Genomic DNA, 72,089 nt, shown 5'->3' on the forward strand with positions numbered 1-72,089 from the left:
TTCAATAATTTATTTTTATTAGATGCTGATTTTATAATTTATTAAACTCAGACATTTTAATAAAATTAATTTACAGTTCAAAATAATTTTGCATATTTCAGATCTCAAAAACGATGTCAATGCAAAGCTTGAGAGTGGGTGGACTCCGTTATTACATGCATGTTTTCACGGACAGGAAGAAATTGTTCAGTTCCTACTGGATAAGGGAGCGGATCCTAATGTGCACGCTGGTTTGTTCCTTAATTTATGTTTATATTTTACTGTTACTAGCTTAATATTTTGTATTTAGTGTATTATACTTCAATTTAATTGAAGGTAGTCTTTTGTACCATGAAATTGCTGGAGGTGCTTGAAATGATGTATGCAAATGTTTTTTTAAAGTTATGTCTATATGTTATTTTAACAGTTTCCTTAGTTTCTAAAATATATAAAAATACAAAGCTTAGGATGTGCACTAAAGAACTTAGGTTTGTTTCTTATAGCTACTGAATACAACCTTGTATAAAAACATTTCAGCCAATAAGTTATGTTTTGTTATCAATAGATTCTCTAATGCCTGTGACTATGGCTTGTGCAAATATATCTGCAAATGAGACGACAATATTCAATATAGTGTCAAATTTGATTAAACATGAGTCCTTATTGAATATTGGAGACAAATATGGGGTCACACCTCTCATGAAAGCAACCATCAGTGGTCGTCCATCTGTCGTTAAACTTATAATTGATAATAAAGTTAATATTGAGATGAGGGATTCTCAAGGCTGGACAGTAAGTTGTTATTTACTATTTAATTCAACGAATTTATTTGCTTTTGTTATAAATAAAACATTTGTAAACATTTACTGGTGGTAGAGCTTTGTGCAAGCTTGTCTGGGTAGGTACCACCCACTTATCAGATATTCTACCGCAAAACAGCAGTACTTAGTATTGTTGTGTTCCATTCTGAAGGGTGAGCGAGCCAGTGTCATTACAGGCACAAGGGACAAAACATCTCAGTTCCCAAGGTTGGTGGTGCATTGGCGATGTAAGCGATAGTTAACATTTCTTAAAATGCCAATGTCTATGGACGTTGATGACCACTTGCCATCAGGTGGCCCATATCCTCGTCCGCTTACCTATACTATATAACAAAAAAAAAATTGTTTCTACAGATACAATTTTTTTTTCTTACATTTTGTGTATCTTATCGATAATTTGGATCAAAACTTTTATGTAATTTTTAATGAATGTTTTGATAGCTAGGCAGCATCACAATCTAAATTTTAGTACAAATACTGTTAAAAATATTAGGCAATTTAATAAACTGAGGGCATATATATATATATATATATAAACATATAATAAATTTAATGATGATAGTTTAAATATTTGTCAAATTGGTCATATATATAAAATATAAAGGCAAATATTTTAATTTATTCTATCTATTATAGGGATAAGAAGAACTTACATCGCATGTTATACTTTCTTGTTGATGAGAATATAATTACGTATGTTTCAGGCAGTCTTCTGGGCTATTCACCACAATCAACCGGAATGTCTAGAAATACTCTTAAGTACAGGAGCAAGATTGAAAATATTTGATTTGTCAAATCGTACACCGGAAACAATTGCTTTTACACATGACTATGATGAAGTTCAAGAAGTAATATCAAAGTACACAAAGAAGTCAAATGAAAAAAATGATGATATTGTTAAAAATGAATTAAATAAACAAACTAGTGATAGTTTGAACAGATGGCAAGATTATTATCCTGGATTAAGAGATGAAAATAGGTAAAGATACTGTTAAGGTATAACATTAATTAAAAAAGTAACAATCAGTTCCGGAAATGCATAACAGTTAACGTTTTGTGCCAAGGGTAGCTGTCAAGCATTTTTGTATATAATTTGCTTATGTTTCATATCAATAATGGTTAGAGTAAGATCAATACGAATTAGTTTAGTCCAGTTAATTCAACGTCGCTGCGTTTATGAGTTATGGCACTTCAAATTCGTAAAAATAAAAATGGTTCTAAATTATTTACTTATGCCATGAAAACCATTGTCATCCATGTTTCTATAAATATATATAGAATTATTAATTATTATTCTATTATATGTACGTATAGATCTAAAATATAGAGGATAAAGCTCAAAATGTTGGCCAATGCAGTAGTTGGATTTGTTCTTAATGCACCTTCCAATATCATCATCATACAAGGCTTCCCATTTTCTATATATATATATATATTTATATTACTTTAAATTTTTGTTCACAATAGAAAAAAACAGTGGATAATTGTTGTTAAATTAAATTATTAGATTATCTTTAATCATTTCAGGCCTAAATATTCAAATGAAATATTTAATCTATTGTATGGCATGAATTGCGATCGTTTAAATAGAATATTTGAAGAGAAACCAATGGATTTGCGAAGCTTCCTACTTCTCGAAGATGAGGATCTGTTAAAACTTGGCGTTGACATGCCATTCGAAAGGCAACGGCTGAAACATGGATTGCGGGAATTTCATAAGCGAGGCTGGAAAGTTTGCTCTGTTGCTGGTTTGCAAACAAGAAAAGATAATGCATACAGGTAACCAAATTTGATTGTTTGAAAATTAATCAATAAATGTATTTCAAATCATTAGATAAATTATTGAGTCATACATATGTATATACATTATAGAAAGGAAATTGTATAATGTCCTCATCTCGTTCATTCAATTTAGCAACGGATACGAGCTAAAATAAATATTAATAAAAATAAGTAATTTATTTATTTATTTAAACAAAACAAGTAACAAACTTGTAATCAACATCGTTACAAAAATGGTTGTACAGTTATTAATCATATTGAAGTAAGGCCACATAGGATTACAATTTTATAATACGAAGATACGGAAACAAAGATCGCTGTGGTCGAAATCGACTACGAAAATTATAATTATTTATATCAATTTATATCATCAGTGATGGTAAGTGGTTGTACCTTCGCCTGGTACTTTCGCACGCCTGGTACGCGGTCTTTTCAGCTTTTGGACTGTCATATTCTGCCCCGCTTAATATGCCACAATTAATATTTCTGAATTATTGTATAATATTAGAATACCTGTCAACCATGCAACATCTTGCATCAAGTTTGACGTTTATTAAAAATTTAAAAAATATAAGAAAATAGGTGAACTAATTGTTCAAATTACTTCCCGAATTTTTATAATATAGATATAATCATTAACTTGAGCTCTTTAGCGTAATATAAGTTTAAGCTTTTAAATGTTCTACAATATATATTTCAATAAGTTTTATTAGTTTTATTTTGTTAACAGTATTCTCAATTGTGTAAATGTATTGGGTAATCATTTACAACAGCTGTACATTTTGGAAACGACACTCGCGTACATTCTACGCGGTTATAGCCGAATTCAGGATCAAATTAAATTCGAACCTCCCGACTCTCCAACCATACAGAAACTACAAAGCGCAGCGAAGAAAATGACTGTTAACATTAACAACATCAGGCGTGAAATTAATAGTATGAGAAAAATTCATGCAAAGGTAAGTCTTGACATCCATAGTTGAAACTTATTAAATAATAAGTTAGCCGGGATGAAGTTGGATCGCTAAAACGTTTGAGCAAATATGTATATGTATGTCGCGTGGAGTGGCCGAAACGGACATTGAGCATTACGCGGCAGTCAGACAAATTAAAAAATAAAAATATAATTGCATTGTAGACTCGTATCGGTACGTTTCAATAGAGATTTGCGACGATATTTGCTTTCAAGATTGGTTAGAGAAAGAATTTGCTACTATCGCAAGTCGGAAACTAAATTAAAAAGATCTCTAACTCATTTTAGGTATTCGCACGAGCGTACTCGTATTTCTAGCCTACGTACTGGCAGCACCCACTCACTTTTGATCCGAAAAACTGTTTATGTGGGTACACAAACTTCGGACCGAAAAGTTCACTAAGTGTACAATTGTTTCAAGGCAAACTCCTACTCATAACTGCTTTGGAACAATTTGTATTATTATAATAAATATTTAAAAAAAAACTGCAATTTTTAAACAAGAAATAGTAAATTATATAATAAATATCAAACAAATAATAAATTCTTAATAAATTTTAGTATATTCAGTTCATGCATTAATTAGCTAAACCTTTATTCTCATTATTTTATCAACACTGTATATTGATGTATTTGTATGTACTTGTGATTCCAATAAATGAATGAAGTATGACTTTGAATAGAACGTACCTAAGGTAGATACGTAGCCATTAATCAAAATAATAATAAAAAGCATAGCATTTTTTAAAAGTTATTTAACTATTTATAAGGTATTCAAACATAAATGATGAATTAGTATATTAAGGTACTGTCTAATCTCTAATGCAATATTTTTTTGTTATTGGAAAAATTATTATTATATTTGTACTTTGGGACTTTATTTATTTGCTTTATCTAATATTTCTTTATAAGAAAAACATCATTAATTTGATACTTATTTGTTTAATGTTTATCTATCATCTAGTTTTTCATTCATTTCAGTTAAGCAAAGATAGTTTGAAGCCAGTCGACCTCATTACAGAAAAAACCACCACTGAAGCAGCGCTAGAATTATTCACAGAACTAGTCGTTATTAGCACTATAGGTTTCCTTTTGTATCAAGCCAAAAATGTTGTGACAAATATCTTACATAAATAAATTTTCATATATGTTAAATATGTTTTTTTTTTTATTTTTACCCTTTCTACGTCATCTGTGACGCATCAATATTCTAAAGATAAGTTTAAAAAAAATTATATATATAAGAAAATTATGTAAGTTAATTAACTATATTAATATATATTTTCTGTAACACTGCCTACAATATTATTGTAAATTGTAAATATTGTTAATTACAAATAACCTTATATACTAAATATTATATTATATATGATACCTGCCAGTGTCTTATATCAATATTTTTGATATATCAGGGACCTAAATATTGTTTTTTTTTAAGGTAGTCGCATGCATGCCCGTTATGCGTCCTAAAATAGGATGTTACTTTACTAGATGTTTGTGAAAAATAATTATAATAAAATAAGTATTATAATTATTTTTAAAAAAAATACGCCATCTATTGTACGTCAACGGTACTACGTCAGAAAACTTTACCCACTCATATGTCAACGAAAACTATAAAGTTTTAAATACAATCGGAATTCGTATAAACTACTGTTGTACTGTTTGAACTACTACTACTACTACTACTACTAACAATTGCAAGCATAAATTGTTATATTGTTAAAGTATATATCGTAATGTTTAAGTAGGTACTTATATTTATAAATTTATGCATTGTTTCCAAAAAGTTTTGTTTGTGAAAGTAGTTGTATATGAAAATTATTATAAGTATAGAATGCTGTTTTAAAAGTAATCAGTGCAACAATAGGCACTGACAATTTAATCGCTGTAAAGCTTCAATTTGAAGGATGTTAGAAATTAGTAAATCACTTATACAGCGCTTGGTTGGCACAGATAATTTACAATAACCTTAAGGTTATTGCGAAAGCATTTTTTATCGTATAATTTGTTGTAATCAAATAATATTTACTTTGTGCCAGACATCTCGATTTTAAGAAACAAAATATGTCGAAATTTCAACGTCTGGCACAAAACAAACTTCTGTATTCATGATCGCATGTAATACAAACAGCGTAGGCAATGGACATTAATTTCTATTCTAGTCTGCGACTCATAAATTGAATTTTATTTGGGGCATACCGACGGGATGCATCACGATGATGTAAGCGAATCCAACCTACATTGCAACATTGAAAATTACGGCCGGCTTTTACCAACGAATTTAAGCTTCGACCTTGTTATATATTTGCCGAGTTGAAATCCATTTGGCAACTGAACTAATGCACTCACAAGTAATTATTAATTGCGAGTCGTTGCGTGACATATTATTTACAATCAGCTGTATTTGGCGATTTGCATAATTATGTATCTAATTTCATACCTACTAAAAATATAACTCTCATAAAAATAAAATCATTTTAATCATGACAATCAATTAATTTTAACATCCAAATGTTTGAATCCCTTTTTAGTTTTCAATCCGAAGTGATAATGCGAAGAACATTTATCTTCAAATCTGAAAGATAATAAAACTAAGTACGAAGGAGCGGTAGTTCAAAAGATAACATTTTCAACATATCCTTGTAATAAATATGATAATGTGACCTTTATTTCAAATGACCGGAGCTTTACAGTTGTAAATAAAATACAATTATAAATTAATATATATTTTTTTAATTTAAATAAAAATATCATATAAGGTAGGTCTGTAATTATATATATAGTCTAAATGTTTTTTCCATAAAAAGCAAAGAATGGTTACGGTAACCTAATCTATATATATACAAATAATACATTAACTGTACATATTTATTTATTGGCAATTTCAATATCAGGCCATGTGTTACCAACACCGACACGAAGATTTAACGTGTTTTTCAAAGTACAAATTCCTATAAAATCAAATATTTCCTGTTTACTAAGTTAATATCATGTAATAGGATGAGAAAATAAAATAAAATCGGATACAATCTATGAAGGTACATTGTACCCGAGACTTTATAGCGAGTTTTATTACTTATAAACCATAAAAACTTTACGCGTAGCAAATGCAATCTTCCTACAAAATAATACGTAGCTGTTTTATTTCTTTTATTTAATAGAGCATCTTATGTTATGCCAGCGTATTGCACTATTTTGATTAACGTTGCGTCGATTAAAACATTTTATAAATTAGTAATCCAGAGATTTACACACATGATTTCTCAAGAAGCATTTTTGTTAAGTTAGAAAAAATAGTACTAGGTACGCTATGTACTTTCGGGGTACTGGATTGTAAATTGCAATTGCATGGTAAAAAACTGCATCTAGGCCATTCTCTGTTAATTTTGAAAAGATTAGCCAAAATTAACAGGTATAATAATAGATTGTCAATAATTACGATAGTATACACTAATAATAGTCTAACTAGAAATAATGTCATCTAGACCGATTTCGGCCACGGCGGCCAATCTCAAGAGAGATTACCCAACTGCGCAGGACATATGCAGCAAATTTGCCGCCCCGTAAATTTTGCCGACGTAGACCCTTTTACCCGGGGAAAATCGCTTTTTGATAGATGACGTGAATCTTTACCGGTGTTTGTGAGTTCAAACACAATCACAATTGAGTTTTAATATGCCTAATTTTTGTTTGTATTCCTCGTGATCAATGGTGAAGGAAATCTTTGCTAGAAAATGTACATGCTGGCGGTGGAAAGTGGCGGAGAGGCTTTGTGGAAGTAGCTCCAAACCTTTAAAAAAAAAGAAGCCGTTGCTTTATAATAGATGTACATAAAATTGCTAAAAATGTAAAATATGAACAACTCCTAACCATAGATAATGACTAACCAAAAAAAATATATGTCTTATATTCATTTTCAGCAAACCAGACCGATGAAAAGGGGAAAGATAGGACTAAAAAGTACGAGGAACAGAGTTGACGTTTACTATTTCAGTTGATTATCATGATCATCATAAAGAAACAAGTAGTTACTAAAAAGAAAATAAATAAGCAGAATTAATAGTATAGTATAATCTAAAGCTTTACAGTCTAATAAGTAGCTTTATAAGATTAGAGCGGAAGGAGAAAACATAATTGTATTTACAGAGGTCGAAGATGAAACGGATTAAGTTATTAAAATAACTATCTATATGTAATATCAGACACATTCACTTTGAAGAATGTTCTATGCCCTGCTTCGTTGGTGTAATGGCTACACGTAAGGCCGCAGACCCGGAGGTCCTGGGTTCAAATCGCAAGTCGGGCCAATAAAAAGTTATTGTATTTTTCTGTCGAAAATTCTCAGTAGCAACACGGAGTCTGAAAGTTTGAAGAGTGTACAACGATAACTCGTTCAATACAATTCGGGAATAGTATGCCCTGTGCTGTTGGCGAATCTTTCTTAAGGTTGGCCGCAGTTGGCCGAAATTGGTTTGGAGGACATTTATTATGCCGAATGCTAATATCCAACATTGTTGAATTGGTTCACTAATGAATACATTTGTCACTTTTGTTTCTTTTTTTTCGTTTAAATGTGTTATTTTAAGTAAGAGAACAACATGAAAGCTCAGAGTGGCGATAGTGGAAGATATTATTTTTAGGTTAAGGTTATTGACACTTGCACTATAATATGTCCTACGCTCATCTCCTCTCTCTCTCTCTCTGATAATGGCTGCCGTTGCCAGAATCGGTCAGGAACACATCATCATTGGTTGAATTGAAAGTACTTTTTATTATTAGAATCCATGGTTATGTCAGTCAATTACAAAAAACTATGTTATTTATAACTAGTTTATGCCCGTGATTTCACCCACGTGCGAGTGCACAAGGTTTAGGTACCGTATGACCTTTTCTGTAGCCCTGTAATGTATACAATGTGTATGTAAAATTTCATGATGATCGGTTGAGTAGTTCAGACGTGAAAGATTAACAAGTCACTTTTATATTTATAATATTAGTTAGGGTGCCCTCAAGTAGCCTACTCTCTTCAAAGTATGAGAGTACCAATACGTATTGCAAGTCTCAGGTTTTGTTAGGTATTTACGCCTTATACTTTTTGAACGGAACGGAACGGCCCCATCCAACATATATTTGATACCGCGAATCATAATAAATTACGACGATTATGTTTTCCTTTGATGTGGGATAAGAGTCCATTAAGGTTATCTCTCAATACGATAGTGACAGGTAATTTCATTTACCAATAAACTCACAAATTTAAAGATATATCTTAAATAAAAAAATCTAATAAATGTTGATAAAGACTCATAATTATAATTCGGTTATCCAGATAGTCGCCCCGAACGACATTCTTATCTAAACTTATCGATTTCTTATTTATCTTTACTTGGCCTAGTGGTAAGAACGCGTGAATCTTAACCGATGATCGTGGGTTCAAACCCGGGCAAGCACCACTGAATTTTCATGTGCTTAATTTGTGTTTATAATTCATCTCGTGCTTAACGGTGAAGGAAAACATCGTGAGGAAACCTGCATGTGTCTAATTTTATCCTCAAAAGGGAGAGGAGGCCTTAGCCCAGCAGTGGGACATTAACAGGCTGTTACTGTACTGTACTGTCCCTTCTTCTTCCTTTAAGCGCATCTTACTTATTGACCTTTCGCGGCGTGACCTTGTTGTTCTTTTCTAAATTACTCATTCATCGTAAATTATTCAGGCGAACCTCCTAACCACAGCAATCCGCCCCTTTGCTCGAGCCAGCCAAGGTCAGAGGGGTCGACTGCGTCACCGTTTTAAAAAATAATAATTTACCGCATTACCGATATATTATCTAGACGTCGAATTCTTATAAAATTAATAAAGAACAACAAAATTTCTGAACGCAATCTACAACAAAAACAATATAGTTCTTCCACTAAACGATGTGTAACTTCACCAATGGAGTATAAAATTGTGTAATAGCCTTAGTTTTATTTGAGTTCATTGTATAACAATACAATGAACAATAAACATTTCGCTAAACACTCTTACATCACAGTACTCGGAAACTACGTGGGGATTTGATATTATACGAAATTCTTGAAATGCTTTAGAAATAAATACATATGTTATAAAGGGCATGTTTATTTTTTTCAATAGGATATTATTATGTGTAAACTATTCCTTTCGTCAACAAGGTATTCAAGGAGATATATAGATACTTTGTGCTTGTAATTATATAACGTTTTACTCAACCTTTAAACCGAAACACATAAATCCATTTGATGTTTAGCGGTAGAATAACTAATGTGTAGATGGTATCTTTACAGACGAGCTTGCACAAAGACCTACCATATTTTATTAAAATTAGAATAAAACTTATTTAATGTATGTCATAAAAAAAACAAACTAAAATAGTTTTTGCATTTTATTGACATCTACAACTTTCGTAACAACTGTTTGTACTAAAATATAAATGTTTATCAGTTAAAAGCTGTTAACATGTGTGCTGAATATAATGCTATTATTATTGCCTATAAATTTATGTTAGGATGAATGGACTTTTCATCAATAGATGTTAAACATTAAAATGTCGTAGACTTTGTCTAAATATTTGAATATCTTCGAAAGTTCAGAAGGTACTAATTGCACTATTATCACTGAACACGTTTATAAGCTCCATTCCAAGCAGTCGTAGGCCGTTGAATTATCAGAAATTCAGATATATTACGTGTATAATCATTAAAAACAGTGCGATCTATCAGCATGCCGCTTGATTAAAAAAGTGCCTTCACAAATTCATGATTATATTCACAAATTTCTAACGATCACAGTGAAAGCATTGTCTCTAAGCAAACATTTGACGCGTACAGTGCGACTCGAGATTGTTTCCCGCATTGACCAGCGGAATAAAAATTGGAATAATTTTAAATAATTCAAACCGATAACAACATACGTGTTAATAAACGCTGAGATTCATTATAATTAGATTCAAAATAAATATCTGAATATCTCCAATATTCCTTAATAGTAAATTTGTAAATTATAATAAATTATTATTAACAGTAGTATGGAATAGCTGCTGTCGAAGACCGCTACGTTTGCCTCAGTGCTTCTGAATGGGGATGTTCCTGTCGGTGATAGCGAGCTGTGGCAATGGTGCCTCCACAGTCAGAACTCCATCCCGGGACAACGACGACTTAATTGCCTCCGGGTTTGTGCCCTTAGGCAGAAGGAATTCTCTGTTATATTCTCTATACACGGACTTTGTCTCAGATTTCTCCTCGTGTTTGGCGTGAACCTGGAAAAACACAAAATCGAAATTAGTACCTACGAACATCACCGAAATTATAATTTTTTTGTAAATCTTGAATATCGTTGCATTGATAAGTTATATACATTTTGTCCCTAATATTTCTTAGATCAAAAGTATTATATCCTTAATAAAAATATCGAATTCCATGTTCTCTGACTTGTTTACGATCTTTTGGTATAAAGTTTGAAATCACTCACCAATAATTTGTTATCAACTGTCTTCACGACGATCTCTTCAGGGGTGTACTGACTCACATCAAATCTGAGCTTGAGTGATTTGCCATCGCCTTCGTCCTGAATAAGGGGAGAGTTAAGACTGTCCCAATGACTAGGCTCAGCCAGCTGTCGGCTGTCACTGTGCTGTGATGATGTGGTAGTACTGTGAAGAGATATACAGCAGTTAATACTCGTCCGTTTATTTTATTTATTTTTTTATACCTATTTAATAATAAGACGTCTTTTGTTCGTAGAATTTCAAACAAAATGTTATATAGTTTTATGTATTCTAGTTCTGTGACAGAATTCAATGGAATTTAAAGAAATATAATAATATGAATTATGAGTTGTAGTAAATTCATAACTTTATTGTAGTTTCCGAACTTTTTAACAAATTCCATATTTTTATTTATGTTTCAAACAATTACTTTTAATTAATTAGGTAGAAATAGCAGAAAAATATAAAATAATAATAAGGTTCTACGAATTTTGATAATATTCATTTTCCTTAATTTAATGGTATTTTAGTTTATAGCGTGATAATTTTATTAATAAACTAAATAAGTGCGTTAATAAAATTTTCTCGGTATTAGTTACATGTATTTTGTGATAAAAGAAATACAGGCCGTTGACCGTTAGACATGTTATTTACAGGATATTTGCCTTCGGCCGCTCGAAATCGTGACAGAATTTGCATAAAATATTTGCAGCTTAGTATAACCATTTCGAATCATTATTCTATAACCACATTTACGAATAATAATTGTATAGTGTTGCGGCTATAACGATTCTTATACGTATCGTTATTAACTTTCATGGGGAATGGCAGCGATAGCGTTCACGATTAACGAGAAACAAAAAACACGCTGTAAATGTTTTGCCGACATGAAAATTGCTTGCAAACAATCACGATTTAAGAGAACTCGTAACATGTATATGTTTCAAAGAACTTAAGGTTTTTTAAATTAGCTATCACTAGTATAGAAAGAGTCGGAATTTTTCATAACAAAATAATAATAATAAAATGTCGCTGGCGTACTTTTGTCGCTTCCATACTCCTCTTCAAGATATATATCCTACAAATCGAACTATTATTTATTTATTTTTGGATTTAGTTATTTTGAATAGTTATAAGTATAACCATTTAAAATCATTTACTTTAAATTTAAAAAATATATTACATACAAATATTTCTTGTATATAACAACGTTTAGTTTTTCTTAGAACAGATTTTTTAATGATACTCAATTTTAATTAATTAAGTTCTAAGTTGTAGTAAGTTCACTAGTGTATAATGCATTCAAGTGTAATTTTTCCGCGACTGTTATAATTGATTATGATCACACTTCACAAGGCTGATGTCACGCTCGCGAATGCAGATACAAGGTTATAGTCAACAAATGATCTCACGAATGTTATTCAATATATCACTAAATTGTTGTCCATTAAAAATAACATAATTCATACAAACATAAATGATTGGTAATCATACAAAACGGAATCACAAAGTAATATTTATTCCTATCCCTGATCCTGTTTTGTTAATAATAAACCATAACAAAATTTTGGCATAAATAAATTACAGATTATTATGCTATAATCATATATCATATAATATAAACAGAAATAACAGCGTGTATAAATTAATTTATGTATAATTTTCAAACATAATTATATATCAAAGCGAGTGTTTTAAAATAACATATGTTTGCTTATCACGTTAGTATAGATACATGTGCATCGAATTATTAACAACGTGTATACATATATATATTATACTATAAAATATAGGTACATATTATAAATATTTTACCTCTTTTTTGACTTGGTTACTCCTCCAGAGGAAACAGATTCGAAATTGTAAGACATGCAAAAGGCAATAATATATCTTGTTAGTTTTTGAAGACTCGATTACTTTTAAGCTGGTGTAAAGTTGATTTCTGGTCATTACTTTTCATGTTTTATATTTCATTGAAACATCCTCCCTTGTGTTTTAAAAAGCTTAATAAAAAGCAGTTATAACATATGCTATTTAATTTTATATATTAATATCAAAGCTAAATAAAATAAATAATATTATAGGTATATAATAACTAATTTGACAAGCTTGTAGATATATGTTTACATATCATAAATTCTTAATAAAACTAATATATAATATGACATGTTACACTTTTGTGACTAATATATAATTTTTTAATTGTTTATGAGATTGGCCTTGATTGTACATAACAAAAGTACATGTTTAAAGTTACTCTGTTTTATACGAAACAAAATACAAGCGTATTTTAAAAATTGTTTTATCTCTTTCTGTCAATATTGATTTTACATTCGAAAGAAGAAGACGCAGCATTGATTAATTAAACACCGGATGCAACGTTTACAAGTAATGCCGATAAAATAAAGCGGTTTCACACCCTTCAGTTTTAGTTGATCAAAATTTGATGCTAAGAATAAATAAGTATAATAATCCGAACTGATATTTAAAAATTTGTAATTGTAACAACAAAAGCAGAAAGATAACAAGTTGTTATATCATATACGAATCAAATTTGTTTTTCTATTTTGATCGAAAGTCAGTTCAGACTTCTTTTTTTCAGATATTGCTTCCGATTTAATGGTTGATCAACTAAAGAAAAATCATACGTATAATAAAATTAATTAAACTTAATTATCCATATAAGTAGTTATAAACCTTTCTTTTTTCAATTCTATTTTAAAAGAATAAATGCTTTATCTCGACTTGGAAGTGGCACTACTGTACCCCCAGATCTGATTGTAAGTCACCGCTGGTCATTAGTATTGGAAGAAGGATAACCCACTCCCTGCATTGTCAATGTGTTGCCAACCATGATAATATCAAAGATGTTTGTCTCTTTTGCTTGTAACTCTACTTGCTCACTCTCAATGGTAATGCAATACATATAAAAAAAATATAAAATACTTGGCGAATTTTATATATACTTAGTACTTTGTTTTAAACAAAGTCTCTTATTCAGTATCAAATTAAATAATATTTGCTTCAGGATGAAACTACCACAATGTATATTTTTTTGTAAGACGGCCTAATCTTTCATTAAGACGTACTTTGTTATGAATATCAAAATGAGAGAAAGGTATATAATATAAATGGCCTAAAAAAAGTAATATAAAATTGACAATTCTTTGTAAACGAATAATAGTATGACTGCCAATAGCATTTACTTCATAGTAACAATATCGCTCTAAACAAATATAACAAATATTTGTTAATATTTGCATATCTAAATACTTCTGTGGCCTCGTAGTCTTATGAAAGAGTATTGATTCTGTTTTAATAAGAATGTGATCTACCCACACTGTATTAGTTGTCAGTATGGGCGGACTAGTTTATACATTGTTTGCATTGTGTAAGAATTAAAATAAAATTTTTGTTTTGTAAATTGAATAAGAAACTTCATTAATGTTAGCTCGTGAATCAATACGCTAACAAAGTTTCAAAGCCGAAGAAAATCGATACATAGAGGACGTCCTAACCTCGTCCTTACCAACTGTAACCAATATGATCTGCCAAGTATGTGCATTTCTTCGTGACGATTGTGTATTGCGTCACGTAGCTTGTGATGAACCAAATTCGATTCAACTGGGTCATGTATGGTTTCATGCAGTAAACAGTATTTCAGTTTGATCAAATTAACGTTCAACCAGGCTCCCGTGCTACCTATATAGTATATTCAAGAATTCACGTCGATAAAATAACCATAAACCGGTTTTTGTGTTAGTATGCTATCAGCTTTATGCACTTTTAATATATATGTATGGAGGTACATATAATTTAAAATACCTAAGTCTAAGTTTATTTACTTCTTAGAAATAAAAACATAACGTCTTAAGTTTAACTATATTGTTTTGTTAAGTAAATATTATTAAGTTTATATTTTTTCGATTGAAATAAAATTAAATACTTTTTAAATTTCCAATTTTATGTACAAATCGTTCAGAGCTGCCGGCCGGCGCTATTTCTATTTATGACATCATCCCGCGTCGGGCTTACGTATCGCTGCATGCTTTAAATGGAGCCGACTAAGATGTCTGCAGTTGATGCCGTTCCGCGGAATGATCCCGAATAATGCCTTTTGAATATAACTACTTTCGTGGAACCGTCATCGAGGTCGATCGAGGTGGGCAGCTCTTGTGAAATCCCCAATCTCATTAATTCAACATTTCCTTTTAGGAATACAGGGCCGGTAACGTTTAAGAAACATTCAGAATAATAATGTAAATTGTACAAATATGTATGTACCACAAAAAAATACAATAATCTTACAAGGTTGCGTAATGTGTCAGACTGTCGGCTATAGAAATAAATCAAACATTTTTTTAATCGATTAATAAAATGTAGCACATTCGTTTCAGTTTACAAAAAAATTAATAAATACCTCGTTGAACTCTTAAAGAAGTTGTTGCTTTCTCTGTTCATGAGCTCCGATCGAAATTTGCTCATTTCTTCTTCCATCTTTCTCATTTCGGCATCAAATCGTTCCCTTATGCTTGAAAACTCGGTATCAATTACAGAAAAATCTCCAAGTTTAATGGGAATATTTCTCTTAAGACCACTGTCAGCCATTTTCACGTGTATATGATGTGGAAACTGTCGAAACTAAACAAACACTGGCGGGGAAACGTTTTGTGTAAACACAGTTCACGGTGTCGCTACGCACTCGTTAGTAGACAAGGCAGGACTGATCATTAGTCGTCGACTCGGCGCCAGGGGGCTTGCGCAGAGTTTTAAATAGCCTCACGTTCGAACGTCGCTGCAGACTCGCTCGGCGTCATTCGGCCCACACTGTGTTTCTCGCTCATTCTACATCTACTCACAACCGACAATCTTTAAGCATGAGATGCCTGCCGCATGATGGAGGTGCGGGTTACCACTTTGTTATTTTAATGATGAATCATTGTATCTGGATTTGTCTTAGCTGTTTATGGTAATCATCGTATTATTTGAGGCATACGTGTTATTCATTACGATATTTTTAACGGACAACGCATTGACAATGATTGAATATATTGCAGAAAATCATGTTAATCCATTATGGCTTTTATTTAATACTTTATATTTAAAACCTGGTCAAGCTAAAAGAATGTAAATATTTAATGTCAGTAGTGTTATAAAATTGAGGTCGTTTGATAAAATAAAAAGAGCTCAAGATGACATCAACAATATTTGACAAGGTTATAGCAACAAAAAGGAAACATCGCGGTCAACCTGCTGTTTGATGATGACGTATATTACGTCATTAACGCTGTTTTACTGGCAACGTTTAGGTAGACATGGAAGTTACCTAACTCGTGAACAATGTGATGTGACCTTCTACAGATCTACCTACGTGTTCTCATTTAGCACATTGAAAAATATGTTGATTCACTCCTCTATGAGAGATAAGTAAAGGTTTCTGTCATTTGAAGAAATAGTGAGAAAAGCCATTACAAATTATTTAAAAAAAATGTTATTATTCATTCATTCATTCATTCAAAATATACAACATATTATGTACATGTTGCTGCGTAAAGTCTAATATAATTTCACTGAAGCCATTACAACCTAATGTTAGGTACAATTGCATAGAATTTTATCACTCGTCTCAATTTATTAGTATATCATGAATTTATTTCAGTAAAATTTAATTTCATTGCCTACTTATACTCAACCATGTAATCATAGTTAAATAAATTTTATCAATAATAACATCTCACCTATTTATTGGTCGATTTTTTAACAGTGACTAGTGTGTGTATTTTTAAGAACCATAAATTTTTTGATTTCAGAAATAAAGTTTTTTTTTTAGTTTTGTATATCTTTTGGTGTCGTTTCATTATTATTAAATATAAATTACATCAACGAGAGGGTTTACAACAAAAAATATAAGTAATATGTAGGTATCACGAAGCGAAGCGTTAATAGCCCAATTGTTTACGGGCTGCCGAGCGATTTTAAAATTGCAGATTTAATCCTGACCCCTTGGGCTATTGTCGTCCCCATTTCAAAAATAAGCTGTTTACTTAATTAGAGGGGTAAATAAGTATATTAGTAACTTTCAATAAAACGGGCCTTGCTAGTATTCTTAAAAAATAGTTCGTAAGTATATTCTATTTAAAAAAATCTATAACTACATAACTAACTATATGCCTTTTTGCTTTTAACCTTTCTTAAACAGTGACGCTTCAATATCGATATGATAACCTTTTCAGATGATTAAGAAGAAAAAATAAACAAAACAGGTTGTTTGAGATAAGAAGTTACAACAAACACTTCGTACTTAGACAGTCAGTAAATGTTGCTGAACTAACGCGTCCTCTCCTAGAGAAGGTTCGAAGCTCATTTGGTTTGGTAAATACACATTTTTGACCTGATATAGCAAGGATTCGGAAAAACTACGATTCATTCTACCCATAAGTTTTTGGTTTCAAACATGGAAAATAAAAAAGCAACATTTTCGGAAATATTTACTACTACTTAATCAAAAAGGTAAAAATACTGTTCAAGTCTTACATAAAAATATATATCCGATGTGTATGGAGATGGCTCTGAAATTAAATGTACCGAATTCGACCGTTTAATCAGTTTTTTGCCAGCAAAGAACAGAAATTATATGAGCGTGGAATCATGCTACTGCCAGAAAAAGAGCAGAAGATATTGGACTAGAATGGACGATATAAAATTCAATCAAATATTTATTCACTATAAGAAAATCGTCTCATTTTTATAAAAAAAACGTGATAATTTTTCGAACAACTCATAATTTTCTTATTGATGTCATTTAAAAATGGGTATAAGCTAGGTTATAAGTAAAACTTATTTATTATTTAAATATATTAGAACTGTGTCTTTCAGACAGTACGTAGATATTTTAGATCCATAATCTGTTACCCTCGTGACTCGTCTTAAGTCATATGTACGTCATTCAGCAAATTCATCAAAGCTTTCATCAAGCAGGAAACATAAGACCATAAGTAACTATTTTTAGATTTTACAAAGCTGCACACATTGCAGGAAACAACGCCTATATGACTCACTCCTCTAACTTGTTGATTTAAATACAATAAATGGATTTCCGCTAAACATAATAAGTATTATCATTTTAGAGAATTTAAGTTGATAACATTTTAAATTATTACAAGGTTTTCATGTTTTGTTTATTCAATTTAGAGTTGACATGTAACATAATTTTAGCTTCCTTGATTTAAAGATTTTTCTAAAGCCATATGTAGATAATTGAAGAAAAAAATATGATATTCGATAACTATTATGCTTACATATTTTTAAATAGCAAACACATTTGATTATATGAAGTACTAAAATAACAACTTAGAAACCTGCACACACTAGCCTACATAATAAATCTTGAACTGACCTTGAATAATTCATTTTATAACTTCACAATTAATGTAGTCAGTGCATTGATATAATTTACATACATAATATCACAGTGCAATTTTACCTATACACGGCAAAGGTCTCGTTAACAAAGTAACAATCGTGCCGAGTAAAGTACATATTTTAGCGATAGTTGTGCGCGGAATTTTAATTTAGGTTCCATTTACGAAGAGAAATCCAAGAATACATTTGCATAGAGATACAGATACAAAATATTCGTAATATAAATCTCTCAGACACAATAATTAATACTTTTAGTATTTCTAGCTTTGTCTTGTAATATAAATCTAAATAAAACAATTTAGAAATATAAACTAAAAATAAACATGCAGTAACATATATTGTCCTTTTTTTTTAAATAGTGTTACTTTAAGGCGCCTTTATTATAGGTATGATAAATTTGACGTATTTTTTATATTGTAACGGTTGCAAAAAAAATCTAGTTTTGCTATTGAGCGTAGTTTCCGGTTATTTCGATTACAAATAAAAAACAGAACGAAAATAATACAGTTAGCAGACATTATAATCTTCGATTCGTCATAAATTGCGTCATATTATACGAGTATAACAAAAATAAAATTAGCGCTTTTGTTAAAACTCAAATGACTACAGAATAAATTCTGTAATTAAAGCAATGACTACCGATTTTATTATGTAGGGTATCCAGAGGATTATTACAAAAAAGTATACATAAAATATAAAAGTGTATATATATTCTTTTTTTCATCAATTAATATGAAGAAAAGTCTAGCAATCGATGCAAACACTTAGTTTAGCTTAGTTTCCTATGTAATTAAGTAGCTATATGAAGTTTATTTGAATTCGCTTCTCAAACATACCTTAAGCGGAATACTTATGCACGCTGCTGATAACAATGCTGATACAGCAAACAGCGCAGTGTAAATATGTAGAAAACAGTTAAACGAAGGTCGTTCACACCATTATCAAATAGCATATGCATCTCTAATATTATTTATTCCTAAAATTTACAATAATTTACTATTTTTATTCCAAACCTTCTCCTCAAAAGGGAGGCCTTAGCCCAGCAGTGGGACATTAACAGGCTGTTACTGTTACTATTACTATTTTTATTGTAACTATCCATCCCGACTTAAGACGTTTTCTAAATTTGCTTTTTGTATAATAGCTTAGTCCTCAGTTCTGCAAGTTGCAACTTACTGAAAATCTTAATTATGCAAATTACAATTCACCCATTTTTTTTTAAATCTCCAAGAGTACAAAATTTATATAAAAAATGTTAAAACGTAGCTATTTTGTAGTTTTGCTAACATTCGTACGCGCTCGGACCGATGAACTCTCAAGCATCTCTCCAATTTTGTTGCCACATTTGTCAGTCAGTCAAATTTTAAAATCACGCAGTACATAAACATAGTCTACCTAAAACTAAACTTAAATAATTTTAAACTTTCTTACCTATCAGATTATTAGTTTGTTTTTTGTATAAATACGAAATAACAAACAAATAAAACTTATCAGGAAATAAACCATTAATATGAAAAAAAGCTTTATCGATTGGTAATTTTACGTAGTTGCCTAATTTGCAGTATTTTTTTTTCAAATAATGTTTTTTGCCTGGATATGTAGTCATTCGATGTTTATTAGGAATTAATTAAATTTTTTTTGTTATCAAAGTATTAAAAAACCATTGTAGGTAAAAATGAAATATAAGAATATACGAACTGGTTTCCTAACAAAGAGTTCGTGATAAGTACCTACGTGGATAAAATTTTAATAAGAGATTGATCAGGTGAATGACTTGACAAATTAGGAACAGCTTATAATCGTGAACGATAGACGCGGAATCTATCAATAATAATCTTTATTAGGATATCTGCCGGATACCTGCTGTCCGCCCATGCTTGGTTGACATTTAGTTCGTCTTAGGTCAATCCCTATCGATAAAGTTGTTTAAAAGTTATTATTACTGTTAATTTTTCTTATACTATGTATGAAGTATACCGTAAAACGGACCTACCTAGCCACTTACTGCACAAACGGACCAAGAAAATTTCTCAAAACTTAATTAACAAATTAAGTCGCATAATACACGATTGGTAGGAAAACAAAATGTTAACCTACTTTAAAAAATATTGTGGTATAAATGCTATAGGTACTTAAATATACTTATTTAGCGTTAAGAAGAAAAAGTAGTGTTAAATTGTACTTACCTATAGAAACCTATTGCCGCTTTTAAAATGACCATTCCTAATTACTTTTAAAACTTTATGACCAAGATAATAAAGCATAGATAATCTAAGATCAAGGTGACGAAGTTCGACGATGATTTGTCATTCTGTTAACAAGCAGAGCAGAACGATGTACCCCGAGCCTTCCGCATTATACACAGTCCTCATATTTCGTTGAAATCTGATACGGTCTCACGTCTACACCGCTTATGGCATCTTTTATATGCAAACATTGTACACACACTACTACAACCAGAAAAGAGCAGTGAATTTTTTTTTTCTCCGGATTCATGTTAAAACTAAACTTTATTTTAACCAGTTGAAACGGAGATATTAATAGATGTTCGAAAAAAAGCCGTGGGGCGAGCAGTTAGCATATTTGAAAAGATGGCTGGGTGCAATGCTATTCGTATTGTAAACTGTAAGAATTGTTTTTCAGTCTGTCCACGAATGAACTAATCAATTGACTTTAGTCAGTTCTGCATTAACATTATTCTTGCTCATATATACTATATGATCAAAATAGATAATGAGATTACATTTCAAATATAATCTTTAAAAACGTTAAACCATCACTTTTCTCCTCTCTCCAACTCACCGAAACTCTCCACTCCACTCACAACCTCTTTTCTACTCACCTCAATATCATCTTTACAAAGTATTTGATTTTGCCTTATTTTAAATATATTTAACCCGGGCTTGCCCGGATTTAACAAACGATCATCGGTTAAGATTCACGCGTTCTTACCACTGGGCCATCTCGGCTAATATAAATATATACGGATATATATATATATATATATATGTCAGAGCTAATAAATTTTAGGATATACGACATCACTTATTAGAATAGCAACACCACACAACGTGATGTATGTCATGCAAGTTGGTCGGTTGTCAAACGTCAAGTGTGAAAATTATAAGACGGGTGCCTATTTTATTATGTAGCCGACTGATGGAAATATTAAATATAAAGGAGTATGTCAGTAGCGCGTGTGATCATTTTGTCGAGCGAGCCCTTGTTCTCTTGCTCTCAAGACAGCGCCAGCGCCGGACGTGCGAACTGACTGATTCATAAAATCAACATATTGGACGACAATGGCGGCCATTAAAATGGCAATCCATTTGAATCCGCGACATATATATACATTAGGTATACTATTTGTATTATAATACTCATTCATTATGTTAGTAATAGTATTATAATGGACTGCCTCGTTGGTTTAGTGGCTTGATGTAAGACTGCAGATCCAGAGGTCCTGGGTTCAATTCCTAGATTGGGCCAATAAAAAGTTATTGGGTTTTTCTGGCAGAAAATTCTCTGTAGTAGCCCGGAGCTTGGAAGTTGGAAGTTTTTTTTATTTTTTATAGTATAAGTCGGTGGACGAGCGTATGGGCCACCTGATGGTAAGTGGTCACCAACGCCCTTAGACAAAGGCATAAGAAATGTTAACCATCGCTTACATCGCCAATGCGCCACCAACCTTGGGAGCTAAGATGTTATATCCCTTATGATTGTAATTACACTGGCTAACTCACCCTTCAAACCGGAACACAGCAATACCAAGTACTGCTGTTTTGCGGTAGAATATCTGATGAGTGGGTGGTACCTACCCAGACGAGCTTGCACAAAGCCCTACCACCAGTAAAAAGTGTGTACACTACCTTGCCTCGGAAAGCACATAAAATCGTTGGTCCTGCGCTTGAACTCTTTCTGCTCGTGTCGAATTACCGTCCCATCGGATTATAAGAGTTAGGGAATAGAGAGTGCACCTGTGTTTGCGCACACACTTGTGCACTGTAATATCTCCTGCGTAGTTGGTTAATCTCTCTTGAGATTGGCCGCCGTTATCGAAATCGGTCTGGAGGACATTATTATAATACTCAAATGTTGTAGGAGTATTTTATCGCAAAGTAGTTTTTGTGAAATTTTGGTTTTGACGATCTGCGTCCTCAATTGTGTCAGCATCTTTCAATTGTCCCCTTCATAGTGTCATTCTAAGCACGTCAACGCAAGTAAAAGTTTTTAGTCATTTAGGTTTTTCAATTAAACAAATATGTCATGCTGGAAAAGCACAAATGTATTCAATTTAACATTTCAGTGTTATATATATTTCTTTGCTTAAAACTCTTAACAAAAAAAGAAATTTCATACTTAAAGCGTAATTACCTCGTTGCTGATCGACATATGTATTAATTTACCCCGAATTACATTAACATTACATTATTGTACCATTACATGATTATGTTAGCTATCAGTCTTTTTTAAAAATAATGATTCGATGTCAACTGTTTACAAAAAGCAATAAATATGGCGGCTTTTTTTACTTTACCACATAATATAAATCTGGAAGTATTGCATTTAAGAGCGAATCAACCAAACCTAATTGTAACACAAATTTAGCACGCAAAAACTCATTGCTGTTAGCTTAATTTCGAATCCGCTAAGTTTCCCATAGGTACTTATAATATAATTAGCAGAAATCATATTTGGAGTTGAAGTAAGTCCTTATGTATATTTGTGATATTTTATTTTTAACTCTATATCCCTATATTATATCTCTGTATGACAAATGTATTTTTGTGAAAAAATTATATGTTATATGGAATCTTTTGTTATAATTTTTTGTTTTTATTTTTTTGGAATAATTTCGTAAAAAAAAGTTACTGAAGAAAAGAATCTTAGCGACCTGTCTCAATTTATGTTTTTCGAAGAAACGCAGTTGCGTTACTTTGTACGCGTGCTATCAGACAGATAGACTTCATTGACGTAATTAAATATTTTTTAAAGAATTGTATTTACTATTTTTTAAATAATTTACATATTCCTAACAAATACGCTTATGTTTTTTTTTCAGAATAAAATACTGTTTCAAGTAGGTAATAAGAATAAAAAAAATATGCATAATATAAATAAGTTGTATCACAATCAAACATTTTTTGAACATGAAATGTAATCATGGCCTAGTAATTATATCAAAATAATAATTGGCAATGATAATTAAATATTTTATCGCTCTTTGTGCACTGTGTAGGTACTTAAATATAGACTTTGTGTTTGTTTTTATGTCTGATTTTATTTATAGTGTTATTATGACAGTTTCACCTTGCCGACTATTCATAGCTTTATCAATACTTACCTATAGTACCTCAGTCTGTCCTGCTCGCAATCTGCTACTTGACACAAATTCTGATCATTATTTGTGATCCAAATATTCGTAATCGGTGTCATCCATGATGCTATCCTCCTGACAGATTCGGCAGCCAATCTAATCGTCAATTAAGAGAGATTACCTGCGCAAGACATATTGTAGTGCACAAGTGTATGCGCAAACACATGAAATCTTTATTCCCTCACTCTCATGATCCGTTATTACGGTTATCCGACGCGATCCGACAGAGTTTAGGCGCAGGAATTACGTGCTTTCCGAGGCACAGAAGTATACACACTTCTTCCAACTTCAAGATTCCGGGAAATAAATAAATAACAGTCAGCCTTATAACTTTTTATTTTATTGGCCCGACCTGCATGCCTAGCCAAGTTACTTTCGTTTCGTATCGAATCTCTTTCTACAATCGTTAACGCCTTGGCGGAAGCGATTATAGAAAACGATAAGACACGTCTGAGTCGATAGCTCATTCTACTATGTACTTAGAAAAAACCTCAAACTAACGTCAAAGTCGCAGTTTTGTACTTTATGCGCTGGCTGAACTTTTGTTTTGAATTGAAGTTGGAAAAATATTTGTTGTAAGAGTTAAAAAAGTAAGTAAATGAAATAGGGTGGGTACATGTTCTTCTTGTAATTGGCTTATAACAATATCACAATGCAGAATGTAAATTTAAACATCAATGTAATTCGAAATTTTATGACATGATCCTACTTAAGGCTGAAAATGATGTGATAACTTTTATAGAATGGAATATAAATCTCGAGCAAGCCCAGAAAAGTTTGTAGCTTTATTGGAATTCATGGTGTTTGAACCCAGTACCTCGGGATCTGCAGCCTTATATCTGGTCACTAGATAGCAGACTATGGATTACCCATGGATCACCCATAAAATCGGCTCATTATCAAAAATAAACCCATTGTTGGTATTTATATCTACTTACTTAAATACCTGCAAAATAAAACGAAACGAACAAATACGAAAACTTACAAAAAATGCTAATATCATTCAGTACCTATTTATAAGTATATACTAAGAAGAACCTATATACTAACTACTAAGTAGTGACGTGAGTTAGCATGCATTGTTCGTGAAAGTTACTTATTTGATAATTATTATTGCATTTCGTACCATAACAGTATAATGTAATTTGTTTATCAAAAGTCGTTAAAATAATTTAAAACCAGTTCATTGCAAACCAGTTCGTTACTAAGCTTGTTATTTCACCCATTTAACAATATATCATTGTTGTTCAAAAATACATTATATATCACAGTCCCAGGTGACCTTATATTATTACGCACATAACGCTATTATCTCACGATGTAACTTTAAATTCATAAAATCGCCAAAATAACTATTAATAAGAGTTACTCTGTTGCATTCAAGGGCGTAGCTACCACCGACTCAGCTGTATCAAAGATACCGTGCCCCTCTAGCTACAGGGGACCCGAACCAATGTTATTCGTAAAATGTTACCCAAAATCTCACTCGAACTCTAAGGCAGCACGCTAAATTTTCCGGGAAAAAATGAAAATATTATACACATTTGAAAAATAAATTTGAATAGCTAGTTGTAATAGTAATCAATTGAATAACTCTTTGACGGTCAAGGCGCTAAATTCGCGTGGCTGGCTGGTTAATTTTTATATAAGGATGTCATTTTTGCTCCATTAGTAAATTGGTTCAGTGCTTCATATGTAATAGAAATAAAACAATATAAAAAAAATTGCGAAAAACAAAAAAAAAAAAAAAAAACAGAAAACAAGGTATCACGATGTCTAACAATAACAAAATTAAATCATTCATAATACTGCAAATGGAGAAGAAAAAACAATTAAGCCTTTATTCAACATAAAAGGTGGACTTTTGTGCCTTTGTGAAAAAAATTATCTTCCATTAGGGTTTCGCCGCATGCGACCGTCCAGGGTCAGCGGATGTCGGGCGGATCAGGGCTCTAGCCCAGCAAGCCCTGATAGCCCGATGGGAGGAGGATCTGGAGTCCCTCACAGTGGGCCTGGCGACAGTGGAGGCGGTACGTCCCCACTTGAGTCGCTGGGTCAAAAGAAAACGAGGCACGCTCTCGTTTAGGTTGACGCAGGTACTTACCGGACACGGCTGCTTCGGTAAGTACCTGCACAAGATAGCACGGCGGGAAATGTCACCTTCCTGCCACGAGTGTGGTGCACCAATCGACACGGCGCAACACACTCTGACGGAGTGTGCCGCGTGGGCCCCATAGGCATTCCCTGGCGGCAGTTGTCGGCGGAGACCTCTAGTTGCCGAGCATCATCAACGCGATGCTCGAAAGCGAGGAGTTCTGGTCGGAAATGGTCTCCTTCTGTGAAAATGTGATGTCGAAGAAGGAGGCCGCGGAGCGGGAGCGGGAAGAGGACGCCGCTGCAAACCTGCTCCGCCGAAGAAGACCGGGGAGAAGAATGAGGCGCTATGCGCACCTTCTCCCTCCGCCACAATAGGCGTCGCCAGGACTAGGGGGGTTCTCAGTACCCTGGAATCCCCCTAGAGAATGGAGGCCTGCATAGGCAGGCCGCCCGTCAGAGCGTCGTGGTAGCATGCGCAAGCGATCCCGCTGGTTTTTTAGTGGGTAATCCGTTGTTCGGGGCGCACTCGGCGCCTCGAACATTGGCGAGTCCCACATACCCCTCCACTGTTCCCGTAGGGGAAACGCGTAATGAGTTTTTCCAGCGACAAAAAAAAGGGTTTCGCCGCATGGACACGGCGTACCGCACCATTACGGAGTATGTTGCGTGGCAGAGGCCCAGAGGCATTCCCCGGTGGCTATAGTCGGCAGAGATCAGAGATTGCACGGATTTCAACTTACGTTTATAAGCTACAATCTTGTGTACAAAGTGGTGGAATAAACTCCAAACCTTCTTAAAAAAAGGAGACAGTGGGACATACATCACATATATAAATCAAATTACTTCTTAACAAATTTAATGAATTAATAATAATAAACTTAACTTTGATGAATAAATTATTATAATTTAATTCTTAAAATCAATAATACTAAAATATATTAAACGAGTCCTATAACGACATTACTTAAAGAAGATTGCCGAGTTAAATAAAGTGACGGTTCCTGTTTTATTTAATTGAATCTGGTTCAATGACCTTGTGTATATTTTTAACGGTATAATTATTTAACTTTTATTCTTATGTTTGTTATGTAAATTTCGTTTTTACTAGCTACCTATCCCAGCTTAGCGATCAACGATACCTTTATAAATTTGTTATATTTATACAATGGGATTGGATTCATCATAGATATCGGAGAAGCTGAGACATTGCATGTAGTAAAGTTGTATAACGACGGAAGAAATTGCGTCCAAACGGTGTGGTGCACTAACTCTTTCTTGCTCATATATCTTTGACTGTTAATAACCCTTACTTGCGAGCAGTTCTACATAAGCAATCTTATACTATCGTAAACAGATGAAAGAAGAACGTCCATAAAGTCCTTACATTTCTGGAAATTCTCCTTTAGCATTAATTGATTATAAATTTTAATAAAATACTACTATTTATGAATATATAATGAAACATAAACTCTTGATATGAAGTTAAATACTTACGAAGTCAAAATTCTTTCACTTTTAAAATTAAATTATATCTATCTATATCGGTTTGAAGGGTGAGTGAGTCAGTGTAAATACAGGCACAAGGGATATAACATCTTAGTTCCCAAGGTTGGTCGCGCATTGGCGATGTAAGCGATAGTTAACATTTCTTATAATGCCAATGTCTATGGGCGATGGTGACCACTTACCATCAGGTGGCTCATTTGCTCGTACACCTACATTCTATAAAAAAAAGCTTATGTATGTCTGATAAGTATCGTATTAAAACACATTGAATGTAAATAGGAACCTATGTAATAACTTACCTCTACTTACCTATATTTCTTACATTAATAAATTAAATAAACAAAATTGGAACGAAAAACTAATTCCTGAACTACTTCGAAAAACCGCAGTAAAAATAATACTTAAGAGTCGGCTTATATAAAATAATACTCAAAAAAAAATGAGAAATATTTTCTTATGTTAGGTATTTTCATCCTTTTTTTAACTCGATACTACCGATTACCATTTATGTACATCTTGGTTCAATGGTTATTGTAAGTGGGTGTAGAATCGTAATCATTACGCAAAAGCAAAAAAAATGTTGTACATGTCCAAATAAACTTCCTACAGCTTTCGATACCACTATACATAACATGAATTAATTTAAGTATGACAAACTTAGGCTTATAGTTAATGTCGTCATTCTTATAATGATTGCACTGAAATCTTTATTAAACTAATTATAAATTTTGTATACTGATAATTATGGAAAAATAATAAGCAATTGTAAATAATTAACTTGCCATATATGAGCCGAGATGGCCCAGTGGTAAGAACGCGGGAATCCTAACCAATGATCGTGGGTTCAAACCCGGGCAAGCACCACTGAATTTTCATGTGCTTAATTTGCAATTATAATTCATCTCGTGCTTTACGGTGAAGGAAAATATCGTGAGGAAACTTGCATATGTCTAATTTCACTGAAATTCTGCCACATGTGTATTCCACCAACCCGCATTGGAGCAGCGTGGTGGAATAAGCTCCAAACCTTCTCCTCAAAAAGAGGAGAGGAGGCCTTTAGCCCAGCAGTGGGACATTCACAGGATCTTACGGAACTTGCCATAACTTATTCTAAGGTCCACCGGGTAGGTATGTACGCACATGTTTTAATTATGTAGCTATTTGTCCAATAAATTTCTTATTATTATTATAGTTGAGTTCACATATCATATTACATATAGAAATCGATCAAATTGCATGAAATCCGAGCGTGCTACTTTTTACCTAAAATGACGTCACGAGTGCAATCAAGTGTTGGGAAAGCACAAGTATGTCAAACAGCGCCCCTTTTCTGTTCCATCTTAGGTGAATGGTTATTAGATATATTTTATCGTGAACCAATTTTTATATAATAATTTTTTTATTTAATAAATAAAACATAAATAAAAAACAATATTATAATTAATATTTCGAAATTTAGGGCACTACAAAATGATGAGTAAATCTTGGAAGTTAATTTACTTTATACTGTTAGCTATTACGGGAGCAAAAAACTACAGTCTTAATGGAACTGGCATTGTTACTTTGACATGATTTATCTAAGGCAAGGAAGCGTTTTTTCCTAATGTTGAGTATAGTTGAAAAAAAAGGTATAAATGTTTAACCTTTAGATTAATTTTTCCATCCATTTCTCACCCATTGTATCACATTCCCCTGAAATGTCATAAAAATCTAAATAAGATTCCCTCACATCGACTTAGTTTAATATTCTAACCAACTCAATATAGAAATACCGAAACATCTAGTAGTTCATCAAATTAAGGAACCAGTTCATAGTTCCGTGTCAAAAGTTTTCAGCGTAACACAAACGATAGATAACACCTCGAATAAGAAAAATGATTGAGATAAATATAGTACAGGATACACAAGGCTCCTTGCCTTGAGTGTTGATTTCAAGAATTGGAACGATAAATGAGAAAAAAAATATTTGACACATCCTAACGGACCCACGCTTAGACTGCGTTCTGCTATCATTAGAACAAACACGAAGCCACCATAAAAGCATTTGCGGCGAAAAACTAGAAGAACGTCATCACCATTATGCGACCTTCTTCCTCTCTTCACTGCCTTTAACGAAACAGCAGTTATAAAAAAAACCACCACAAGTGCAACCACAGTAGAAAAATTTTTGTAGAAAATTTAGTATTTACTAACTTTTATATAAATTTCAAAATAAGGTAGTTTATTCAAGCATTGCATTACTCACTTACCTTTATCTTGGCAAATATTGATAAAATATAAAGATCTACAAAATGGTGATAAGAAATTATTAACATAAATTATAAAAATGTAGAATAAATACATTTATTTTCATTTATATAATATAAAACAACTAGATAAAGATAAGAAATATAATATACAACATTAACTTACACTTTTAATTATGGTGACAATATTGAAGGACCTTAGACATTATATGTTGCAAACAAAATTTTTGGTCCCATTGGCTGTGTCAAAATCTAATAGAAATGCAAATAAAATAAATGAACAAGATCCCCTTACAAAAATATTTTAAGAATATCATGTTACAACTAAATGTTTAAGAACTAAATTTGTGCTGCTGCAGTTTATACATTGTGCTTAACAAATGGAATTTCAAGAGTAGACTATAGTCAAATTGATCATTTAATGACATTTATATCTATACAACAAAAATAACTAGGATATATAGTTAAATGTGAAACACCTTTACCATTACCTCCAATTAAATAATTAATAGTTACAATTAGTTCCTTATTCAATCAGGCTCATAATTAAGCTCTGTAAATCATCTTAGATAATTTATGCATAGATATCTAATTTTAGTCTTATTTGTGTACATTTTCACAGTTGGCATAATACATACATAAATTTACTAATAGCTCATTAGAGCAATTTGTATACATTCAAAAATAGTAGAAAATTCAACATTTACTCGAAGATATAAATAGCACTGTTAAATTTGTAAACTTTTTAGCATTATAGGATTTTATTTTTACTATACTAAAAATCTTTTAAAAATTGTAATACAAGAAAATATGAAATATTCAACATCTTTTAAAAATCTGAAGGTAATATATAAAGTACAAAATATTTCGCTTTATGTCTTTATAGTTAGTCAAGCATTGTTTTCGTATGAATCATACTAGTTAGGTAGTTGTAGAACAGGTGTAGCTAATAAAAAAATTATGGTCCTGGTTGTGGTGTAGGTTGTACTGCAGGCGGCGCTGAGGTAGAAGAATGACCGGAAGTAGCCCACACAATTATAATGATAAGCAGAACAACACCAATAGCACCAATTATCAACATCATTTTCAAGTTTTGCCACCAGTACTTTCTTTTAAGCTTACCAGCTTGTTGTTCAAATTGTGCTGCTCCATGCTGAAGGGCATCAGCACGATTATCCAATTCGGACAACTTTTGATCCCTTTCCAATACTTTTTCAACATTGACACGCATAATTCCAACAACTTCATCTACTTTTGCCTGAGTTTGTGCTAAGCGTTTATCGCTTACTCTAGGACCCGAAGTTCCGCCTTGATTTTCCATATTTCCTTTTTAATGGCAGGTATTATCTTAACAATGCAATTACTTAAAAATAAATACAATAGTCGCAAACAAATATGGCGTTCACAACTTCACTATTTCATTAAAATAATTTAAGTTGAGAGTTGAAGACTGACTTATTCACAGATAAAAAAGATATTTTTTGGTATATGTTAGGATGTTATTTATTTATTTAACATGTACCATTGTTATTGTAATTTATTACTATATCGTAATTATTAAGCACAATAAAAAAATACAGTAAGCGAATTATTAGTGAGAGTGTATCTTATATTAAGATAAATACGTACATATTAAGTATTAAGATTAGTACTGAATGAATACTAATGAACGGATACGAGTGGGTTATATATATTTCATATTTGGTTGTAGCCTATTACCATATTATTTGTCCAGAGGGTGGATCTACCAGTTATCTGTCCGATAGCTGGTTGGAATCACTACGGGTACGCGACCCCGGACTGCTCTAGCTACTAGTGTCACATTCCTGTATCTTCCGTGATCACAGTATCCTCCCCCCTCTCCTTGATACGTTGTTTCCCAAAATTATCCCAGCGTCACGCCAAAGAAGAAGGAAAACTAATATTAAACCCGGAGCGGTGCCTCCGTTTAGGCGTAAGCCAGTCACCTGCGGCCAAACCAGCACCACACGTATTGACTCGTCATTCCTGCGGATCCTGCTGGGGAGGAGGAGAGGGTGGCATGGGTACTGGGCAAGCCCGTGTTGCCATAAAGTCGCCTGCCCAGGCGTAGCAGCATCCACGGAGAGGACACTTCGCTCACCTGTCTTGCAGGTGGAAAACAACACGGAGAGTGGCTTGCTTAAATCATCTGACAAAGATGCAGAGGCCTATTTATTATTATTATTACCAATAAATATTTCTAAAATAACATACATTACAAACATACACTGCGGTAATCCACGGCCATTAGCTTTTTTTTTTAATAAATTGAATGAAACATGAATATTGTAAAATCTACGACTCCTTTAATCAATGATTCTTAATGATGTTAAGCTATCTCGAAACTAACGTTGAGACTTAAACGTTTGTAAAAAACTATATTTTATAATATTAACAGGTTTTCATATATTTTTCTCGTCGTTTTTACTTTTTTATTTAAAAAAAATCGATAGGTATTTGTCAAACCATAAATATATGTATAGTTTTTTAATCTGTACCTATTTATTGCTCAATCTGTGGTTTCGATCATGCTTTTGTTTTTTTATCTATGGCTTGTCTTGAATCTTAATCTTTCGTGACTCTGAGTCGTTCTAAAAGCACTTTTGACTTAAGTTTTGTAATATTGGTTAGGTACTATTTAGTCGAAGGTTTCATTACATTTGTAAAACAACTGAATTTATCAATATGGTATGTAAAACGATATGCATATGCCATACGCAATATAAAATTGAATTACTACACTTGTGCGAAAAAGTGTAGGTGCCGCACATGTGCACATTTTTATAATTAATTATTATTTTACGCTCAGGTTTCACTCAATCCCATTAGAATATTAAAAAATGAGGCTGAAGAAGAAAAAGCCGAGGTAGCTCGTATGTCTAGTTTCATCGGAGCGATAGCAATTGGTGATTTAGTAAAAAGTACCCTTGGGCCTAAAGGAATGGACAAAATATTGGTTTCCTATGGCCGAAACGCTGGGCAGGTATGTGCTTAAAGTGTCAATGCTCAGTTTTTAATACCGCAAGACTCTTTTTATTTTCCTCTTGTTTTAAGGTTGAAGTCACAAATGATGGTGCTACCATTTTGAAATCGGTTGGTGTAGACAATCCAGCTGCTAAAATCTTGGTTGATATGTCGAAAGTGCAGGATGAAGAAGTTGGTGATGGAACAACTTCTGTAACAGTATTAGGTAGGCTATATTTTAGCAAATTTATAACTATTATATTATATATCAGACTTTATATTTAATACTTGTAATAATTTTAAATTTACAGCTGCTGAGTTACTCAGAGAAGCAGAGAAATTAGTGGAACAAAAGCTTCACCCTCAGACAATAATTGTTGGTTGGCGCATTGCAGTTGAAGCCGCTAGGCAGGCTCTTGCTGATGCTAGTTTTGACCATGATAAAAATATGAATGATGCTGCTTTAAGAGTTGACTTGGAAAACATTGCGCGGACAACTTTAAGCTCCAAAATTCTATCAAATCATAAAGAGTGAGATACTTGATTTTACTGTAAATTTGAATAGAATATCAGTTTATTAAATGTTTGTATGGCTTTAATTGTATAAGATAATCACTGATTGTCTTCTAGGCATTTCACAAAATTAGCAGTAGATGCAGTTCTTCGATTGAAAGGCTCAGGAAATCTCAAAGCTATACAGATCATCAAGATCTCTGGAGGATTGTTGGAAGAATCTTTTCTGGATGAAGGGTTCCTATTAAACAAAAAGGTATATTATTTTATATGATTTGTATTCAAAATTCTCTTGTTGCATTTAAAGTGGCTCAAACATGACATGTTTTATGTGTGTTAAGTGATTGTTTATTTTTGTCTTAATTAATTAATTTAATGCTCTCCCTCCACTGATCAAAAAATTTTAAAGCTGAATGTGAGGGTTATGTTATTATAGATGAAAGTTTTTGTTTTTTCTTATTTATTAGGTTGGTGTTCATCAGCCTAAGCGTATAGAAAATGCGAATATTCTTATAGCAAACACACCTATGGATACCGATAAAATTAAAGTATTTGGTTCAACAATAAAAGTAGACTCAATGGCTAAAATTGCAGAATTAGAAGTTGCTGAAAAAGAAAAAATGAAGGATAAAGTAAACAAAATTCTTGCACATAAATGCAATGTATTTATAAACAGGTGAGTAAATAGGCAAATAATATTTTATTAGTTTTATTAAATTATATTAGCAATAATAATGCAAATGCAAAAGTTTACAATTATAAATTATGTCCGTATAAATTAATATTATTATTACAATTAATTATTACATTCTTATGTTTCTTTTGACAATTCAATAGTAAAAGTATGAATTAAATATAATACAAAGTAATGATAATGATTTATGTTCAATCTAAGATAATTTAAATCAAGCATATATTAAAGAAAATAATATGTAAATATTGTATGGGAGAGGATCATAGATTCATCTAATGCTTTATCATTTGCATAGTTATTTGAAATATCATACTATGATGATGGAAGCATGATGTTATGTTTTTCACACTAGGTATTGTATAAGAGATCTATTTGTAACAGCCGGAAGAAGTCCAATAGGACAAGTGTAATGTCTCTCTTGGGTCCTCCTCACCTTTGATTTGGTTAGGGTGTTTAATCTAATAATAATGTATTCGCTAGACATTTACTAGAAAACTGCATGCCTCTCTTAGTGTAAGAAAATCAAATACCATTCACTGAAGTAAGCTTTAAACTACTTGGCGAGGCATTAAGTAAACTTTAATGCTTAATGTATCAGAAGATTTTAGAAAGAAAGAATAAGTTAAAAGTAGTAGCATTCAATCAATTATATATTTAATTTTGCATGACAAAGACTTTATTTACTAAAAAGGGGATTAATATCCAAGTACAGTTTTTTACTTTGAAACTCAATTTAGTCATTGTATTTTGTATAGGCAACTTATTTATAACTACCCTGAACAACTGTTTGCTGATGCTGGTGTGATGGCTATTGAACATGCAGATTTTGATGGCATTGAGCGACTTGCACTTGTTACTGGAGGAGAGATTGTGTCTACTTTTGACTCACCCGACAAAGTAAAACTTGGACATTGCAATGTTATTGAACAGGTATGTAATTGTATCATTTCAATAGACATGTAATTTATTAGGACCTTGAATAAGTTCTCGCTGTTTGTTGAAAAAGTTAAACATATTTTTTTATTGAAAGTATTGTCCATCACTAGAGACTACTTTCTTCCATCTTTCTGGCGTTATATGAATTCCATGTCGGAAAAATGATACGTCTTTTGAGGCTGTCCAAAAATCAACCCATTTCTTTGTATCTTCATAAGAACGGAAGCGCTGCTCAGCAGACCATGTGCCATCGAAGAAAAGAAGTGATAGTTGGAAGGAACTATGTCCGATGAATACAGTGGGTGGGGCAGAAATTCCCATTGTAGCGTTTCTAGGTAGGCTGTCACTGGTTTTACAACATGTGGTCGAGCGTTATCATATAACAAATTTACTTTGTCATATCTTTGCTCATATAGTGGCCGTTTTTCCTTTAGTTATAGACTCAAACGCATCAATTAAAGTCGGTAGCGATCTCCCGTGATATCTCATTCGGTTTGAGCAGCTCATAGTAAATTATGCCCTGCTGATCCCACCAAATGCAAAGGAGAAGCTTCGAACCATGGATTTTTTATTTTGCGGACGATGATAATGCAAAACCGGGCCTACCCCACGATCTTCTACACTTTGGATTATCGTACTGTATCCACTTTTCATCGCTAGTCACGATACAGTGCAAAAAACCTTTTGTTTTCTACCGTTAAAGCAGTAGTTCACCCGTAAGAAAACGCCGTTTATATAACACTCGCGGTTCCACTACAGCGGCGAAAATAATATGTAGAAATTATATACCAAAGTCCAGTTCTTTAAATTAGTTAATTAAAGTTTAAAGTCTTTCCAAAGAATATCATGAAGACATCTTGAAATAAATCTACCAAGAAACCTGCTTAAGAATCCAATTCGAATTTTATACCCACGAGGTGTACCAGGATAATAGCAAATCCATGATTATTTAAACAATCCAATATGGATTTTAATTAATTTCACTAAAATGTGGAATACATTTTAGTGAAAATTGTTCATGAAAACAGTACTTTTAAACAATATTATGAGTTTCCAAAAAAAAAAGTTACAAATTACCGCAAAAACTAATTTAGGTCACCATTACGACCCAATGACCGGAAGGAAAGTGAAGCATCTCAAAGATAATAAATTAAAATTATTTCAAAAATGCATAATGCATAAAAATTTGCATTATGACGAGACGTCAAATTTAGCGGTATTTTTCAAATATTGTATAAACATAATAATAATATTAGTTGTACCTGTCAAAGTCAATTGACACATGACAACTAATGTTTTAGGTAATAAATTTAATAAATTTGTCATATTTATTTTATAATAATGCATCCTTGTAACGTACAACAAAATAACGTTACAATGTCCTTGCACTTGGTGCTCCAAACCGTTCTTTATCCTCAAGTTCAAAATCATTATTTTTGAAACATCGAAACCAGTTTCTGCATGTCGTTTCCGATGGAGCATTGTCACCGTAAGTCTCAACAAGAGTTTTGGGTGCTTCAGTGGCAGATTTCTTTTGAAAAAATAGTGCAGTAAAATTCCCCTTAAATACTCTTTATTAGGCGCAAAACTATACATTTTTACAACCCAACAAAAAACTGTTTTTTATACTATTAGCCAAATTATACTGAAGTTAATGACTACATACAGTACTTCTTCGCTGATGTGTTACCATCTGTAATTACATGTACGTAGTACTGGTAATGCTTTCTCTTAGTAAACAGCGAGAACTTATTCAAGGACCTATTGCATTCACCTGAATGTTTTTGGTAGTTTTGAATAATTTTATACACTTTAGACATAGAAATTATGTTTATTATTAGAAAGACAAAAACATCTTGATTTTTTTATTTAATTGTTATAAGAATATAAGAAATGTAATAATCATTTCCAGGTACTTATTGGAGATGAGTGCTTGATCCGCTTCTCTGGTGTGGAATTGGGCTCGGCGTGCACTATAGTCATCCGTGGAGCGACGCAACAAGTTATCGACGAGGCTGAACGTTCTTTACACGATGCCCTGTGCGTTCTCGCCGCTACCGTTAAGGAACCAAAAATTGTGTTTGGAGGTGGTAAGTAGACTATAGTTATACATTCGCAAAAAAACAATCAGCAATCCTTATTAAACAGAATTTAAATATTAAATAAATAAAAGTAATGCATTATTTATGTATCTATCTGTGTTTACTACTTAAATATATCGAATAATCTTCATGAGGATCGTAAACGTATGAAGAGTGCCGAGTGAGTTATTAAAAGCGAGTGTTCCGGGCTAGGAGCGAGCGAGATGCTGATGGCGGAGGCGGTGTCGCGCGCGGCGGCGCGTACGGCGGGCAAGGAGGCGGCGGCCGTCGAGGCGTTCGCCGTGGCGCTGCGCCGCCTGCCCGCCGCCGTGGCCGACAACGCGGGCTACGACAGCGCCGAGCTCATCGCCCGCCTGCGCGCGCACCACGCGCAGGCCGACAGCACTATGGGGCTCGGTGAGTTGACCTTTCTTTTGCACGAACTTTTATATATTTTTTATAAGAACGTAAAATTAGCACGGAATAAAATAAGGAGTTTTATCCTGTGCTATTTTTTAACTAAAAAGATAAACATTCGCCGATCCAATATTTCTAAAACTACCGGTTTGAATTTCAATGGTTTACTGGTCTCTTTGCGATTTAAGTCGCAGGTTCGATCCTGATTTGGGTTTCGGTCGTCTCACTTGTACCACACGCGTTTACGGTTAATTGTGGTGGTAAATAGGAATATTAATTATTTCCTTAAAACGGGCATTGCTATTTTTTCTTTTAAAAGAAAACAAAAATATATTTATTTAAATAAATTGTTTAAAATGATATTTATTTCGAAAAAGATTACTTTGTGACTACGATGTTAATACATACCACGAAACCTATGTCTGTCTTTCAACTATTAACTAGAATAATATGATAGTTATAATTCCAAATCAAGCGAATCTTTAGATTTAGCGTGAAAATTTACATTATGCTTCTAGATATGGAGAATGGCCGCGTTGGCGACATGAAAAAACTCGGCATCACCGAATCGTATGTCGTCAAACGTCAAGTATTACTTTCCGCCGCGGAGGCCGCTGAAGTAATCCTTCGCGTCGATAATATCCTAAAGTCAGCACCTCGCAGACGTGGACCTGATCATCGCCCATGCTAATTGCTTAATAAAGCTTAACTTCTTACAATATCCTATTTTAAAAGTGTGTTTAAGGTCTGTTTTAAATAGGACTTTAAGATACAGGAAATAGATATACAAATATAATATTACAAAAAATTAATGACCATCACTGTTTACTATAGTATATTTTATATTTAGTGCTTTAAATTCAATTTTTTTTTCTGGCCATACTTATTGTGATGATCTTTTCCACGCTTTTGAAGGATTATTTTGCTTTCATGATAATGCTGTCTCGCTAATATTTTGTAGCGATTTTTAATAAAACGCATTATTTTATACACAATTTATGTCGTTTTGTAGTATAAGTTGCTATGAAAATAATTTTAATAATGCACAATAAATATCGACTATTTATTATTTAGTGTTATTCCATACTGGGGAACACGATATAAAGTTGAAATTAACAAATGTTTAATTTTAGTTTGCTAGCAGGAATGTCGGATGGAAACTGCAACTTACTTTAAAGTAATTTAGTTTTAGTTCGGCCGCGAATGCCTTTATAATTAAAATGTATTAACAAAAAATAAATTCTTCACCAAATTAAAAAACAATTGTTTTTCTTACAAATCGGCATGTACAATAAAAGAAAGTGTTAAAAGTTCGCTGTGTATTTGCAATGAGGATTTGTTTTTCTATATTTACATCGAATAATAAATATAATTTTCGCTCATCACATACTCAAAAATTAAAAATTCGATTACCAACTATTTTTAAATTATTTTTTGTTGTTGAAGATATATAGTTTTTAATTTAGTAAATTTTACATGATAATTATCTTGTAACTCAAAGTAATTATTGGCTAAAAACAGAGTGTTTCGCTTTTTTTGTACATTTTGTGGTTTATTTGATCTCTTTAAGTTATTAGAAGGGCTCCATGAACCATATTAGTTTTAACTCACGATTATACTAATCCTAATAAACTTTTATGTAAGTACTTATCCCATCAAAAACAAATGTGAAATGATAGCCAATATTATGCCTTGGTTGTTGACTTCAACTTCAAAAGAAGTGAGATCTAAATGGGTGCCAAGTTCAATTGTCAGTCCTAAAACTTATTTATAACAACATTTTTTTTTATAACATCTTAAAATGTCATCTTATAACTTAGGATAATATATTGAAGCCTAAGGTCTGACTTGGCTAGTTCTCATATATGAATTATTAATTAGTACCTACTAAAACAGTCATGGAAGAGCCCTATGTTCAATGGCTAGTTTCTACCAGCAAGCCAATGTTTGTATGAAATAGTTTTTGAGTCAAAAGTGGCTCCAAATGGTTCGTGTAATATTACACACGGTGCTGCTCGCCAGTTCTGTTAGCTTGAACTTGGCTTAACACGCTACCACCTGTCTAGATTTATTTTGGTTTACTGGTCGCATCTATCCTAAGCGGAAAAATGTTCGTTGCGCATGAGTAAGCTGAGATGGCTCAGTGGTAAGAACGCGTGAATCTTAACCGATGATCGTGGGTTCAAACCCGGGCAAGTACCACTGAATTTTCATGTGCTTAGTTTGTGATTATAATTCATCTCGTGCTTTATTGTGAAGAAAAACATCGTGAGGAAACCTGCATGTGTCTTATTCAACTGAAATTTTGTGTATTCCACTAACACGCACTGGAGCAGCGTGGTGGAATAAGCTTTAGCCCAACAGTGGGACATTCACAGGCTGTTACGGTAGATGAGTATCAGTTGCGCGATCGTTTAAGTGTTTTGTCGCGCTCAAAAAGTGTTATCGTAGTGTAGATATCAATATTGAGTTTGGAAGTCATTGAATTGTTTTTGGAAATCTTAATAATTAGTACGAATAGAAACATTTATCGATACTTAGAAGTTCAAAAAACTGTAATATACAGAGTGGTAATAAGTTGTGTTCTAAATGTAGATCATATGCATTTCATGTTGCTCTGCCTCAAAATCAAAATACTCCTGCCTCGTCTACCATAATGACAAGAATTTTTACTTCAACAATACTGTCGCCAACACTAGAAATACCCTAATATACTTACATGGTGGTAAACCAAGTAAGTATATAATATACTTTATAATATAAAGTGTCGAAAACATACTGATTATTTCCGATTGTTGATTATTTCCCATACTTGGAACATTCAATTCATAGTAATTGTAACTTTCTTTTATCTTAATCTTGCAATTAGAATACTAGTTATAATTGATTTTTATGCTAAAACAAATGTCGGTAGTGTTTATATGAAGAAATACTTACAATATCTACATAATTTTTATTTTTTTATTCCAATTCAATTATCGACTTTTTATTTAAAACATTATTTTGTCTGTTGATGTCTGCTACCAAATAAAATTGACATCACATTAAGTAGCCGATAACCAAAAAATGTCCCTTATCAACCTTCCTCCTTTGCCAGGATGTTACTTGAAGTAACTTAACAATACCAATAAAAATGAGATGGAAGTTAGGAGCTGTACTTATCCGTGTAGCTGTAAACGCAAAAATAATCATTAAAATCGCTTTATAAAATAAGTTATATCCAAATACAGATACCGGTGAGTTGACCTGAGAACCTCATCCTTTTCTGAATTAGGTTATTTTTGGAAAATGTGACGTCAAAAGAAATTATTAAGTGTTTTAAATTGTTACATTAAGTAATATCAAATATCGTTGAGTGACCGGTAGGCAACAAATGAATATGGCGGTTCACTTATAATAAATAACAAAGAAACGCACACATTCTTATAAGACGTAGTGCATCAAAGAATTAGGTAAGTAATTAAAAAAGTTTTTTTTAAACTAAAATAATCTTAAAATGATTATAACATGTATGAAAAAAATATGATCATATAATGTAAACTTTTTTTTTATAAATACATAAATTTAGGCACGCGTACAATTTTTGTTGCGTCCGTCCGTGATGGCTGTCGCTGTGTCCGTGTCATTTTGTATTTATTTTATTCCGTTTTGTGATTTGACGCCCCATATACGTTCTTTCACTTATAACGATTATTATTATATTATATTAATCGTAACTGTGATCGGCAACATGTCCGCACTCCTCTTGTAGATACTAGTTCTTTCCGCTTTCGATAGAAGATAATAACGATATAGAATAGGTATACATTTTAATTTTACATACACAGTTTGAGACGCGATAGTTACAGTGATAACACCATAAGATATGTTCGGTTGAAAAGGGAACATGAGCTGTGCAGCGTAAAAGCAAATGTTACAATACAGTGCCACGGCATATCATTATACATTTGCTTGTGATGAAAGTGCAAATAAAATTAACATCTCGAATGTGAAGCATGAGCGGTGTATGTAAACCCTTATTCTATCCATGCGGAGTTGAGCAAGTTTACTAGTAATATGTTTGTGCACTACGCGTTACAAAACTATCCATCCCATTGTGTCCCGAGGTGTCCCATGTCCCAACGAAAAAAACATCTTTGTATTTTTATCCATTAATATAAAATTCTTATTAATTAACCGCGCAAAATTAGGACCGGTAGCTAGTATTTACGTTTATAAAGTCTTATCGCCCGCAAACCACCAAAAACTTATTACTGAGACCATTTTCTAGTATCTGAATGAATAATTCTAATACATATTAATCTATATCTATACTTGTAATAAAATTTTAACAAGCCGATGTCTGTACATTAAGTATATTGAAAAAATAATAGTGTGGGGGACGTCATCAGAGCAAAAGAAGTCAAAACAAAGGTTTTTAGAATTTTTGCCTGTCTGTCTGTATATTTGTACCCGCATCACGTAAAAACTACTGCATGGAATTGAATGCGGTCTTCACTGATGTATTGCTAGAGGTCTAACTTAAGATATAGGCTCCATTTTACCGCAGGAAAATAACTTATTCTGATCGTTTTAATTTTTTTCTTTTTTATAGAATAGAAAGGTGGACGAGCAGATGGGCCACCTGATGGTAAGTGGTCACCAAACGCCCTTTAAACCTTTAGTATTGGCCGGTGTACTTCGGACACGTATGGATTTTTCAATTAAACTGTTCAGGCAGTCTTTAGCAGTTTGCTTTGATGTTAAGCTTACAAGTTGCAATCATAACTAATTTATTATGAAGTGTGCAGTACGTCATATATAAAATGTTACGCCTAATGGTTAACGCTAAGCAAATATATGTATTTTGTGTTTTGCGTGAGTGTTTATGCTTGGCGTTAACAGCCAGATTTCACTTTTTTAATAAATTTAATGCTAAATGAACAGTTTTTGAGGCAACTAACGCCGCCCTTACATGAACAGACAAGTTAGTAGTTTTGTAAAATTGTTACCCAAAAAAAACATAGATGGCGCTGTTTCTCATTTTAAGGGTTTATTTCAACCAATCTCAAGCGATTACATCTCTTCAATCTTATACAATAATAGAAAACAAAACTATATTTAGCTTTGTTTAAAAAAATGAGGAATTAATGTTGCGTTTGTCGGCTGATCGTATCCAACATGAAAAGCGCTCTCTAGAAACACATGAGGAAAGACACTTGCATTTGTCTGTTATCCTTAACGCTGTGAATTATTACGGATGTAGGAGACAGATAAGTAACATGACTTGCACTTATCGGCTGTCAGATCCGAACGGCGTAGATAGAAGAAGATCGGCCGCGCCATGTCGTTAGACCGTCTGTTCGCTGATTTTATTATGTCCCAATAATAAAATATGCCGTAAATACTCATCTGGGTTCAATGAACGAAATGTAAGCATATTTCCGTGCCTTGTAGTGGCATGAAGAACCCAAATAAATGAGTTGATCATTTTTCAAAGTTCATTTCGACAGAACGCAAGAACTACGAAAATCTTTGATAGGATGCACAAAAATAAACACTTCATACGTACCCGTTCCCAGACAATTTTATTGATATTAATTTTTTAACTGTCTATGCAAAAATAAAAATATGGATCTTTGTTCTATATTCCACGCCTACGAAATTATAATAAATAAGCAAAATTAACGCACTCGTCGCATTCATAAAAGAATCAGACCAAACAGCCCATTAATAAGTCGTGTCAAATGATCTGCGATCAATAAGACCTGAGAATACCACGTACATGGTTCATTGTCTACCAATTTTTAATACGATTAGATTAGATTGGAATTGATTAGCACTGATCAGACGACGAGAGGTACAATAATAACAGTAAATCCTAAATAAATTAATTTCAGTTTCCAGTCTAGTACAAAACTGTATGTCAATCTGTTTTAATCAAAGTTTTACGCTTTCGTAACAAAAAGTCGTATAAGGTGTGATTTAGTAGAAATCTAATCAAATTCTCTATTCTTTCATTTAGTTACGTGAATCTGGGACTATAATACAATTTACCTTTATTATTTGATTTACCCTTCGAAGTTTTGTATCCGTACAAAAATAGTATTAACCATTTCTGAACCTTTTTATTTATATCGTTTATTCTTTGTCACATAATATAACAAGAGATAGGAAAAACTAAATAAAACATTTTTGGGTAGTTTTTTACATTGAGTGTAACTCAATTTCTTCTTAGTGGATCGTGTTGTGAGGATTTGTTAGATTTAGCTTTGTTGTATTTAATCAACCAACTATTATATTAACCAACACCCCTCCCTTTTAAATAAGAAAAACCAACAATCAATGTAAATTTTGATATATTAACGGTAAATTTAATGTGTTTAATTTAATTTAAAATACTAAATATTTGATTTCCTGACAATACATAATTTTTAACATTAAGTACATAAAAAAACAGATTGTTCATTCTGGCCTTACTCAAAACGTCCTCTGATATATTATGTAGGTATATTCCAGTTAAATTCTTATCGATCTCGAAAAATTAGGTTTCAATATTGCCCTAAAATATAGATAATATTTATCAGGAAACAAACTCATATAATCATGGTTGTTTAAAAATAATTACAAAATAAGTCACTGCATTCAGTTTAAATCGTCTGAAAACACGCGATAGTCATTGATGGAAATAGCTACTCAAACATTGCTTTAATTAGGAGTTATTTCGTTGCGAGCGAAACGAATAAAACTTACTTACTTGTTCGTAATCTTTGTAGGTTTTTTACGAATGTTATTATTTAGCTTACTACTAATTATTGTAATTATAATTCCGCTATTATATTATTAACCTATTTGAAAATGTTATTAGTTAAAGAATATTTAGTGTTATTCATGTACGTATTTAGAATGAGTTGAAATATTCTCAGTTTACGAACCTTAGTTAATAAGATATATTAACAAATAATTGTATGAACTAATTTATTCGATTTCTTTAATATGACTTTTTTATAAATAAAACAATTATAATTGTAGGTACAAATCTATTAAGTTATTTTATGTAATTTGTAAAATGAATACATAGTCAGTTTCAATCATAAGGTTTACTCAATGCATTTTGAGCAGACGATTTGTAAAAGTATCTTGTCCTAACAATTTCTTCATTTCTTACTTCTTTCCTTGCTACGATGACGGAGACGACAATTTGGATAAATGGTTCACCCACTGCCACCCCCATATATTATTCAGGTTTACCTTCTGGCATCGCTTCTTTACACGACAAAGAGAGGATTGTACGATAAAGTGGAATATTTAGAGAGTAATCACGTACGCAACATACGGACAAAGTACCTCACTCAATCCTCCACGCCTGGGCTGTGAATGGCATTTCTATTCTCGTCATACAGTAACTCAACGGAAAGGTTAATAGGCTTACTTTATAATGATACAGTTAAATAACTTTACGTATTTTTTTATAAAATCCTTACCTATTTAAATACGGACTACCTATATTTTTTGCCAGCCAACTTTTGACTTTTATTTTAACAAATTGAATGATATACAATTATATTTTTATTCCATATACATAGGTACTCTTCAGATTGTAATTATACAGATATCGTATTTATTCAGAAAAGCAATTTGTTGCTATGAATATGCAATAAAATTTAAAGCCGGCTATAAATAAGATATTGGTCTGGATACCTACTCTATTACCTTTTCATTTGACGTCTTTAGAGGTTGTTTTATAAAAAAACTGCTGACTCGAATTCAATGACTTTTTATATAAAATACTATTACGTGATGGATGAAATTAGTATGGAGGTGGATGAAATAACTATATCATCATTTGTTCTTAATATAATATATTATGCGAGCCAAAAAAATATGATTATACTTTTTAGATATACATATACAACTATACACGCATGACTTAAGCATAACGTAATCGAGAATAAAATTTCTAATTTTAGAAATCGAACTTAAATAATAACTCCTAAACGGGGAGTTATTATTTGGGTTGCATATTTTTACTAAACTATTCCTAATTTACAATTATTAAATGCAATAAAGAGGACAGTATCTATTTGTGAATGAAAAGCGACGCCACATGAAACAATAGGCACTTAAGTAGGTGCTTTATTAAAAAAGCATTTCATTAAAAAGCAGACGTTGAAAAACAAGGCATTCAAGTGAATAATGTTAACTAATGACGAATGTTTGCAGTTGTTGAAATGTTCGCGAATGCCACACAGTTCGCTCTGCAAAAAACTAACTGCAATGTAATTGCAAGGCGGAATGAAGTTATAAGCCTCCGTGAATTCTAGATCGGTAGCTGCCACGGAAGAACATCATGTGCTTATTGCACATAATTAATAACGATTGTATTAAAGCTACAGTAGAACGCAATAAAAAATGTTGAACCATTTCTAAGTGCAAAAATGCTATTTAATATATTTTTTTAAATACTGAAATAAAATTTAGTGAAGATAAGATTGATACCCACGTTATATAACTATCTTTTATACTCTTTTACCTTTGACATTAAACATATTACCATATTATGTATCTAGTTTCCGAGTTATTGTTTAAAGTATAAAATTTAAGGCTTTAGTTTTTTTTTGCTTTCTCAAAACAACTATCTTTTACCTGATTCATACAGTGACCTAAAAGTTATCCGGACCGGTGCAACTGAAACAATGAATTATTTACGTTCTAGTGTTTGCTTTTTGCATTGTTATGTCCGGCTTACAACAAGGTTACGGCTTTATTATACTACTTCAGAGTTCTTTCTTAACTAACATATAGTTTGAATATATATTTGCCAAAAAAATAACTAAGAAATTACTAACTTTGAAAAAAAAATATATTTCCAGTAATAAAAATAAAATATTTTTGCTATACATATTTTAAAGGTAATTGTGTAATATTGTTCCTCTAACAACAATATTATCTGTTATTATGACTTTTATTATAAACTTTTCCCGTCCTTGTACTGTTGCAAATTAAATGTCTCAATTTAATTTAATTTTACTGGTGGTAGGGCTTTGTGCAAGCTCGTCTGGGTAGGTACCACCCACTCATCAGATATTCTACCGCAAAACAGCAATACTTGATATTGTTGTGTTCCGGTTTGAAGGGTGAGTGAGCCAGTGTAATTACAGGCACAAGGGACATAAAATCTTAGTTCCCAAGGTTGTTGGCGAATTGGCTATAAGCGATGGTTGACATTTCTTACAATGCCAATGTCTAAGGGCGTTTGGTGACCACTTACCATCAGTTGGCCCATATGCTCGTCCACCTTACTACTCTATAAAAAAAAAAAAAATTAAAACGTAATGGGTTCTCAAATCATCACGCTTAATTTTATTTTTATACATCCTCACTTAATAAACTAGGTCTTGCTCAAACATTGTGTAAAAAATATAATCTAGTTTGTACAGAAAGCGAGGAATACCTTGAATTGCAAATTTAATTATAAATTACGACCCATTCATGCAATTACAACACTAAATCAATATTTTATTTTCTGTCGATATTATCAACTCAGGATAATTATTTATCAGCAACTTTCAAGGTTCGATAGAACGGATCCGTTTTCCTCTCGTTTATCTTTCTTAAATACTGGAATTGGCCTGGGATTTAGGAGATAATTACGTTGCCAGGCAGCTACTGTTATACGGCAATAAAGTTAGCGTTATCCGGATAGAGAATAAAGATACAGCAATTGTATATATAAAAAACCATTTATACAAGCATATCTATTCTATACATATAATAAAAATGTAACTGAACGCTGTCTGTACATGTAAGATATATGAGTAAATCTATTATCGGGGGCCTTAATCAATACAATAGAATCCAAAACAATGATTACAATTATTATATTACGGAAAAAATATGATAATATATGTAATACACATTTCTTTTGTTTTTCGGTAATATATATTTAATTAGCTATTGCCCGCTTTAGGTATAGGTAAGTATAGGTAAAGGCTTGTATAGAAGTCTGATTTTAAAGTTAGAAGCATGAAGCATTCTAGTTAGAAAAAAGTATATTACGGCGTTTTTTTTCATAAGTGAACTTACAGTGATGAAATAAACGCCGTACTTACGTTTTTATAAGCATGTCATTAATTGCAACAGACAGTTTTTTATAGTTTGTAGTTTTACAGCACTTTTTATAGTTTAGACATATTTCAACAGGTACTTGAGTAGGTTGTTTGAAAATACTCATACTTAAGTATTTGTTTTCGGTTTGTAAATAACTTTATAAGTTAAAGTTTATAGGTTAGATAAGTATACCGTTCCGTCGCGGTATATAATTTTTTCTCATTGCTTTGTTAAATTTATACCTATCGTTAGTCGGTTAGTTATTAATAAGTACTTTTTTTTTAAATACACGCACAACTCACACAAACACAGCCACAATAAATAAAGCACAGGGAAAGACATAAGTATATCGGAATATATCTAAGGAAATGCGGTTTTGCTCATGGTCAATGGTTTGTTGCCCTATCTAGATGCGGGTGCGGCAAAAACCAATTAATACTAATATCCCACGAAAGTTAAACTAAAAATGTTATATGTACAGAAATATTATAAGTCTCCTCATAATAATTTATTTAAGTTATACGCAGGTGAAACCGCAGTTAGTACATAATAAAAACTTAAATATTGCGCTAAAATGGATAGTCGTTATTACACGTTACGTATTATAACTTAGGTATAATATTTTTTACCGTACTAAGCTTTCACGTTCGTTGAATTTTTCACTGAAATAGAATATCACATTCATCTGTAATTCCTGAAGAATTTAAAATATATCTTCTACCTATTTATCTACCTTATTTACATGCCATTATACATTTTGTTGTAATATCGTATCAGTAGAAGTGGTGGCTCACGCAAAGTGCCACAACCTTAGGTTGTTGCATCACAAAAATTAGATCATAAGTCACTTAAATGGTTTGATATGCTAGAATGTTATAGATGATATCCCTAACGAAACTCAAATGAAACTTGTCATGTATCCAATGTATGCGCCAAATAATGAATGGAATCGGCACACCTGCACTTTAGATCAGAGTGAGTGAGACACAAGCGCACAATAATAAGCAATACAATTTTATAGCAGTATTGTTTGGTCGTCTGGTATTAAAGATCAACAAATGTCAGCATACTAATCTAATACAAGTACTCGATATGATACTACTACTACCTTTATATATAATAGTCTCAGATGGGTGGCATGCTCGCATATCAGAAGATGTGAACCTCTATAGACTTTTGTGTCGGGACATATCCCTCGATCAAAATCGTTAAGGTCTACTTATCTATGGAATAAATTATACGAACTAAGCAAATCAAGACAACATTGTTAAAAGGAATATGCAGTACATACAGTAACAGCCTGTTAATGTCCCACTGCTGGGCTAAAGCCTCATCTCCCTTTTTGAGGAGAAGGTTTAGAGTTTATTCCACCACGCTGCTCCAATGCGGGTTGGTAGAATACACATGTGATAATTTCAATGAAATTAGACACATGCAGGTTTCCTCACGATATTTTCCTTCACCGTCAAGCACGAGATGAATTATAATCACAAATTAAGCACATGAAAATTCAGTGGTGCTTGCCCGGGTTTAAACCCACGATCATCAGTTAAGATTCACGCGTTCTAACCACTAGGCCATCTCGAAAAAAATGATTTCACTTTGACCAAAAGGAATATAAATGGTGTCAATAATGTTAGGCCACATACGGTCTAAGACCTCTCATCGAGAAATCAAGGTCTTACTAGTATTCAGTACATTGTAGTCAGTAAGTAATTGGACCATACGAAATGTATAAAACCATACAGGCCTTACAAGCATGTTTGACTATTTCAGAATAGCTGCAACCATATTAAATCGTTTTCATGGTTTAATTGAAATTGCCGTAACCATGTTTTAAATATTACATATGTTTTAAACATTACAATCCCGGCATACATACATATACACATTGAAATACATTGTCATACATACACCGTTATCAGGAAGAGAAGCAATCGCCCACTATTATCGTACATGCGTCATTGGCAAAAGAACAATTGGGTGATGTTTCCATGTTATGTGCCTAATACGGCTTAGGAGCTATGCTCGACATTCACGATATCTACTCCAGATTTTGGATTAGAGGATATTATTATTGTGCTAGAGGATTACGATATAATTGTTTATTTTATCTTATATTTATCTATTTTTTAACACCCATATAGACAAACAATTAAATAGTTTGAATGATATTTGTATCGTCTGTAGTTTTATTTGGTTTAAAAAATACAAAAAATGCGTTTAGAGGCATTTTATTTAATCGAAAAGATTAAATAAAACGAATTTCAATGATCCTACAGCTTTGGTGTGATAATAAAAAATGTTTAGGTAGACAAGTTATAACAGAATATGTTAATTTTTTTTAGTCTGGCTCTCTTTGTGGTTTCGGTATTAGATCAAAAATGTATGAATCGTGGCTGACATCATCCACGATTCATACATTTTTTATCGGTTATTAAATTAATATGGTATCAGTTGATAGTTAAAGAGTATTTTTCTGAGAGATGACATCATCCACGATTCATACATTTTTTATCAGTTATTAAATTAATATAGTATCAATTGATAGTTAAAGAGTATTGATATTCAGCTTACCCTATATAAGCTCTAATTGGCCCAGTTTGGTTGGGCAGAGATCGTACCTCTAAATAGAGATTTGCGCCTTACTAATCCACGATGATCCATGGAATCCCACTGGTATACCTTTACATAAATGGGTCAATATCGTTACTCAAGTTGTTTGCGAGCCTTCATATATTATTTTCGGAGAAAACTTTTTTACGACGGTAATTTACTTGCTTGTAGGCAAATTGCTTTTTATAACACGTGAAATTGTATTTTAACGTTTATACTAAAGTTGACAACTTTTGTTGCTTTAATGCGAAAAAGTAGATATTATGAATTATTATCTTCGTGCACAGTCAGTTGTAAATGAAGTTTGGCATTTCTGTAGTAGGATAAGTTTACTAAGTACCTGATATTGTTTTAGTTGGTAAGTTGTTCGAGGCGGGACTCCCAGCAGACAGTTTTGGCAGCTGCTCTGTATATGATGTATGTGACTGTCACGTAAGAGATTATTTCTTGGCAGTAGAACATGGCGCCCACTCATACGATTGTTTGCTTAGCTACTTTGCATCCGACTTTGATATGCGATAGCTATTGCATGGGATAATGTATCATATGAAGACGTTTTTAGCGAGCAGAAGGTGTTTCTTTTTTAAAAAGGTACACTTTAGTAGGATACAACTATTTATTAATGAAATGTTGATTATACAAGTGCTTATAAAATTTAAATAGTGTGTGACAGTCTGTGAATGTCCCACTGCTGGGCTAAGGCCTTCTCTCCTTTTTTCAGGAGAAGCCTTGGAGCTTATTCCACTACGCTGCTTCAATGCAGGTTGGTGGAATACACATGAGGCAGAATTTCAGTAAAATTTGACACATGCAGGTTTCCTTACGATTTTTTCCTTCACCGAGATGAATTATAAACACATGAGTGTGTTTATTAAACACACAAATTAAGCACATGAAAATTCAGTGGTGCCTGCCCGGGTTTGAATCCACGATCATCGATTAAGATTCACTCGTTCTAACCACTGAGCCATCCCAGTTTAAAAAGGCTTACAGACAGGCGTATTCACACATATCTTCCCGTGCTGCGGTAATACGTTTTACCGCACTCTTAATGTCTTTCATCTAATGCGTTTATACAAATATCTTGTACCATCTCCGAAGGTACTATATATACTATATATTTTAGGAATGCCACTTTTATGGATAAACTTATAAAGGGAAATCTTGGCTTATTCATACATATATATAAGAATTGCTCATTTAAAATTATAAATGATTATTATATATACCATAGGTAATTTTGTTTATAGAAAACGCTTAAAATGAATATATGTATAATATATAAAAGTTCAGGCGCAGGACCAGCGACTTCGTGCTTTCCGAAGACTTGGAGTCTTGAAGTCCGAGAAATCCATACTGCTACTGATAATTTCTTGACAGATGAAGCCAATCAAATTATTTTATGACCCTAATTTCTGTGACTCAAACATACAGGGTTAGTAAATGTTTTGTGTGACAATGGCTACCCTTATTTAAAAGCGTATGCATACATATTTATGTATATCCTAAAATGTCCAATTAAAAATAAATTAAACATAATAAAAATAATTCATAATTTTTTTACTGTAAACAATAACCACAATTGTTAGAAAAAACCCACTGAGTTTATTTTAACGGTTTTTCAGGTCAGGTACTTCTTTCTGAAACTCACTATAGTTTTGTAGCGGTACATTTCTTATGAGTAATGGTTCTTTTTTGACTAAAATTTGACTGAGATTCAAAGTCAATCTTAAAAATCAGACATACCAATCAAAATATTTTTAATAATTAGATACATTATAAAATAGGATTCAACATTAACGTTAGAACATATAATTCTGGATAATTGTACTATTCATTTAATATAAATAAATATAATATAACAATGTAATAAAATACAAAAGAAAGATAGTAAAAGATCTTTTCTAGTTCTTCCAATTATGTAACACACTAATAGAAACTGTTATCAGTTTCTTGTATTTCGAAGTATGTACTACAGTTCGCTGTAAAAGAAAACAATTGTTCAAAGTTTACCTTTCACAGTGATTGAGTTCGCTAACTTCTAAGTTGGTTTCTTCGTCCGAACTTGGTCTGTGCTTCTAATGCCAAGCTGTCAGGAGGTTTGTAACGAGTGAGTAAGAGTGAACAGTACCGGTTCAAACGGTAATAAACAGTAAAATATATTTTTTAGGGATATTTTCAAAGAATTCGTTTTTAATTTTACGAGTTCTACATTTTATAAAAGATCTTTATCTTCACAATATACAAATAAATTTATTTTCTTAAATGTTTGCCGAGGAGGTCATTTATTTTATGCGTCTCCCTTATATATTTGAATGTTTGTTTATTCTATTTATATATTAAGTTGAATTTTTAACGAAATCTGATATTTTAGGAAATTATATATGAATTTTTCAAATGATACAAAGAGCATCGTAACTACCAGAATAAAGATTGGAAGTGCGTGGGGAATCAGAAGTTTCCTAAATTTGTTGCCGCCAGGGAACTTTCTTTGAACGTGCGGCGACCGCATCATCATAAACCGAAATACAAAGGTTTTATGTGCCACATTAACTTAATGGTAGCGATCAGATATATGGTAGGGTTGTTTGACTAAGCTTTATTAGTGTATTTTTTATATTGTTCATATAATATACTATAACAGAAACACATCTCTATTCTTTCTATACTTACGTGTTTATATTCAGTTATTGACCAATTGTTTATCCATTACCGCGTATTAGCCATTATACATTTAGCTTTTTTAATGGTTTATAATGTCTGTTTCTATTACATTATAGTTTATTTTAGTCATAAAACGTTTCACTATGCAAATTGATTAGTAAATAGCAATCTATTTTGACAGAAAAGGCTAACAAAAGATACGCTATCTATGTTAATAGAAATGACCTGCCTGCGGCAGAGCCTGGCTGGCGGCCGCGTGCGTCGCTCTGCGTCCGTGAAATTGAATTAGCAACTCATTAGTGACGCCAATAAAACGGGCCCACTGCAAACCGACCCGCAAGCTACGCTTAATGTATGCCCCACTGCAATACAGGCTCTGAACTTTGCCTACACACTACAATCAAGTAGTAATTCAATACTGTAAAAAAATGTATGCAATATGCAATGTATGCAATTTTATATGAAATTAATAATATAATTAACTTATATTTTAACCAGCATATTCTGAAATATTTAAAGCAAATTTACAGTAACATAGATAGTATTATTTATCAGATTAAATGAAAGTGCTGTGAAGCGTATTATAGATATAATTTAAGTGTAATTATAAACCACGTAGGTCGGTTCAGTGTTTGTATGTGTCAGAAATATTTCAAACCGGCGAAGCACGATTCCCCTGAGCGGGCGAGGGTAAACTCTTGCGAATTATAGGCACTTAGTTTAAACGATTGCCCATCGGGATTGCTATTTTGTTACACTCGATTCACGGAAAATGTACGACTAAAATCTAGGAACATGTTTCCACTTGGTGTGATAATTAAATATAACTCACGTAATCACCCCAATCAAGATATTCCGTGTCTAAAGAGAGCGAGTCGAGCGTTAATTTACCTAATGTATCTTGTTTAAATGAAAATCGTTCTGAAGGGAATCAAATAAAGCAAATAATTGATGCTTGATTTACATTGAAGCAACTATTACACAAAAAATAATGAAATTGAATATTGAAACGTGTTTAATAAATAAGACCAAATTAGTAGAAGTCTACATGTCTCGGGCCGATATCCTGATAGAGTAATTATAATTTTTGACATGGTTATGTAATTACTATCCCCGAATAAGCATTCACATGCTCGGAAAGCATAGTGCAAGCAGCCGTACAAGTGACCTAATGATTCAAAATGACTGAATAAAGGCGGGATTAGATATTAATAAAGCACTTATGTGCTGAACTTGTGTTTATAATTTGTTTCTTTCCAGTCGATGAAGAAAAACATCACGAGGAAGCCTGCTTATGTGGTAAGTAAATCTGACACCTGTATTTCCAACAATCTGTAGTGGAGCAGAATGGACGGCTAAGCTATAAATCTTTTACAGGTTAAAAACTTTTTTAGCAAATTGCCTGACAATTAGAAACTTGTAGTGACCATTGTCTTTAAAATACCTAACGCTGGGTCAAATTACATAAGAGCTTAACATATCTAGTTTTATACCTAAGTGAACCTTGTCGCGACTACGTCCCAAGTTAATGTTGCGTGTAAAGTTATGGCCCAGTTTCAGAACTGCATGCGCTAACTTCGCGGCGGTTATATGAGCTCCTAGAGAATTCCTTGTCACGCAGTGTTAATTTTATCATATAGTAATTTTTGTTTTACTTTTTTTATAGTTGTGATTATAACTATATTACGTAGGTAGCAAACATAACAAAAATCATTGAAATATCGTGCATATATGATATATGGTTATTTCAATAAATAATATTCACAAAAATTGTTGTCATCCGGCGATAAACATTCCCCAGACAACCAAAAACGATACCCACTTAAAAATACTACCACTATTACATTATTATTATTATTTATTGTACCTTTCGATACCGCTATTCTAATCTGAATAACGTTTTATTTTATAAATACAATTTAATCTAAATACATGAACTTTAAATAGTCTCTATAACATGAACAGAAAACATTTAAGGTAGAACAATTGCAGGGAATTTATCAAGGTTTTTCTTAGTCGTCCCTCGAGCTTTAAGTATAACTCTTCAAGTTAGGTAGACGTTAATTGCTACGTGAGAACAACGACACCTGGACGGGTTAAAGACGGCAAAATAAACGAAATAAGTAAACAAGATTAACATGTGTGAACTTTGATACATTGCATTTGTAAGTAGTTGTATATTCATTTATATGCTTAATATAAATTCGATACTAACCCTATTTAATCAAACAAATGTACTACTTTTTTGTATTTTTAAGTTTAAAACAATAAAGGCATTATTTTTAAATAACGGAATTAACACATTCACACAGGTACCTCTCAGTAGCTCATATAATTTTATAAATTACTCAAATATAAAGTAGGTAATACTTGGAATAAAACAAAATATAACATTTCATTTAAAACCTAGGTACTTGAAAAACTATAAATATTTCTCGATGAAAGCATGCAAACAAATACATCACAAAGTTGTCTGAAATTTAAAGATGATATTAAAAATACATTCAGACAGCCTTTCGTTTTGATCTTCAATCAAATTCTATAGGACCGCCTTGGGTGTGCTTTAAGTAAAATATTTAAAGCAGATGACAATATTTCAGATAAAATGGCTCTATTTTAAAGTGAACACCATCATAAATCGTAGAACGCAATAACGTAGGGAAGCACCAGTGCGGACTGAATTTCAAACATTGCAATAAACGAATTTTTATTTACAATGAATATTAAAAAGAAATTTTAATATTGATAATGCAGATCGACATTATTCGAATATAAAATACAAGTCGCCGTAGTTGCTTTTTAATTATTGTTATAAAAAAAATAGCACCTTGTTTGAACTTCACTGAATCACATAAAGGAAAACATTAATTATCGGTGCAAAATTTAATTATGACAGCTGATTTATTTGTATGGAACTATTTTGTATTGAAAATACAAAAAATATTTAATGTTAACAACATTATGAAAATATTTAATGTGTGTGTGTTAATAACAAAAAAATTGTAAAAGGATTCAATATTCGCTTAGTAACTTAAATTCAATTGCAAAATTGCTTTGATGTTATTGTCATAGCGTTACTTACTCGATTGCGGTTGAACAAATGTTCGTCGTGGCACACCGACAGGAACCTGTTTTGAAGTTAAATTACCAAAGTTTGACAAGCGGTCCGACTCACTAAACTACGCTAGCAATAATTCTGCATAGCGTGGCTAGAAGACAATATCCCGGATAGGTGCACGTAAATGCTCTTCCAATGAAGTCTATTACGGTTTCCTATAAAATTTACAACTTATTTTTCATAATTTTACATCATTTTCCAAGAAAATCTTGGAACACTTTTTTTTCTTTATATACTGTCAGAGCTACAGAATATATTTAATAAAATGATAATTAGCTAAAATTATTATTAACTTCATTTCATTGTGAATTGCTGTACGAGACCCTAACTACGGCATTACTACTTATGGCACTAAAACTGCTTTCAAAACTTTCAAAACAGCTGTGAAACGTGATGGTTATTTTTGTTACAAAATGTTTATACAATAGTCACGATGAAACTAAAGTGTAATTTTTGCGAGGATTGTAACTGGGGAGTATTTTTGCGGCCGCAGCGAGCACGTCACAGGTGCTCGTCTGACCCGTCCACCGATTGCTTCCAGATCTAATGAAATATTTGTCCCAAGACACCGCCACGTCGCTTTTCAATTTGAAACAAGAGCTGATAATTTTGTTCTGCCAATTTGGACCATTTTACTCTTTATTAAATCGAATCGAAAGAATCGCAACAGCGACAGCTTTTATCGTTGCAAGTCTTAATTATTTTATTACTTTTCATGCTACTATACTAAATCAAATTATTTTGTAATAAGAAATTAAGTCTCTTTAATCTTTGCTTTGCCGTTTCCATGTACTAAATCGCATGATATTAATTTGTAGGCGGATCTAGAGAAACCGACAGGCTTATAAGATTACAATAATTTTCTCGTTTAGAGGTCTTCCCGCGAGCGTAACCAACAGTTTAATTAAAACTAACAGTTGTCTCACACAGTCTTATCCAGCAATTTGCGAGGTATAACAGACCGAACTTTGTCCACAAATTATCTTGACTCCATTTAACAAAGCGGTTATGTTAATACAATCTCTCCTAATTTTCTAAGTGGAATAATGTTTTTGTTATGGAAGGCGTGTACTGAATGACCGTATTAAGGTAAAATATTATATTTAATTTTAAGTTTTTCAATATACGCGCCAACTGTTCTGGTGTGGGTCGATTTTAGAACGTGTCGTTGAAGTAATCATTAAACCGAAGTGCAAATAAGCTTTTTATAGGCACCATAATACTTACAGATGTTGAAATGAACTATTGAATTTATAATAGCGGTTTAATATGCTTAAATAAGTGCAGTTTCGGTGCCGTTAATTCACATAAACATATTTTTTTATTTCCTTTTAAAGTATTCAGTAAAATAAAATAATAGTAAGTTACGATTCCTCTTGGAAGAAATGCATACTTAGTAGACATTTATGTTCATCGTTGCATATACATTAAAATTCTTCAATATGTTCAAATAAAACCGGATTGTCTTCATGCATATAAAGTTTATTCGTACAGGCTCTGTTACGTTATGAGACGTAAATGTTAGGGAATGAATTTGTAGTAAGTAGACATCGGCGCAACTGCCTCCCTGCGTTTTGGTTGGGGTCTTTATCTTTACTATGGAATACAGGAAAAATACAATTTTCTCAATAATATCGTTCGTATCGAGTTATGAAATATGAATTCTGTTTTACAAAACATTATCATCTTTCTCCTTATTTCATCTTTCTTTTTATTTCTATTCAATGGTTTTTATTGCTCAATTGTTACTTGTTCAAATTGCTGCGTAAATTAGTTCACTCTATCGTGTATGTTTAGAGTGAGTAGGTTAATGTCCTGTTAATACCATATGGGTTAAAATAAACTTGTAGTGTTTGAGTTTCTACTGAATTGACTAACTTTTCTTTATCAAAGTTTTCACTGGCCCATGACGGCGACGTCTCGACGCCCATTGCCTTGTGTAGAGAGCTCTATTTATTGAAAAAAATGTTAGTAGAGTTACTTTTAAAATACCATTATATACCTTTTATTCTATTATAATAAAAAAGTTTTATAATTATAATTATCATATTTAACATGTTTTCTCTCATACTCCTATCAAAAATTGATTGTTTTAGTTTATATAGGTGATTTAGCGAGTATCACTACAGGTATGAGGGAATAAAATTCTAGTTCCCAAGGTTGGTAGCGCATTGGCAATGTAAGATAGTTAATTTTTCTGTTAGTCTTTATTAGTGTCAATGTCTACAAGTGTAACGGTATATTTGATGGTTTCCGATTACCATCAGGTGGCCCATTTTCAGTTCGCCTACACATTTTAAATTAAAAACAAGTGTCATAAATATTACTCAATATTACTCCTATAGCCCGATGTTCGAGGCATAAAAGATAGTGGGCTCCCCCAACGGCGTATAGAACATTTCCCTTGCGGAAAAAAATAAGCTCCTGCTGATAGGTTGCATTAGGTGCCTAAATTTTTGAGGACATCTATGTTTTTTTATGATATATACGTGTATATATTCTTATCCCTTGTACTTTTTTCTTTCCTTACATAAACGCTACTCTACCTCTGAACCGTCCTCTTATTTTAAAATATTTTCTCTTTCTTTATGTAACTTGTTCTATTTGGCTATTCTGTATTTTAAATATTTTCATTTAGCACAAAAAACTGCGCTGTCAATTTCAATAAAACGTATTCATAGCTATCGAAGGCTTAACAGATTATGTTATAGACCTTATATTGTTATACATCTCACGTTAAATTGTATTCACAAAATTACTATTTTTGTTAACTAAGTAACTTATAAAGGCTTATAGTAGATAATACAAAATTCGAAATATTTTCCTCATAGCCCCCACGTGTGAATCATTCAGAACAAATTCGTGGCAACGCGAGGCTGATCCTCTGCAATCTGTCTCGAACAATAAGTTGCTCTGTAACAAAAGCCGGCCATTCGAACAAGTCGGAAACTTTTGTGAATTTAGCTCTTTCTCCGCGGGGTCTTGGCAGCGCCCGCAGTTCACACAATGGAGGGAATAATCGTTAGGGCCAGTCATGAAAAAGCATTACAAAAACAACGACGCACTTCAACCGATATTACTCAACATTTTGTCAGAGCCAACTAATTTCGGAGCTCTTGTCTCGACTATAAAACCATTTTAATTTATAGCGACTTTTAACAAAGTTTCTGCAAATTACCTCGGATGTACAAGTTGTTCTTGTAATACTCTTTGTTTCAAAGGAACACTTTTAAATTACTTATAGGTATTATTTATATTTTTATCACCACGATAAAATACTTAAAAATAATACTAATAATACTTAATATTACTAATAATACTTAAAAGTAACTAAAAATCCAAAATCTTCTAATAATTGCAATAATCGTTATATTAATTATACTATCTATATTTTACCATTTAGCTTCTGAGTAACGTCACTATTTTGGAAAGAACTACTTATCTTTTTCTATTATTTTCAACCGTTATTTCATTTTGTGTTTACCGAATTGTCACGTCATGTTGTTCAGTTTCAAGATAAAAGGCTTCAGAGGGTGAAAGTAAGGCGACATAACGAAGGAACATGATCCAGTCTCTTCCGTTGGCCGTCACGTGGAAATGACTTCCGGCGCGGCGCCAGTCTTCTCTTACAATCACTTAGCTTCCAAATATACTTGTAAACTTATGGACAACACCTCAAGCTGTTGTTTATCTTTCTAATTTTAACTATTTTATTCCTTAAGAACATTAACAATAATGTATGTCTAAATAGGCGTATGATAAAGTATCTAAAGGTTTGTATGATTATTTTAAAAGTAAGGTATAACAAAACAAATGGTGGACATTTATTCATAAATCTGTTATTTATTCGTATGTAAGCTTAATTTCCGTTTTGACATTGTTTTTAGAGGGACGATGAAATAGCCCACGTCAATATGAACGTCCTTAATTTCCTTTGTAACCGATTCAATATTTTAAATATCAATTCTACCCTATTTGATATAAAAGAGTATTTTACACAGAAGACGTCTTCGTGTCTCTATAGAAAAATTAAGATAGCAATAAAACAGCGATAAAAATGATGAGCACTGATCGTCCATCAAAATTGTTTATTTATGGCGCTTTTATTAAAAATCGTCAATCACTTTTCCGTCGTTAACATATATTTTATTTGCATGACTTGACATTTTTCAAATGGGTACGATTTCTAAAGCTTTTTACGCTTTAGATTCACAAAGATATAAAAACCTAGTAAATAGGTATACGTGCGAGTGTCCGTTATTTCATTGAAACGATTACATGATTCTAAAAAGGCTAACAATAGTACATGTTGTTTAATGAAAGAGTTATTTTAAGCGACTATAGGTTTTACGAATATGATGTCTACATCGGCTGGTGCGTGTGAGTTGCGCTCACTGCCACGGGGCACGCAAACTTGCCTGCCCTATCGCTTTACACCCTGTTAAATCTTGCCCAATATTTGTAAGACCTATTCATTTGTGTGACGCTTTTTTATATTTAGATTTAAAGATTATTAAAAAATGTGAAAATGTTACAGCATTTTATATAAACTGTAATCCTTACAAATATTACTGTTGGGTTTTTGTAAATCGATTTCACTGGGTTATATTATCAATATTAATATACATACAAAAACTCAAATTATTATTATATTTTCTTAATGGATAGCTTAATTATATTTAACATATGCCTCTGAAAAGTTTTAGATAGTGCCGGAGTTAAGACAGATCGGTCGTATCTTTTCCAATTAAATATGACAGAGATTGCAAATGGCGTCGCGGTAACTCGAACACGGAAACCTATGAATAGTTGAAAGAAAATCTAATTTGGATTTGACGGATTACGGGAGACTTTCAGCCTAGCATTCAGTGTGAAGTCGTTACCATCTTGCTGTTCAAATTGAATTAAATAAAAAGGTTTCAGAATTGAAACTTCCGTCTTATTAACTTACTTTCCATAGAAAGAGAATCAATATTTTTATTTTCGGTATATGTTCGTACTTTTATATGTAACTAGCTGCCTGTTTCGACTTCGTAAGGGTAAATTTCATACTCAGTTACCGCTACTATTACCCCCTTTAAAAAATATATAAAAACGCAAGTAACCATGTAATTACACTTTGAATTTAAACTTATGGAATATTGTCTACGTTTTTGCGTTCCAGATAAAAAAATATTTTGAAATAATCAATAGAGGTATTATGGAAAGCAAAAAGGGAATCTGTTATTTTTCTGGTCTGTCCCGACTGATAGTTCGAAACGTTCCCAATTTGTTACCTGTTAGGTATACTGAAAGTGATTGCTTTATTTTGTATTTCTTTTTCCAGTACGTGATCGAGGGGCAATCATGCTCACTGAATAACTAAAGAAATTCTAGTACTACGTTTTAGGGGGACTGTTTTTAACATGTAAACTAAATACTATTAATAAAATAAATCTTTTTTCCAAAGATACTACAGATTGAATTATAAAATCAGAGTTAAAAATAATGTCTCATTGATGAATCAAAATGCACAATTAATTATCGCAGTTTACGTATAAGAGTGCCAAAAATGTTTCTAATTAATTAATGTGATTGTTATTGTCAACAAAGTTCACCCACGGTGTGATTTAGTTATTTACTTTCAATGTTAATTTACAATATAGATATTTAATACTTACTTTTTTTTTTAATATATAAGCTAGCGCTTGACTGTTATCACACCTGATGGAAAGTGATGATACAGTCTAATATTGAGCGCGCTTGCCTAGAAGATACCTATTCACTCTAGACTTGAAGGTACCCATATTGTAGGTGGTGGGAAAAATGGAGGTCGGGAGGGTATTCCAGATCTTAGCGGTGCGTATCAGAAACGAGGAAGCAAATCGTTTCGTACGTGTCTTAGATACATCAACTACGTACGGGTGCAGATCTTTACGATGCTTCGCAGTTCTATGGTAAACTTACAAAAATAACAAACAAATATTAACTTTTATCCAACGAATATGAATTTGCGGGGCTGGGTTTTGAAACATTGGGTCCATGGTCGTCCGATACAAAAAGTATCATAAAATATATTTCTAAGAAACTGGTCCACACTTCTGGTAAATCGAGAGCTGGCGCTTATTTAGCCAAAAGGCCGAGTCTAGCAGTGCAGAGAGGCGATAGTGCCAGCGTCTTGGGTTCAATGCTACAGGACAAACTTTTAGAAGGCGTGTTTCTGCTTTAAATTGTAATGTGTATTTTGTTCTTCTTATTTTAATTTTGTATTTTATAAAAATGTCTGTACATAAAATAAATTATAATAAATAATTATAATAAGTCTATGTAACCATAGACTATTACACATATTAAAATTCACGAATATATATGATATTCATTATTATTAATATATTACGGAATTTGTATTTTAGAAAATGATATCATAGTCACATTATACAGCACCATACTCTATACGAACGCCAGGGTTGAATCAGGCAAGATATGGAATGACTAAAACGCCAATCGCTATAATTCAAACAAAGCTAGCCAAATATATCATATTAGCTGCGGGATTTTTTTATTTCTGTTTGGATAAATATATGTGGTTGTTAAACAGTGAAATCCGATTATGCGCAATATTCTGCCAATTATATGACATGATTTATTTATTATGCTTATTTATCTTTATTTTTTGTTTTCTAATACTTTTTCTTTGTTTTTTTTTATTGTTTATTCTTCTTTTCTTTAATGTGCAAAAAGTTACACAACTTTTTTTAAAATTTATATTTATATTTTTTAAATTTTTATTTTGTGTCAATTTAAATGTATTTACATAATCATTTCTCAATTTGTAATAAAAACCACAATCTTTTTAGATTATATTATATGAAAAATATACATATATAAATTGTTTTTGAACCAGAAATACAATTTATTTTACGATTTTTCCTTTGTTACCGAAGAGCTTTGTTTACCATCTCACTTATATCATAAAATTATGCAGTAGAGAATGAGTAAGGAGAATCGATTGCCATTATCTTACTTTTCTATACGACAGCATACTGTTCTGGCGATACGAAGAGGGGAGCAAAGATTGAATTAAGTTATTGAACGAAACGACCATCTCGCTTTATTTATGAGAGAATCAGCTCTTATCAGCTCAGTATTAATATCTGCAATAATTAAAGACGACCAACGTATTAACGTCGAAAATAATAGAATCATAGTTTCTTTCCATTCCATTATTATAGATCTGTATTTTATAAGACACAGATATTATATCAGTTGATGCTGTAATTATGATTATTGGATATATTTTTTAATGTAAATTATAAAACAATATTGTTAAAATTGTCAAAACAGCACGTGCTGATTAGTAACGCTATGTAATGACAATAATATTATTGACTTTTCTCTTCTGGTTAATAGTCATCATTTTATGTACAATTTATATAAAACCTGTTTAGTATTATATCTAACTGAGCGTAAACGCATTTTTCATATAATCGACTCCAATTATCGCTAATCGAAAATTGATGTGAACGGCAATTTGTGAAATGTCACCCTTGACATAATATCAGCTCGCGACATTAAGCTTCATTTTTATCGTACTTTAAAACGCTGCCTAAAAATCTGCATAAACGAGATAGGTAAAATATTGTGCTGATAGGCCTCTTATCCTTTAGATTAAACGACTTAGTAAATCTGAAATTAAATGAGTTTACTAGAAAAAAAAATGATTAAAGAAAATACAAATAAAAATTAGACAACACGAAAGTCTTTGCCCTGCGCGATTTAACATCTTATCCCGTGTATTACATTCTCGTGCACATGTTCGCTTTCCGGGCCCGTCGACTACGAAGATAGATAACTTCCCGATGATTTAGTTTTATTGTTATCCGCAATCGAACTGTCGCGTCGTTAGTTTCGTTTCATGCGTCATTTTGATATTTAAAATACTAATTCAAATAATGATCTACCAGTCACATCTATAATAAATATTCATAACATGTATATATTTCAGCCGAGATGGTCCAGTGGTAAGAACGCGTGACTCTTAACCGATGATTGTGGGTTCAAACCCGGGTAAGCGCACTGAATTTTCATGTGCTTAATTTGTAATTATAATTCACCTCGTGCTTTACGGTAAAGGAAAACGTCGTGAGGAAACCTGCATGAGTCTAATTTAACTGAATTTGCTTCATGTGTATTCCACCAACCCGCATTGGAGCAATGTGGTGGAATAAGCTCCAAACCTAAAAAAAAGGCCAGCCGTGGCACATTCACAGGCTGTTACAATATATTTTAAATATTGGGGCTTCGACCACGATCATACCTTTTCATACCCAGTTAAATAATTTATACAAGTATGTTAATAGCTGAATAGTATTTTATTAAGTGCGTTAATTTACCAGACCGATTTAAAATAAACTTTTAAAGTTAGATATATTTTTCATCAAAATATATAATACCTAGACAGATGGGTGCGGACAACACTAACGAAATAAAACGCGGGCAAAACTGCGCCGAATAGCCAGTGCACTTGCAAAATATTTCAGGGTTGATCAGGTAAATAATATGAATTACTAGTTTTCGCCTTTGTTTTTGTGGCTTTGCCTGCGTGTTGTTTGGTCACGTGTTTGGTATAAAAAAGTGTATGTTAGTTATGTTATGTTAGAACCTCCTTGAGGCTCAAGCCTGACAAAGCTGGGTTGAAGGCGTACCAGACAGACACAGTTACTGTTGCATTTATGTTATAGATTTATATATATTGTTTGAATAAAAGTTAAATTATATTTGGTATATAATTTCAGCATCGATTTAAAAAAAAATAAAAGACACGTAAACGGTACAACAATTTTTACAGTGTCGGACAGCAGCAAACATTTTCTGAAAGATTTTATTGGATCATTCGGTCACGTCCCAGCAAAAGATCGTCTCTTCTGGAGAAGTGGAGGCAGTTTCACGCGATATGGGTTAACAGCGTCGATTCATCGCCGGAACAGATCGTTTTATGATTTCAGCGGAACAATTTTTATGGCGGTCAGATACATGATCGCTGTTTGCCTAGCGTCATATAATTATGCTGAATGCGCATAGATGGTTAGTTTATATTCTGCTATTGATTTGTTACTAATACGATAAAAATATATATATCCTCTACATGTAAAATTCTAAAGTATGTAAGTGAAACATTTATATATATCATTTTAGTAATTACATAAAAAGGAAGAATGAGCCGAGACGGTCCAGTGGCTCGAACACCCGAAACCCGGAATCTTCGGTTCTCGGACTACGGAGTTTTCTTGTAGTTAATTTAACGCGATAAGGGAAAACTGCGATAAAGGAAAAGGGGAAGTGTGTAACCACTGACTCGCATTAGTGCAGTGTGATAGATTAAGCTTCAAACATTCTCCTCAAAAGAAGAGGCCTTAGTCCAGCAGTTAGACATTTACAGCCTGTTGTTTTTTAAGGTTTTTTTAGATGCATTTATGTTGGAGTTTCTTATTATTAAATTAAATAAAAATAATATATTTCACTCGCAATTCTTGCAATTGTATAACGTTTGAAACAATATAAAGTTACTATTATGATGTAATATATTATTTTTATAATTCGATAAATAAGTCCTATATTTCAAACTCGAATTGCAAATAAGTACTGCAATAAGATTGCAATGGTAAAAGTTATGCGCGCATAATTTTAGCATTTTCTGATTATACGTAGATGGCGACTCGCTGTCGGGTTTTTACTACCCTTAATAATAGGGGTGGTTAGTATGAAATTGCTTTTTAAAGGTGGCCTAGGCGCATAACAGTGCAAGGTAACCAGTAAGAATAGCGTGAAGGTTAGGTCACGACCCCAACATCCCAGTCATGGTCGAAAGACAGGGGGCAGTATTAAACAAATTAATATGTATTACTAAATTCAAACTGACATTTCAAACATGCGATATTTGCGAAATATCATCCATATTAATTTCTTGTAAATGTAAGCAATTATTATAACTTTACAAACAAACATTCGAAACATATTATTGGTTTCACTGAATAGTTTGTTTTTATCTTTTACTTTACTTTTAACTTATGACTCAAATGTGGGCAATACCTGTAATTCGGTTATAAGTTACGTTTCTAATAAAAATCAAGACATATCAGCGTTTCACCGACTCGTTTTTGCCCGCATTTTATTTTGATATTTTGCTTGACTTGCTGAGTGCAGCATAGACCCCATGTATATATTTTTTTATCGCCGCGAACAATGCTTGTTATAATAAGAAACTGGACACCGCTTTTTACGTTGCCACAATATTTATACTCTCGTAACTTTTTCATATATAAACAATTGGCTTACAAACGCATTTACAAACTCAATATTTTTAGGTCAAATATGCGTCGTCGCACTTTTGACCTATAAAGACTGAGACACATAACATTAAGTACTCTTGTAGGTAACCTGGGCACTAAATAACGTTTAATAACGCATGTGGTTATGTCGTCAGCGTTAACTTTTTAATTCTATTCGGCTTTGTAAAAAAGAAGATGATTTGGTAATCATACTGTGTCGACATTTTATTTGATTTTCAGATAGGCCTATTTATGAATTCTAGACTAATTTGAGTTTTAATCATTCATGTTTAAAAACTAAAATTCGAGTTATTAAAAAATCGAGCTATGAATGGCCTGTTAATTACAATATAACTTCATGTTATAATACTAAATTAAAGCAGAAAAGCTTAAAACAGAATTTAGATTATATTAGCATTAGTAAGCACATACGATTTTAATACAAACATATAATAAAGATAAACAGTTACAATATTATTTGAAAAGGCGTACTGAATAGGGGTGCATGACAATAAAACTAAATCACTGAATCTACTATTGTGCCTCTCCGACGCCGGCGGAAAGCGCGCATATGCATGGGGACAATATACGGAGAAGCTATAAATACTAGTTGAAAATTAAATAGGTAGTATTACTACCTACTTAATAATATATGGAAGTCATGCTCTTGTCTTTCCATTAATCAATTTGAATTGATGTTGAATACATATTAGTATTAAGCGTGCATTGGAATGACTGTACGAAGTGCCAGATCAGCATTAAAAATACTACCATTATTTAGTACCTAAGTATCTTTGTTTAAATATTTGGTACATAAATTATAAGCCGAGATGGCCCTGTGGTTCAAACCCGGGCAAGCACCACTGAATTTTCATGTGCTTAATTGTGCTTATAATTCATCTCGTGCTTTACGGTGAAGGAAAACATCGTGAGGAAACCTGCATGTGTCTAATTTCACTGAAGTTCTGCCACATGTGAATTCTACCAACCCGCATTGGAGCAGCGTGATGGAATAAGCTCCAAACCTTCTCCTCAAAAAGAAGAGGGGAGGCCTTTAGCCCAGCAGTGGGACATTCGCAGGCTGTTACGGTAAATTATTAAAAAAATATAACTTTATTTTTTGAGTTAGTGATGTAATAAAAATGTATGTTTCGGTATGGTTTCGGTTGTGTAAAAACAAATGTACAATACAGAGCCCTTATGCGGAAATTATAAATGGCCGGTCTATAATAAATGTTTATTATTTTAATATTATTATACCTATTCCTTGAATTTTCTTTAAGCGTTTTTTTTTGTGCTGGCAGTAGAAGTAGCATGAAGTGGCGGCGAGGGGGTATGTGGACTCACCGGCACCGAGTGCAAAAACCAGAAGTCGAAAACCTTGGCGCCCGACAGTTGAGTCTCCTGAGTTCCTGGGGAACAGAGAAGGACGCCCTCCTCACGATTTTTTTTTTTTTTATATTCGCCGGGAGGGCAAATGACTCTACTCCACCTGATGGTAAGTGGTAGTAGAGTCCAAACGCGACGACGGCCAGTACAATGGAGATTAAAGATGTATGTGTATATACATATATATTTTGCTACTGTGGTACACAAATAATATTCAAACAATTAGTATAGAGTCAAATCGCACAAATGTATTTTCTAACTATAAGTATTTTATAACGTTTTATATTATTAAAATAAGCTAAGATTTTCAAGGGCATTTCCCTTGAAATTCTTTATGTTTACTTTAATAAGAAATTGTAAAAGTTCGTTCTATTTGTGACCGGAATATCGAAACAATCAATGGAGTTTGTCGCGGGCCGACTAAATTGAATCGTTGGAGCCGCCGGAAACCGGACGTTCTATTCGCGAGCCTTTGAGTACCTTACAACACACTACCTAGTATATATCTAACTTATCTTTAAAAGTATAAAAAAATATATATTATTTCAAAAACTCGTATCATTGGATTTTTGTTCTTTGTGCCTTATTTATTTATAAACTGATCTCTGATTGACAAATTTAAGGTACGAATACGTAATAATTGACAACTTTTTTTTTAATTTGCTAACATTAATTTATTTTATTTAAAATGTTTCATTAATTAATTAATACAAAGATTTAAAATTACATAAATTCTGTTTCAAGGGTAATACTAGAAGAACGAGTTAGTCATAACCTCCAATCCACTTGCAGCATGAAGTACAATTATAGGTGTGTAGATGGAATGCCGGCAAGTAACTTTGGCAACAGGTTAAAGTTCTTAACTCGCGAGTTAACTTCTTATCCCGATAGGAAGGAAAATCCTATTTTATAACTATTACTCCTATAATATAAGTTTGGAATCGTAAAATGTTAGTGTTGCAGATTTTATTACTTTTATCACGCTTACCTTGGTCATTAAAACGGGATACAGGTAATAAATGAGGGCACAATTATTTTCTATCATGCGGAATATCCCTTTTCAGACGCTCACTTGCTCAATAAAACCTTATTATTTTGGATTTTGTTTTAGAACTGATATCTATACATATATGTTATTTGGTTATAATAATATTGATTAGTATGTATTTAAATTTGCAGTTGAATTTAATCCTAAAAATGTAGTCTTTAGCAATGAAAATAGTTCATTACAAATGTCAGGCCCTAGTGGCATTTTTTCGTTTGCCTTTTCATGATCTTCTTATGTTAATTGACACTGACGAAGGTAGACAGGAAGAACAGCCAATAGAGCGTTGTTTTTTTCACCTTCGTAAGAGAAGAAAAGCGACTCGAGGATTTCATGAATTAAGACGAAAGAAATGAACTAGCATTTATTTCAAGGTCTTTTTATTATGGAAATCTTTTGAATTTAAGAAACAAAATTGAAAGTGAATTTAAATACGGAAGATTTTACGTTAATTGTTTTTAATTATTTTTGGTTTAGGTTAATTTATGTAAACCTTAGACTTTCTAAATTTAAGCGATATGGTACCATAAACAAGTTACGACTACCATTAAGGGGTTACGACATCGTGGACTTAATGACAGCAGCACCCGAAAATAAAGTGAGTTTATTACACATCCATGGCTTTATGATGTGACTTCATGTATTTGAATTTAGTGTTTCTACATTTATAAATATGAACTTATATATTCGCTACAGACTCAGCAATATCCTAATGCATTTAGCCTGTTATTTTATAAGAAATTGTAGAAGTAAGTGCTGAAACATGCAACTTTACGATTTAACTTTTAAATGATCTCTATCCTTAGATAATAAATTTGTATTTATTGTTTCTATAAATTTGTTAGTGTAATTAATTGTAAGTAAATCTAATAAATAAATAATTAAATTATCTATGTTTACCAAAATAACGAAATCAAAAACATTTATCATTAACAGGTATAAAATCTATTATTATACAAAACAAATTAGAAGTCAAATAATGACAGACATTGTGTCAGAGATATAGTTTAATTGTGTAACCACAATTAAACAATTTATGATATACAAATGAGCAAAGGAGGTGCAATTATTCCATACATTTCTGTATTTAATGTAATTAGTTGGATTCCATAAATCAGCGTGATTTAATTGCCGCGGGTCGAGACGCGGGCGGTGCAGGGTATAAGTCGTCGCGGCGGGATTTATTGCTGCAATTATACGTGGTCTGCTGCGGGCTACACCTGGAACCATCTTTGGCTAACAGGATTATACTTTAACGAACAACTTCGACGATGATGTATAATGTTTGACGTATTAGCTTAATAAAATTGACCCACTTCAGTTCCTTTGAAATTAAAGTAATGTTCGCAGGATTCTTAGAACTTTTTACCTTTGTTAATACTATTATTTATTTAAAAAATGACTTATGTAGCCTAGTGATATTTTAATTAGACAAGCTTTTCTTGCATCTAGTCAATAAACAAACTAAGTATAACATGTTATTCTGTCAAAATATTTCCAGGATGGAGAAAATGTATATAGCTATAGGAGCTCAACAATCTTCTACTGGTGGGTAAAAGCCTCATCACATCTTTATTAGAGCTTATTCCGTTACACTAAGCTAGTGCGGGTTGTTGTTGTGTAGCTTAATTGTATATAAACTTAATAGAACTTCTAAAGAAGAACTTTTAAGTCATCATCATCATCATCATGTCAGCCGAAAGACGTCCAGTGCTGGACAAAGGCCTCCCCCAAGGATTTCCATTTTGGCCGGTCTTGGGCTGCTCGCATCCAACGGCTTCCCGCGACTCTTTTTATGTATTAAGAATCCAATATTTCTTTTTACTTTTAAGTATAAAGAAATATTGGATTGGTATAAATGAAGTTGAATATTAGAGAACCAAAATGTATGCATAATATGATCTTATTTAATAACATTGATATTTTAACCACAAATTCTATTTGTAAAATTATGCAAGGAATTATATATTTTTTGTATACAATTTATAAAGTACCTTTTAAAAAAATAACGTCAACTTTTAATGAAGTCTCTAATTAATTATGTCTATCAACGTCATTTAAAAAAGCGTTTTTGATGATAAATACTTTTTTTAAATTAAATCAAATTTTTTTCGAGAGCGACGAGGACGAAGGGAAAATAACTAAGCTAAAAAATTAAATCAATTTCCTATTTCTCCAAAGTTAGACATCGGACTGCTGCCTTGTAAACACTTTAAACTTAAATTAAATACCGACTGAAAAACCTAGGTAATACAAAAAATATGAATACATTTCCAAATCTTAACTCACCAGCTAAAAACAGTAACATGATGCTTAAGATCAGGCAAGTCAACGGTCAAACAATTGCCTATCAAGTGTAAAAAAAACATTTGTCACAGTCGTCATGTGACGTGTTCGTCAAGTTATCGTGAATATATCTTCAATATGGAACGGCACAAAAACAATAATGAATCTGATTGGTAGCAGACAGTCAGTATCGCTTAATTTGCACAGCTGCAACAATACTGCAATTCCTTTGAATTGAGCGTGTCTCGCTAACGACAACATACGATCAATGTATCATACATTGATATAACTATTCCATACATAGATCTACATTCCATGATCTAGTTCATGCGGATAACAGCATCAACATGACGTGACTAATGGCCATTACATCTTATATTACTTACGTAATGCAGCTCTGGAGTAATGTACTAATGCCGGTGCGCGACTTAGATTATTATATGCGTTGTCACAGTAAGAACATCACTTCTATTCATAGCAAAACATTTTAGATTATAAATTTCTACCCAGCAAGGGTACATGTATGTTTATGGCTGTATTTCTTTTTACAAGCTTAACTTGTTATATTATTAAAAGGAATATCAAAAGGTATTTTTTTTTAAAAACTTTGTACTACCCGCTTATTTATATTTTATTTTATAAATAAAAGATATACAAGATTGTAACATTAATATGATTTTTTATAGAATAGGAAGGTGGACGAGCTTATGGGCCACCTGATGGTAAGTGGTCACCAACGCCCATAGACACTGGCATTGTAAGAAATGTTAACCATCGCTTGGATCACTAATGCGCCATCAATGGAACTAAGATGTTATATCCCTTGTGCCTGTAATTGCACTGGCTCACTCACACTTCAAACCGGAATACAACAATACCAAGTACTGCTGTTTTGCGGTAGAATATCTGATGAGTGGGTGTTACCTACACAAACGAGCTTGCACAAAGCTCTACCACCAGTGCATTTATATTCAGAAAACAAAACACTTTTTCTAACTTTTATCATCCATTAAATTGATTAGGAGACAAGGAAAATTTAATTTTTAAAAATATTTATACCAATATAATGGGTACGATTATGGTTTATAACGTACTTACCTATTCTATATGAAACATAGATACAGTACTAAAATATATATATCTATATGAAAATTATAAAAATCACACAATTGTAACTGTAACAATAATAAAATACTTTTATATTCAACAAAAATAAAAAATAAGTGACCAAGTATCTT

General features: G+C 32.4%; 4 protein-coding genes across 5 annotated transcripts in view; 2 read left to right on the forward strand and 2 right to left on the reverse strand.

Annotated features, from left to right (window-relative positions):
* LOC126768193 (ankyrin repeat, SAM and basic leucine zipper domain-containing protein 1) overlaps window positions 1-4,710 on the forward strand; it is a 5,521-nt gene extending 811 nt beyond the window's left edge. Inside the window, exons 3-8 of the mRNA XM_050486153.1 lie at window positions 102-230; window positions 545-771; window positions 1,505-1,779; window positions 2,328-2,579; window positions 3,313-3,541; window positions 4,537-4,710. Of these exons, the coding sequence (XP_050342110.1) occupies window positions 102-230; window positions 545-771; window positions 1,505-1,779; window positions 2,328-2,579; window positions 3,313-3,541; window positions 4,537-4,692 (1,268 nt within the window). The 3' untranslated portion in view covers window positions 4,693-4,710. The remainder of the gene's footprint in view (window positions 1-101; window positions 231-544; window positions 772-1,504; window positions 1,780-2,327; window positions 2,580-3,312; window positions 3,542-4,536) is intronic.
* A 5,239-nt stretch (window positions 4,711-9,949) lies between these two features.
* Window positions 9,950-15,873, reverse strand: LOC126768220 (heat shock protein beta-1). Of its 2 annotated transcripts, XM_050486192.1 has the most exons (4): window positions 15,484-15,873; window positions 12,879-12,953; window positions 11,048-11,228; window positions 9,950-10,835 (listed from the first exon to the last, which is right to left on the reverse strand). In XM_050486192.1, the coding sequence occupies exons 1-4, from the start codon at window positions 15,669-15,671 to the stop codon at window positions 10,641-10,643; spliced, it is 639 nt and encodes a 212-aa protein (XP_050342149.1). In that variant the 5' UTR covers window positions 15,672-15,873; the 3' UTR covers window positions 9,950-10,640. The 2 variants fall into 2 exon arrangements, with proteins under 2 accessions (XP_050342149.1, XP_050342148.1); XM_050486191.1 differs by lacking the exon at window positions 12,879-12,953 and having other exon boundaries at window positions 15,484-15,829.
* Window positions 15,874-29,792: 13,919 nt separating this feature from the next.
* On the reverse strand, window positions 29,793-31,147 carry LOC126768229 (synaptobrevin-1-like). The gene has a single exon (XM_050486202.1). It carries the CDS (start codon window positions 31,030-31,032, stop codon window positions 30,670-30,672), a length of 363 nt encoding a protein of 120 aa, XP_050342159.1. The 5' UTR covers window positions 31,033-31,147; the 3' UTR covers window positions 29,793-30,669.
* A 1,134-nt stretch (window positions 31,148-32,281) lies between these two features.
* On the forward strand, window positions 32,282-38,597 carry LOC126768185 (T-complex protein 1 subunit beta). The gene is made up of 10 exons (XM_050486138.1): window positions 32,282-32,420; window positions 32,542-32,715; window positions 32,787-32,922; window positions 33,008-33,227; window positions 33,327-33,465; window positions 33,677-33,885; window positions 34,659-34,833; window positions 36,752-36,929; window positions 37,134-37,337; window positions 37,856-38,597. The coding sequence occupies exons 1-10, from the start codon at window positions 32,418-32,420 to the stop codon at window positions 38,026-38,028; spliced, it is 1,611 nt and encodes a 536-aa protein (XP_050342095.1). The 5' UTR covers window positions 32,282-32,417; the 3' UTR covers window positions 38,029-38,597.
* The last annotated feature ends 33,492 nt before the right edge of the window (window positions 38,598-72,089 follow it).

Source organism: Nymphalis io, chromosome 4 (genome assembly GCF_905147045.1).
Source record: "Nymphalis io chromosome 4, ilAglIoxx1.1, whole genome shotgun sequence".
Classification (NCBI taxonomy): domain Eukaryota; kingdom Metazoa; phylum Arthropoda; class Insecta; order Lepidoptera; family Nymphalidae; genus Nymphalis; species Nymphalis io.

What these genes read in the sequence shown, in the direction of transcription:
- LOC126768220 (XM_050486192.1), bottom strand. Translation starts at nt 15,671, where the DNA reads ATGGCTGACAGTGGTCTTAAGAGAAATATTCCCATTAAACTTGGAGAT. An exon ending in TTCTTTAAGAGTTCAACGAG is followed by an intron (nt 12,954 to 15,483) that starts GTATTTATTAAT and finishes AAAACTAACAAG; the next exon opens with ATATATTATTGCCTTTTGCA. An exon ending in GTAACCAAGTCAAAAAAGAG is followed by an intron (nt 11,229 to 12,878) that starts GTAAAATATTTA and finishes ATCTCTTCACAG; the next exon opens with TACTACCACATCATCACAGC.
- LOC126768229 (XM_050486202.1), bottom strand. Translation starts at nt 31,032, where the DNA reads ATGGAAAATCAAGGCGGAACTTCGGGTCCTAGAGTAAGCGATAAACGC.
- LOC126768185 (XM_050486138.1), top strand. An exon ending in TGCAATGTATTTATAAACAG is followed by an intron (nt 33,886 to 34,658) that starts GTGAGTAAATAG and finishes TATTTTGTATAG; the next exon opens with GCAACTTATTTATAACTACC. An exon ending in CGACAGCACTATGGGGCTCG is followed by an intron (nt 37,338 to 37,855) that starts GTGAGTTGACCT and finishes TTATGCTTCTAG; the next exon opens with ATATGGAGAATGGCCGCGTT.